We start from the raw sequence: 72089 nt of genomic DNA on the forward strand, positions 1-72089 counted from the left end.
AATATTTTACTCTGCAAAAGACTCAATTACGAGAATGAAAAGACAAGCTACAGACAAAGATAAAATATTTTTGCAAACCACATATCCAAAAAAGGATCAATATCTAGACTGTATAACAAATTCTCAAAATTTAACAGTGAAAACAAGCAAAAAATCCAATTAGCACATGGGCAGAAGATATGAAGACATATTTTATGAAGAGGGTGGAAAAGAAGCTCGTGAAAAGATGTTCAACATAGTCGCTTGGGAAATGCAAATTAAAACAACAATGAGATACCACGTATCAGTCAGAATGGCTAAAATAAAAAATAATGGCAACGTCAGATGCTGGAGTGGGTTCAGAGACCCTGATCCCCACACACGGATGGTGGGCACAGGGCAGCAGCTCTGATACGCAGTTTGGCATTTTCTTATAAACACTAGCCATGTGTGTTAGTCATCTTGGGCCTCCATAACAAAATAGCACAGGTCAAGTGGCTCAAACAACAGAAATGTATCTTCTCATAGTGCTGGAGACCAGAAATCCAAGATAAAGTTGTCACCTTTTGAGGCCTCTGTCCTTGGCTTGCAAATGGCTGTGTTTTCGTTGTGTGCTCACATTGTTGTACCTTGGTCTCTTTGTTATCTGTATCTTAGTCCCCTCTTCTTAGAAGGACACCCATCGTATTGGGTTAAGGCCCACCGGTGTGACCTCATTTTACCTTACTTACTTCTTTAAAACTGTATTTCCAACTACAGTCATATTCTGAGGTACTGGAAGTTAAGGCTCCAAATATGAATTTTAAGGAGATATGGTACCACCCAAAGTATCCTGCAAGTACCCTCTAACCTAGCAATTGCACTCGAGCATTTATCTCAGAAAAAGTAAGATTGTTTTTAAAAATTGGTATGCAAATGGTCATATCAGCTGTTTTCTATTATGAGTCAGATGGCCTTCAATGGGTAAATGGTTAAATATGGTATATCCATACCATAAACACTACTCAGCAATAAAAAGGAATGAATTATTATTATTATTTTATTTTATTTTATTTAAATTGTAGTCAACATACAGTGCAATATTGGTTTCAGGAGTAGAATTCAGTGATTGAACACCCTGTGCTCATCCCAACAAGTGCCCTCATTAATACCATCCCCCATCTCACCCATCCCCCACTCACTTCCCTCCATCAACCTTCCGTTTGTTCTCTATCATAGAGTCTCTTGTGGTTTATTTCCCTCTCACCTCTTTTTTCCTCCCTTCCCTGTTTTGTTTCTTAAATTCCACTTACGGGTGAAATCAGGTGGTATTTGTCTTTCTCTAAGTGACTTATTTCACTGAGCATAATACACTCTAGCTCTATCTACATCATTGCAAATGGCAAGATTTCATTCTTTTTGATGGCTGATATGTATCACATCTTCTTTATCCATTCATCAGTTGATGGACATTTGGGCTCTTTCTATAGTTTGGCTGTTGTAAATAATGCTGCTGTAAATATCGTAGTGCATGTATTTGTTTGAATTAGTGCTTTTGCATCCTTTGGTGAAATACCTAATACTGCAATTGCTGGATTGTGGGGTAGTTCTATTTTCAGTTTTTTTTGAGGAACCTCCATACTGTTCTCCAGAGTAGTTGCATCAATTTACATTCCCACCAACAGTGCAAGAGGGTTCCACTTTCTTCACATCCTCACCAACACCTGTTGTTTCTTATGTTGTTAATTTTAGCCATTTTGACGTCTGACGTATGAAGTGATACCTCATCATAGTTTTGAATGTATTTCCCTGATGATGAGTGATATTGAGTATATTTTTATGTGTCTGTTAGCCAGACAAAATTCAATAACAAAAATCATACTATATCATTTCATGGGTGTGTGTGTGTGTGTGTATATCTATCTATCTATCTATCTATATATATATATATATATCTCCTTGAAAAGATAAAATTATAGGATGGAGAATAGTGATTTGTGATTTCCAAAGATTAGGGATTGGGCAATAGGGAAAGGGAGGTGGTTGGGTCTATAGAAGAACAACAACATGAGGGATTCATGTGGTGATGGGAATGTTCTCTACCTTAACTGTATCAGTGTCAAATGAGCAATTTTTGTTGAGTATTTTTGTTTCTTTTTTGTTTGTTTTTTAATTGCAGAGGGAGAAAGAGAGTGTGTGTGAGCGGGGGAGGGGGAGGGGGAGAGGGAGAGAGAAAGAGAGAGAGAGAAAGAGAGAGAGAGAGAGAGAGAGAGAGAGAGAATCCCAAGCAGGCTCCTTGCCCAGCATGGAACCTGATGCTGGACTCAGTCCCATGAACCATGAGATATGACCTGAGGTGAAATCAGAAGTTGGCTGCTCAACTGACTGAGCCTCCCAGGCACCCCTTTCTTTGTTCTTAATCAGTCTTGCTATGTGTTTATTAATGTTACTGATCTTTCAAAGAACCAATTTTTAATTTAGCTTTGTTGATTTTCTGTAATTTTGGGTCTATTTTGTTTTCCATTGATTTCTGCTTCTATTGTTATTATTCTTTTGAAAAGCTGTCTTTTACAGTAGACCCTGTGGTAGAGTTTGCCATGCAGGGGTTTTATTAGATTAAAAAAAATTTTTTTAAGTGTATTTATCCTGAGAGAGACAGAGACAGCATGAGTGAGGGAGGGGCAGAGATAGGGGGAGACGGATAATCCCAAGCAGGCTCCACATTACCAGTACAGAGCCCCATGCGGGGTTCAAACTCATGAAACCACAAGATCACGACCTGAGTCAAAACCAAGCTTCAGACACTTAACCAACTGAACCACCCAGGAACCCAAAGGGACTTATTAGAGGTTAGTTCCTATGGCAGGGAGGAAGAACTGTTAGCTAGCCTGAAAAAGCTCAGGCAACCCTATAGGGAGCTTGATGGGTATATTGGCTGTCAGGAGCATCCTGCATTGATTGGTCTCTGATGTCTGGGACTTCCTATCTCTACCTCAATCAGTCACTGGACTTCTACTGCCCAAGAAGGGTATGCCCTTTTGTGAGGAGCTTCCCTGTAATTGAAGTAGCTGGACAGCCTGAGGCTATCTGCTGATAGCTGGGGCAGTATATCTTAATTGATACTGATGGGTGATCCGAGTGCCACACTCCTAGGTTCACCACAGTTTCTTTTCTTTTTTTCTTTGAGGTTACCTTTTTCTTTTATTAGACACTTGAGTTGCTCACTTAGATTATTATTTTTTTAGCCCTTATTATTTTCTGATATAAGCATTTAAAGTCAGTACATTTTCTTCCAGGTACCACTTCATCATCATCATCATCATCATCATCATCATCATCATCTCACAGATCTGATACATTGTGTTTTCATTATTTCTTCTTCAAAATATTTTCTGATACCCATTTGTATTTCTTCTATGACCCAGGGGCTATATTTAACATTATGTACTTAATCTCCAAACCTTGGGGACTTCCTAGGTAACTTTTTGTTACTGAATTCTAGCTAATTTTCATTGGGGTTAGAGAACACACTCTGGATTTGCATCCTACTAAGGATTAGCTCAAGGACACACATCTGGTTTACATTGTTATTTCGTGTATATTTGAAAACGGTACGTATTCTCCATTTGTTATAGAAATATGCATTGGGTCGAGTCTTCTAATAGAGTTTTTCAAATCTTCTACAATGAACTATTTTATATAACTTGCTTCATCTCTGACTGGGAGGTGTATGTGAAAATCTCTAATTATGATTGTGGATCAATCTCTTCGCCCTTTTAGTTCCGTTAGTCTTGCATCATATATTTTAAGCTAGGACATGAGTTGCATATACATTTAGGCTTGCCACATCTTCCTGGTAAATTAATCCTTTAATCATTGTGAACTATCTCTCTTGAATGTCACTGCCTGTGTGGCATAACTTTTCCCACCCGTCTCCTTTTTTTCTATCTGTGTCCTTATACTGAAGGTGTCCTTTGAGGATAGCGCATACTGAATCATGGTTGTTTAAAAAAATCTATTCTTGTAAACTCTATCTTTTAATTGGAGTATTTAGGTTTCTTTGCTAGTTTTCCAATGTAATTGCCAGTATGGTTAAGTTTAAGCCTACTGTTTTGTTTTCTGTTTTCCCCATCATTTTTGGTTGCTTTGTTACTTCTGTCATGGTTTCCTTTGGATTATTCAAGAACGTTTACTGTATTTTATGTTTTGTTGTCTTTTTATTAGTATGGTTTTGTATTTCCCATTAGTGTTTATGCTCTATATTAAAGTAGGTGTTGTATATAAAGTAGGCATTAATAAACCTTGAATTACAATTTTACCATTTCACAAATAATATAAGAAGCTTTCAGCTCTGCCTGCTATTATTGCCACTGTTCTCAAGTGGTTTATTTTTATGTATGCTGTAAATCCCTTAAAACATTGCTACTTTTGCTTTAAACAGTCTTTTTCTTTTTTTTAAGTTTATTTATTTATTTAGAGACAAAGAGCACAAGCAGGGAGAGGGGAAAAGAAAGGCAGAGAGAGAGACTCCCAAGTAGGTTTAGCATTGTCAGTGCAGAGCCCTGTGTGGGGCTTGATCCCACAGACTGTGAGATCATGACCCAAGCCAAAATCAAGAGACAGATGATTAACTGACTGAGCCACCCGGGTGTCCCTAAACAGTCTTTTCCCAAAGTAAAATATTTTATTTCATATTTACTTATACATTTGCTCTCTTCAGTTCTGTGCGTCTCTGTCTGCAATTCTGTGCTTCCATGTGCAATAATTTCCTTTCAGTCTGAAGAAAGTCACTTAGTAGGTCTTGTGGTATGGGTCTGCTGGCAACAAATATGCTCATCTTGTCTGAAAATATCTTTAGCTCTTATTTTTAAAGAATTTTTTTCTAGAAAATAGTATCTGACAGGTTTTTTTTTCTCTTTTACCACCTTGAAACTGCTGTTTCATTGACTTATCTCTTCCACTGTTTATGTTAAAACATGAGGTCTAATTTTTCTTGTTGTTCCCCTAAAGATAATATTTGTCTTCAGCTATCTTCTGGGGGTAGTGGCTATGGTGTTGGAGGGAAGAAGAAAATTTATTGAGCAACCACTGTTTCCTCTTGGTAGAAGAGAAAAAAGTACCACTGACTAGGGCCAGTAGCTGGTGTTGTCTCGTTGTCTATAGGGAAGCATCTGGGAAGGAAATAAGAGTTATGGACTACTGGGCATGGGATAAGGTTGTTTTGGGGAATTCCCACGAGTAGTAAGAAAAATCGAGAGGAGCAGATTCATAGGTCCCTTTGGTCTGCAGAGATGGTGAAGGCAGTAGTGACCTACCTATATGACCTTAGGAATAATATAAGATTTTTCTAGGCCTGTTCCATAAGGGAAGCAGGTCAGTATATGGATTTGAGTAGGCACATAACCTTATTCTGGAACAATATATTAGGAAGATACTCCCCTTTTCTGTGATATGAGTTTCTTTTGTTTTAAATATAACTTATTGTCAAATTGGTTTCCATTCAACACCCAGTGCTCATCCCAACAGGTGCCCTCCTCCATGCCCATCACCCACTTACCCCTTTCTCCCACCTCCCATCAACCCTCAGTTTATTCTCAGTATTTAAGAGTCTCTTATGGTTTGCCTCCCTCCCTCTCTGTAACTTTTTTCCCCTTCCCCTCCCCCATGTCTTCTGTTAAGTTTCCCAAGATCCACATATGAGTGAAAACATATGGTATCTGTCTTTCTCTGACTGACTTATTTCACTTAGCATAATCCCCTCCAGTTCCGTCCACAGTGCTGCAAATGGCCAGATTTCATTCTTTCTCATTGCCAAGTAATATTCCATTGTATGAGTTTCAAATGTGTCCCCCTTCCGTTGGTTTTACATAGTCTTACTATACATGGAACTACCCAGACCACAGCCAGACCCTCATTTCAGGAGACATCCTGTGAAGCCAAACTAAACATAAACAGTGTGTCACAAGACATGAAGCTGAGTGTGGAAAAAAGGGTGTATTCATGTGGTTTGTCACATGGGTGAAGAATATACTTATTCTATATGGAATCATAGATCAGAGCCAGGATATAGGGTTAATCCTCCAATGAGAAATATTTTTATTTAAGAGAAGGAAGACATTTCCATATTTCAAGATAGTATTTTCCCAATAATAGAAGTAAACACACACAGAGTGGATGACCATCTCTTTGGGATATTAGTCGGGGGTGGTAACTATATTTGATGGTTTCTCTTACCTCTTCCTGTTGCCAAGCTCTGTGATTGGAAGCTATTAGGAGTAGACCTGTAAGGCTACCTTTGAGTAATAAGGATACAAAAAAGGTAATGGTAGGTATAGCGATAGAAAAATATTCCTTTAGGCAGTACACTAATGAAAGAAGAGATTTTGAGTCACTTGAGTGCCATCTATGTTGGCTCATCGAGACTTTATTCCTAGAAATAGGAAACATTTTAATTGAGTCATAAAACATTAAGGGCTAATAGTATCCCCAGCTGTTATCTAATCCAGCTGCCTCATTTTACAGATGTGGCAATTGAAGCCCAGAGGAGTTCGCTTGCCTGAGGCAGTAATTCTCAAAGTGTAGTCAGAACAGTTCCTGGGGAACTTCCTTAATATGCAGATTTATGGTCCCCACTCTAGAGCTACTAACAATAAAGCTGTAGAAGTAGAGTCCCATAATCTGCATTTCAACAATCACAGACCATTCTGTGCACATTGAAAAACCATTGGCCTCCATCACAATGTTGGTTACTTACAGAGCTTTGAGGAAGACCCAGGACTCTGAACTCCAATCCATTATTCCCGTTATGCTAACTTACCTATCCTTGGGGCTCCTGGGTGGTTCATTCCATTAAACATCTGACCCTTGATTTTGGCTCAGGTCATGATCTTATGCTTTCTGGGATTGAGCCCTATGTGAGCTCCACTCCGTGTGGAGCCTGCTTAAGATTCTCTCTCTGCCCCTCCCCCTCCTGCTCATTCATGCATGCCTGCATGCCCACGCATGTGCTCTCTCTTCCCCCCCAAAATAAATAAAATAAATTGCTTATCCTTAAAGTGAAATCTGTTACAATTTCCTATAAACTAATTTCCAAGCTTAGAGACAGGCCTAGAAATGAAATTGTGCTACTATTATGAAACTGTAACTCTTTTACAAAATGCAAAAGAATGGTTTGGAAAATATTAACTAAGTCACTAAAAAATCAGGATGAGGGGACCTGGCTGGCTCAGTCAGTTAAGCGTCTGACTCTTGATTTAGGCTCAGGTCATGATCTCATACTTGTGAGATCTAGCCCACATCAAGCTCTGCTCTGGGTGTGGGACCTGCTTAAGATTCTCTCTCTCCCCCCACCTCCTCTGCTTATGCTCTCTTGCTCTCTCTAAAAAAAAAAGAAAAAAATCAGGATGAACCCCAGGATCAGAGGCCATGAACATTTTTTTTGATTAGAAATTTAGAAAATCTTGGAGCAATCTTCTCCATCCTTGACAATGGAACTTAGCTTGTCTTCTTGATTTGATCTAGTCAAAGACCGGGACCTGAGTCCAAAGATTTCCGCTCACGTCATGATCTCACAGTTTGTGGGATCGAGCCCCAGGTAGCGCTCTGCACTGACAGCATGGAGCTTGCTTGGGATTCTCTCTCTCCTTCTCTCGCTCTCTCTCTCTGCCCTTCCCCTGCTCTTTCTTTCTCTCAAAATAAATAAACTTAAAAAAAATCAATAAAAATGTTACTCTGCTGTCATCTGGTTTGCATTGTTTCTGACTAGAAGTGTGCCATTATTTTTGTTATTCTATAATGTATCTGATTTTCCTCTGACTGCTTTTAAGATTTCCTTTCTAGCAGTTTTTCAGCAACTGATTATAAAGTAGTTAGGTGTGCTTTTCTTAATATTCCTTTTGCTGGGAATTTGTTGCTCTTCTTAGATCTGTGTGGTCTACAGATTACATCAAATTTGGAAAATTAGCAGCCATTATTTTTTTAAATAATTTTTCTGCCCGTCCCTTCTTCTGGGGTGGTCATTTGATGTCTTCACAGATCACTGATGTTCTTTTAACTCTTTTTCCTCTCTCTATTACATTTTGGGTAGTTTCTGTTGTTATATCTTTAGTAATCTTTCTTCTGGAAAATATAGTTGCTTGTTAATACCATTCAGTGTGGTTTTCATCCCTAGAAGTGTGATTTGGCATTTTAAATAACATTTCTCTTCTCATCAGGCCCATACTCTCTCCTACCTTCCTGAACATGTAAAGTATATTTGTAATAGTTGTAACTTTATATTTTCAGATACTATATTTTCTGTCTTTTTAAAAAGTTTTGTATTTTGTTAAAAATATGGGGTTTTGTTCTGAGATGAGAGTAAGTTACTTGGAATCCATTTGATCCCTGGTTTTGAGCTTCATTAGGGCATTCCAGAACAGACTTCATTTATCCCTCACTCTGGAGGCAATACCTTTATGAGGACACTGCTCACTGTCCTGTGTGTTAGGAGATCTTTAGTCTCTGGAAGTTGGAGAAACAAACTACTCCCAGTTTTGTGTAAATTGCAGGGATTATTTTATCTACCTCCTGCTGGTGATTTCCCCTTAGCCTCCATAGTTTCCCCACACTTCATGTTCCCCACAATTCAGGTAAAGACTTGACTTTTACCCTCTGTAGATCTCTGCAGCTCTTTCTCTCTCTGTGCAACTCTTTCCTCTCTGGGACTTTACCTTGCAAATTCTAACCATCTACTAAATTCTGGACGCTGTCTCTGCAATACAAGGAACTGCTGAAAACTGATTGGGTTTATTCTCCTGTTCTGCAGTCTATGAACATTCTCAATGTTGTGATGGGGGACATTCACAGTACTCGCTTTCTGTTTCCTTCTTCCTTGTCCTCATAGTTCTGTATGGCCTGTTGTCCAAATGGTTGAAAACTGGTCCACTTTTCTAGGTATTTAAGGTAGAAAGGTATACCTGCTAGCTTACCATTGCTATAATCAGAAGTACTTCCATACTTTGCTTGCATGGAATGCATGAACCCCTCCCATGGGTGGTGATCACCAAAGTCTCATGCATTTAATGCATCCAACTTGAAGCTCACCATCTCTGGGTGATAGACAGTTCTCTGTATCATGTCTGAGTATAGCTTCTCATAGTCGAATAACTAAAGCTAAAATAAAAAGTTTTACTTCCTTCTGGCCTGCTGAGAATAGAGGCATAGTAACAGGATTGCACATTAAGAAAACTAACGAAGATTTACACTAGCTGCCCTGTGGGGTGTCCCCGAGAAGTAATAAGAAATCAGTAATATAGTTATTACATAGCTGTTCTAGGCAACCTTAGAAAAGCCTTTGATTAAAATACTCTTTTTTAATGTGTATTTATTTTGAGAGAGAGAGCATGTGTACATGCACTTGTGAGAGTGGAAGAGAGAGAGGGGGAGAGAGAGAATCCCAAGCAGGCTCCATGCTCGGCACAAAGCCTAATGCAGGGCTTCATCCCATGACCGTGAAATTATCATCTGATCTGGTATCAAGAGTGAGACACCCAACTAACTGAGCCATCCAGACCACCCTAAAATACTCTCAGCTGAGAGAAAAGAATGTATTTATTCAGAGCATATTTTATGTTAGACAAGGAGTCTCTTCAGACTAGTGCTATGATTACATATGCTTCAACAGAAAAATAGAACTTTAATTTTCAAATTAATCTTGCAGTAGAGTTGAATGTTAGAGTTGGCTGTAAAGGACCATTATTGAATTCAAACTGCCCCACCATGTAATTTACTACAAATACCCTTTCAAGCTTCCAAAGGGAGATCACCTTGGCTTTTTGAAGGATGTAAATTAGAAATGGCACGTGGTGGGTTCCTAATAAAATATTGTTGACTGATGGCCTTAATCACCTTGATACTGTGAAACACTGAACGACCCAGGATTTTATCCAAAGTATTTACATTGAAATGGCTGGCTAAGGTGGAAAGCTAGTCTTAAGTACACAACCGCTGTGGGTTAAGGATGAGTGACATGAGTGGAAATATAAAGAAATGCACATGTTTTTTTCTGTCCATTTTAGAGCTGATCTGGAAAACATAACGATGACTTTAATTATTCTTTAGTTTTCAAGCCAGCACGTTTTCAAATAACTCACTCTTGCTCTCAAAGTGAATTATTTTGAACTTTTAAGAGAAAAAAAAATCCTCAAATCCAAACAGGCTTAGCTGTATGGATTGGGAGCAAGTTAAGAGGCTATTTCTACAGAATATACTGTCCATGCTAATCTGCCAAAGTTGGGAAGTCTGATGGGAGCCTAAGAAAATCTAAAACCTTATGACACGGAACTGGAAGTGAAATTCATTGAATTTGAACTTGAGGTCCACATGTTTCCATTGCTCGCAGTCATTGCTCACATTTATTTACTTAATATTAAAATTGAACGAACATTGTTGGATTACAGCTGTTTAGATTTTGATAAATGACAAACAGCATTTTCTCCTTCCAAACAGTGCAAGACATCAAATTCATACTTTAGAGGAATGAAAAGGAGATTGAGAGAGACTAACAGGAAGTGGGTTCATTCACTTTGGAATTCTAGTTATAAACAGACCAAATCAGATGGACCCTAAGCCAGAGGGTGGCCACATCTTGATCCCATAAACACACAAATTCTAATCACCTTTAGACAACATCTTTTTGGCTTTTGTTTGGCTTTATGCATGGTAAAGTGCATCAGCTATTTATATTCCTGCCTGTTGGAAATGATCAGCCTGTTTTTTTTTTTTTTTTTTTTTGGTAGGGCTTTTTATTTTTAACTAAAATGTTGAAGTAGATCCACATCGCCCTGATCCTGCTGTCAAAAAGTTGTAATTACTGCAGTTTCTGGCTATATGAAGTCCCAGGGACTTTGCTGCCTAAAAATATAAAAAAAGAAAAGAAAGTATTTTAATTCCTTTATTAGAAGCAGTTTATGAAAACATCAAATTCTTAATAAAGTGAAGGTAGAATAATACACTATCCAAAAGGTGCTGACTTTCTATGTTCAAGCTATTTGATTTTTGTTAAGAGAAATAAGTAAAATTATTTTCCTTTATTACTGGACATGATAGACACTTACCTGTTTTTTTAATTAGTCTCAGGATTGTCACTTCAGATATGCCTTTTCTTTATACTCCAGCTGGTGGTTCAGATGGAGCCCCCATATTTTGACATGAGTCTATCCCTCTGCCCTCAAATCCTGAGGCTTGAAAGGTTAAATTACCTGCCCTAGGACACCTATCTGGAACTGATAAACCAGAGGCTTCCTCAGGATTTTTCCAAACTGTGCAACTTGGGTGCAGTTGATGACCATGTATCCTGCCCTTTATAGACAAATAGGCTCTTGTGAGTGAGATGAAAGTCAACATGTAGTGAGAGACAGGCTGATCCAGTACTTTGTGTTTGGGACCAACTATGCTTTGAATCCAGTGGACTGTAGCCAGCCCCTGTACTCCATCATCCTATAGCATACATAATGAACCTATGGAAGAATTAGCCATGGGAAAGAAATGGAGGCTACACATGGGCCTAAGAGCAAGGATCCCCTTGCACCAAGAGTAATCTAGTTACCATTGTTGATGAATGTCCAACCTGTAGGCAGCTGAGATAAACTCTGAGCCTATGGTATGGCTCCATACCTCAAGGAGACTAACCAGTTACCTGATAACAAGTTGACCATATGAGACTCCTACCCTGGTAAAGGCTATGAATTGTCCATCAGGATACCTAATTTCTGGTTAGAGGTTGTCTTCACTGCCTGTGGGGCCTAAGCTAGCATCACTACCAAAAGGCACACAGAATGTCTGATTTACTGACATTGCCTCAGATCAAGAGAGTCGTTTTATGGTGAAGGAGATAGCCAAAGGGCACATGACCGTTTGATCCACTTGTCCTACCTCATATAAGATAGCCCAGAAATGGTCAGCCTGAGAGGACATTAGAATTGCCTTCTTGAAAGCATCACTAAAGTGCTTACTTAGAGATGACACTCTGATATTGAGGTGCCATCAATATATATATTTATATACATAAAATTTAGGATAAATATATATCAATAGCCATTATGTTACTGTGTCCCCAATTATAAAATATATGAGTGTCGAGTAGTACTTTCTGATAGAATTTTCTGCAATGATAAAAATGTTTTGTACTTTCTAATATGATAACCAGTAACCACATGTGGCTGTAATGTAGATGGAATGTAGCTAGTGTGACTGAGGAATTTAATTTTAATTTAAGATGAAATATCTACACATGGCTCATGGTTCCCATATTGGAAAGCATAGGTCTAAAGGTCTTATTTCCAAGAGAGGCCATGTATCACAAAAGAATCCCACTAAACATAAAACTACAGATACTAACTGGCAAACTCTCCTTCCCCCATTACAACTTGGGTAATTTGGAGTTTCTCATTTTGATAAGCAAAGGAAGGAGCTACCATCTTGGCAGGGGCAATTGATCCTGATTATCAAGGGGAGATAAATTTTGCTGTTACATAGTGGTAGAGAGGCTCCCTTTTGGAACTGAGGAGATCCAGTGGGTCATCTCATGGATGTCCCATGCTCAGTTTACCTGTAAGTGAGAAATTACAACAGTGGACTGACAAGCATGGTAATCAGTGAGCCTCAGGCAAATCAATTAGGCTGACAGTTTTCACTAGCTGAAAGGGAAGAGTATTTGTGACTTTGTCATAAAGGATGAAGATGACGAATTCCATTACACCATTGTGAGCAAGTGTAGCAATGGGGTTGTCATTGGTCCTACCAACTTGCCTCTTTTAAGAGGGATCCTTCCCTTCCGCACCCCCCCCCGCTCATATATTGTGCCCAACCACCATTTCAAAGAAGTTATGATAGTACATAGTGAACTGAATATAATTGCCAGCAAATTCTTAGTAGTGTTCTATTTCATGGTCTATATCGTTGGTACATGAGTAAAAGCTCGGAAAAATTTATCGCGCTGTACATTTATCTAGCAATGAGTATACATCCATCCTCATTTAATCTGCTTTCTCAAGCACACATGTATCATGCACCAAAATACATCACATTCTGGGTTACAAAATATACTCCAGCAAATTTAAAATAATAGAAATTATACAAAGTATTCCTTCAGACCACAATGAAATTGAATTAGAAATCACTAACAGAAAGATAGCTGGAAAATCCCCGAACACTTGGAGATTAAACAACATATTCTACATAACACTTGAATCAAAGAAAGAGTTTCAAGGGAAATTAAAAAAATTGATCTAAATGAAATTTAAAATACAATTTATCAAAATTTGTGGGATGCAGTGAAAGCAGTCTTAGAGGAAAATTTACAGCATCACATGCATGTGTTAGAAAGGAAGAAAAATCTAAAATCAATAATCTAAGCTTTCATAATAGGAAACGAGAAAATAAAAGCATACTGAATTTAGCATAAGCAAAAGGAAAGAAATAATAAGTATTAGAGCAAAAATCAATGAAATTGAAACAGGAAATTAATGGAGAAAATCAACAAAGCCAAAGTTGATTCTTTGAAAAGATCAATAAAATTGATGTCTCTCACCAAGATAACTAAGGGAAAAAAAAGGAGGAGGAAAGATTACTAATAACATAATGAAAGAGGTTGGTAAGGTTAGAAAGATTTAATGTCACATATTACTGAGGATTCCATAGACATTAAAAGATAATAAAAGAATATAATGAGCAACTCTATGCTCACACATTTGATAATCTAGATGAAATGGATCAACTCCTTGAAAGAAACAATTTACAGAAACTTAAAGAGGAAGAGATAGATCATTTGAATAGGCTTGTATCCAAGAAATTAAATCAATAATAGTAACTTGCCAATACAGAAAGTATTTAGTTCAGATGTGTTCACTAGCGAATTCTACCAAACATTTTAAAAAGAAAGTAGTCCATTTTTCTACAATATCTCTGAGAAAATGGAAGCAGAGGGGACACTTCCTAACTTATTCTATGAGGCCAGCATTAATCTGATACCAAACCAAACACATTACAAGAAAGGAAAATAACACAGTGACCTCTCTCATGAACATAGATGCCAAAATCCTCAACAAAGTATTAACAAACCGAATTCAACATGGTATAAAAATAATTATATACCATGACCAAGTAGAATTTATTCCAGCTTTTCAAGGCTGGTTAAGTATCCAAAAAGCAATTAATGTAATCCATCATATCAACAGGTTAAAGAAAAAAAAATCATATGATTATATCCATGGATGCAAAAAAAAAGCATTTGATAAAATTCAACACCCATTCATGATTGAAAAACACACACACACACACACACACACACACAGACACACAACCTCTCAGCAAACTAGAAATGGAGGGGGATTTCTTCAGCCTGATAAAGACCATCTACAAAGAAATCTAAAACATACTTAAAGTGTAAAAAACTAGATGTGTTCTGCTAAGATCAGACAAGGCAAAGATTTTTCTCTGGCTACTCCTACTCAACATCATACCAGAAGTTCTAGGTAAGGCAATAAGACAGAAAAGGAATAAAAGATATACAAATCGGGAAAGAAGAAATAAAATTGTCTTTGTTTGCAGAGGACATTATTATCTATGTAGAAAATCCCAAATAATCACACACAAAAAATCTTTTTCAGAACTAATAATTATAGAAAGGTTCCATTCAGGTTATTAAGGTTAATATATAAAAGTCAGTTGGTTTTTTATGTAACCACCAAAAAAATGGGAATTTGAAATTAAAAATATAATGCCATTTATAGTAGAGACAACAACAACAAAAATGAAATACTTGCATATAAATTTAACAAAATACTTACATGATCTATATGAGGGAAACTAAAACTGAAGATCTGAATAAAGGCAGATATATTCCATGTACATGGATAGAAAGATTCCATATTATCAAGATGTTATTTATTTCCAAGTTGATCTATAAGTTCATTCAAATCTTATCAAAATCTCAGCAAGTTATTTTGTGAATATCTTCAAACTGAATCTAAATTTTATATGGAAAGGCAGAAGATCCAACAGATAATTGGAAAAGAAATCAGGAGAAAAAGAATCTGAAGACTGGCATTACTTGACTCCGAGACTTACTCTTAAGGTACAGTAATGAAGGCAGTGTGGTATTGGTGAAAGAATAGACAAATACATCAATAGTGAGCCCAGAAGTAGACCTATACAAAGTCAACTGATCTTTAACAGAGGAGCAAAAGCAATTCAGTGAAGGAAGGATAGTGTTTTCAACAAATGGTACAGGAACAACTGGACAGCCACATGCAAAAAATGAATCTAAACATATCTTACACCTTTCACAGAAGTTAACTCAGAATTGATCACGGTCTTAAATGAAAAATGGAAAACTATAAAACTCTTAGAAGATAACACAGTAGAAAATCCAGATGACCTTCGGTTTAGTGATGACTTTTTAGTCACAACATCAAATGCACAGTCCATGAAAGAAAAATAAAAAAATGGGACTCCATTAAAATTCACAAGTGTTGCTCTGTAAAGACATTGTTAATTAAAGAATGAAAAGATAAGCCACAAGAAATAAATAAAATAGAAATTAAAAAAAAAAAAACCAATAGAACAGATTAATGAAACCAGGAGCTGGTTCTTTGAAAAGAGCAACAAAACTGATAAACTTTTAGCCAGACTCATAAACAACAACAACAACAACAACAACAACAACTCAGATAAACAAAATCAGAAATGAAAGAGAAAAAACAGCCAATACCACAGAAGTTTGTACTTTGTAGTATTGTAAGAGAATATTATGAAATATTGAACAAATTGAACAAGCTAGAAAAAATAAATTGATACCGTCCTAGAAACATATAATCTCCCAAAACTGAATCAGGAAGAAACAGAAAATTTGAGCAGACCAATTACTAGCAATGAAATTGAATCAGTTCTAAAAAAATTCCCAACAAATAAAAGTCCAGGACTAGATGTCCTCACAGGTGAATTTATGAAACATTTAAAGAAGAGTTGATACCTATCCTTCTCAAACTATTCCAAAAAACAGAAGAGGAAGAAAAGCTTCCAAATTCATTCTTTGGAGGCAGCATTATCCTGACACCAAAACCACTTAAAGACATTGCAAAAAAAGAGAACTACAAGCCCATATCTCTGATGAACATAGATGCAAAAATCCTCAAAAAATTTATTAGCAAAGCAAATCCAAGGATACATTAAAAAAGTCATTCACCATGATCAAGTGCGATTTATTTCTGGGAAGTGAGGGTGGTTCATTATTCACAAGTTAATCCATGTGATACATCAATCAATAAAAGATAAAAGCCATATGATCACTTCAATAGGTGAAGAAAAAGATTTGACAAAGCATAATGTCCATTCATGATAAAAACCCTCAACAAAGTAGGGGTAAATAATAAAGGCCATATATTAAAAACCCACAGATAAGATCATACTCAATGGTGAAAAACAGAGCTTTGAACAAGACAAAGATGTCTGCTCTCACTACTTTCATTCAACATAGTACCGGAAGGCCTAGCCACAACAATCTGATAAGAAAAATAAAAGACATCCACATTGGTAAGAAAGAAGTAAAATTTTCATTCTTTGCAGATGATGTGATACTATGTATAGAAAATCCTAGAGATTCCACCAAAAACTGCTACAATTTAGTAAAGGCACAAGATACAAAATCAATATACAGAAATCTATTGCATTTCTGTATACTAATAATGAATAGTAGAAAGAGAAATTAAGAAATCAATCCCATTTACAAATGCACCAAAAATAATAAAATGCCTAGGAATTAACTTTAACCAAGGAGGTGAACGACCAGAACTCTGAAAACTATGGAAAGAAATTGAAGACAACACAAGGAAATGTCAATACATTCCATGCTCATGAATTAGAAGAATAAATATTGTTAAAATGTCCATACTACTCAAAGCGATTTAATGCAATCCCTGTGAAAACACAATCAGTATTTTTAACAGAACTAGAACAAAGAATCCTAAAATGTGTGGAACCATGAAATACCTCAAATACCCAAACAATCCTGAAAAAGAACAAACCTAGAGGTACATAATCCCAGATTTCAAGATGTACCACAAAGGTGGTACAAAACAATGTGGTACTGGTACAAAAATAGAAAGATGGATCAATAGAACAGAATGGAGAGCCCAGAAATAAACCCACAATTATATGGCCAATTAATCTTCAACAAAGGAAGCAAGAATATGCACTGGGAAAAAGTCTCTTCAACAGTGGTGTTGGGAAAACTGGACAGTTACATTCAAAAGAATGAAAATGGACTACTTTCATATATCATACATAAAAATAAACTCAAAATGGATTTAAGCACCTAAATATGAGACCTGAAACCTTAAAGATCCTGGAAGAAAGCACAAGTAGTAATTTCTCTAACATCAGCTATAGCAACATTTTTCTGGATGTTTCCTGAGGCAAGGGAAACAAAAGCAAAAATAAACCATTGGGACTACATCAAAATTAAAAGCTTCTGCACAGCAAAGGAAACAATCAACAAAACAGAAAGACAACCTACTGAGTGGGAGAAGATATTTGCAAATGACATATCGGATAAAGGGTTAGTATCAAAAATATATAAAGAACTCGGTGCGCCTGGGTAGCTCAGTTTTTGAGTGTCTGACTCTTGATTTTGGCTCAGGTCATGATCTCAGGGTCATGGAATCTAGCCCCCATGTAGACTCCATGCTGAGCATGGGGCCTGCTTGAGATTCTCTCTCTCCCTCTGCCCCTCTCCCACTTGTTCTCTCTCTCTCAAAAAAATTTTTTTAATTAAAATATATATATATGTATATAAAGAACAATTCAACACCAAAAAAAAACACCAAAAAACAAAAAACAATCCCATTAAAAATGGGTAGAAGACATAGACATTTTTCCAAAGAAGACATCCAGGTGGCCAATACACATATAGAAAAATGTTCAATATCACTAATAATCAGGGAAATTCAAATCAAAACCACAGTGACATAAAAACCTCATACTTGTCAGAATGACTAAAATCAACAACCCAAGAAACAACAGGTGTTGGTCAGGATGTAGAGAAAAAAACCCTCATGTACTGTTGGCAGGAATGCAAACTGGTGACGCACTGTGGAAAGCAGTATGGAGGTTTCTCAAAAAGTTAAAAATAGAACTACCCTATGACCCAGCAACCACACCACTGGGTATTTACCCAAAGAATACCCAAAAACGTGAATTCAAGGGATATGCACACCCCTATGTTTAAAGCAGCATTATTTACAATAGTCAAGATATGGAAGCAGTCCACTTGTTCATCAATAGATGAATAGATAAGAAGATATGGTGTGTATGTGTGTGTGTGTGCGTGCACACACACACACACACACACATACAGTGTAATATTATTCAGCCATAAGAAGAATGAAATCTTACTATTTGCAATGACGTGGATGGAGCTAGAGAGTATAATGCTAAGCGAAATAAGTCAGTATGAGAAGGACAAATACCACGTGATTTCACTCATATGTGGAATTTAAGAAAAAAAACGGATGAGCAAAGGGAAAGAGAGAGAAAGAGAGGGAGAGAGAAATCAAGAAACAGACTCTTACTTACTGAGAACAAACTGATGGTTGCTAGAGGAGAGTGGGGTGGTGGGAGGGGTTAAACAGGCAATGGGAATTAAGGAGTGCACTTGTCATGATGAGCACCAGATGATGTATGGAACTGTTGAATCGCTGTGTTGTATACCTGAAACTAATATAACACTGTATATTAACTAACTGGAATTAAAATTTTTAAATGAAAAAAAAAAATTCAAGTGTTGGCAAGGATGTGGAGAAAAAGGAACCCTCATGCCCTGTTAATGGGAATGCAAACTGGTACAACTACTATGGAAAACAGTTTTGGCGTTCCTCCAAAAATTAAAAATAGAATCACCATATGATCCAGTAATTTCATTACTGGGTATTTACCTAAAGAATATGAAAACACTAATTTGAAAAGATATTTGAATCCCTATGTTTATTGCAGCATTATTTATAATGGCCATCTTATGGAAGAAACCCAAGTGTCCATCAATAGATAAATGTGTAAAGATGTGAGATTATATATATATATATATATATATATATATATATGTATATGTATAGATATATATATATGTATATGTATAGATATACATATACATATATATATGTATATGTATATGTGTGTGTGTGTGTGTGTGTATTACTCAGCCATAATAGAGAGTGAAATGTTTGCCATTTGCAACAGGATAGATGGATATAAAGGTTATAAGGCCAAGAGAAATAAGTCACTGAGAGAAAGACAAATACCATATTGTGTGGAATTTAAGAAACAAACATACAAAGAAAAAAAAGAAACAAACCCCAAAACAGACTCTTTAGAGAACTGATGGTTCTCTAACTGATGGTTACTAGAGGGGAGATGGGTGGAGGGATGGATGAAATAGGTGAAGGGGGATTAAGAGCACATGTATTATGATAAGCACTGAGTAATGGATATGAAACTAATATAACACTGTTTATTAATGATACTGAATTTTTTTTCAAAATGGAAAAAAGACAAGCCACATACTAAGAGAAAATCTTTGCAAAACACATATCTGATAAAGGACTGGTATTCAAAATATACAAAGAAAACTTAAAACTTAGCAATAAAACAACCTAATTAAAAATGAGGAAAATATCTGGGGTGCCTGGGTGGCTCAGTTTGTTAAGCGTCTGACTTCGGCTCAGGTCATGATCTCGCGGTTTGCGGATTCGAGCCCCACGTCGGGCTCTGTGCTGGCAGCTGAAGCCTGAAACCTGCTTCAGATTCTGTGTCTCCCTCTCTCTCTGCCCCTCCCATGCTCATGCTCTGTCTCTGTCTCTCAGTAATAAACGTTAAAAAAAATTTTTTTTAAATAAAAATGAGGAAAATATCTGAACAGACACCTCACCAAAGATGTTAAACAGATGGCAAATAAGCATATTAAAAGATGCTCAACATCATATATCAACAGGGAATTTTAAATTAAAATGACAGATATCACTGTGAACCTAGTATCATGGCTAAAATCCAGAACATCAGGAATACCTAATACTGGTGAGGATGTCGGACAACAGGAATATTGATTCACTCCTGGTGGGAATGGAAAATGATACAAATATTTTGGAAGATAGTATAGCATATTTTTCAAAGCTAATAGTGCTTACCATGTAATCTATCATTTGTACTCTTTGGTATTTAATCATATGAGTTACAAACTTATGCCTACACATAAACATGCATACAAATAAATGCTTATAGCAGTTTTGTTAATAATTGTCAAACTTTGGTAGCAACCAAGAAGTCCTCTAAGTTAATGGATAAACAAACCGTGGTACATCTATACATGGAATATTGCTTAGCAATAAAGAACAGTATACTATCAACCGTGAAAACCCATGGAGGACGCTTACATGAATATTGCCAAGTGAAAGAAGCCAATCTTGAGAAAAGTCTGCATATTCCATATTTTCAATGATATAACATTTTGGATAAATCAAAACTATGGAGACAGAAAAAAAATCCTTGTTTTCCAGGGTTTGGGGAAGAGTTGAGGAAGGATGAATAGGTACAACATGGGGAAATTTTTTTAGGGCAGGGAAACTATTCTGTATGATACCTGTAGGTAGATACGTCATTATACATTTGTCAAAACCTATAGGTTATACAACACCAAGATTGAACCCTAACATAAACTAGGACTTTGGTTAATAATAGTGCATCAATATTGGCACACTGATGCAAGATATCAAGAATAGGGGAAATGAGGATGGTAGACGTGGTGAGGGAGTATATGGAAACTCTGGGCTTTCTCCTAAATTTTTCTGTAAACATAAAGCTGCTCTTTTAAGAAAGCCTCTTAATTTAAAACAACAAATAAAAAGTCTCCCCACAACTTTTTTTAAAAAAAGAAAAAAGGTCAGTATCATTTGACATTGCAAATTACATATGGAATTAAAATTTGTATATGGAATGCAAATTACATGTGGAATTAAAAACCACAAGGAGATACTACCATAGATACGTACCAGAATGGCTAAAATCATAAAGACTAAAAACACTGAGTGCGGACGAGGAGCTATCAAGACATGAATTATTTTATAGTCATACGTTGCTGATGGGAGTGCAAAATGAGACTACTTTGAAAACCAGCTTGTGTCTTATGAAGATCAACCTACACTATGGTACGGTGCAATACGTCTAAACAAAAATGTATACAAGAATGTTTCAAGTAGCTTTATTCATAATTGCCCCAAACTGGAAACAACCCAAATGTTTATCAACTAGTGAATGGCCAAACAAATCACAGTATATCCTTCCAATGGAATACTACACAACACTTCGCAAGAATGCAACAACATGAGGGAATTTCCAAAGCATTCTACAATGTGAAAGAAGTCAGATAAAAGGCTGTAAAAAGACAACCCAACTGATCTGTAAATGAGTGGTACAGCCACTTTGGAAAATAGGTTGGCAGTTGCTCAGGAAGGTAAACATAGAGTTACTGCCTGAGCCAGAAAGCCCATGTGTAGGTATGTACCCAAATTAATTTAAACTTTTTTAATATATATTTATTTTTGAGAGAGAGAGAGACAGAGCATGAGTGGGGGAGGGGCAGAGAGAGAGGGAGACACAGAATCCGAAGCAAGCTCCAGGCTCCGAGCTGTCAGCACAGAGCCCGATGTGGGGCTCGAGCTCACAGACAGTGAGATCATGACCTGAGATGAAGTCGGACGCTTAACCGACTGAGCCACCCAGGTGCCTCTATACCCAAATTAATTTAAAACATGTTGATGCAAAAATTTTTACCTGTATGTTCATATCAGCATTGTTTAGAATAGCCAAAAAATTTTAGAAACAATCCAAATGTTCATTGGCTGATGAATGAAGAAACAAATTGTGGAATATCCATACAATGGGATGTCATTGAAGGAATAAAAGGGAGTAAGTACTGATACATGCCACAACATGGATGAACCCTGGAAACATGCTCAGTGAAAGAAGACAGACACAAAAGGCCACATATTGTATGATTCAACTTATAAGAAATATCCAGAATAGGGAAATCTATATGATAAAAAGTAGACTAGTGGTTTGGGGGTCCTGGAAGGAAGGGAGTCATGAACAGTGAATGCTAATGGGCATAAGGTTTGTTTAGTTGGTTGGGTTTTTTTTTTGTTTTTTTTTTTTTGTTTTTTTGTTTTGTTTTTTTTTAACTGATGAAAATGTTCTGGAGTTAGACACTTGTGATACAACCTTGCAAATGTGCTTAAAGACCACTGAACTATATACTGAAAAGGGTAAATTTTGTGGCATATGAATTAGATCTCAAATTTTAAAAAGGCTGTATATCATGTGATTCCATTTATACAACATTCTGGAAGAAGTAAAACCATAATAATAGAAATCCAGTCCCACGGCCTAGGGGTTGGAGGAGGGCATTAGCTAAAAAGGGGTAGGGAGAGACTCTGGGATGATGGCAAGTTTTATATTGATATATTGATTGTGGTGTTAGCTATACAACCATACAGATTGGCAGACCCATAAGACTGTATGGTTAATATGACTCAAATTTAGTGTAACTTATAGTTCAGTAAACCTTACCAAAACAAAGAGTGAGAAACACAATGAGTAAGAATGAGAGATCATCTGAATCATATATCACAGATGAACTTTACTTTGGATCATATTTTTGGAAGCAGCTTTGCCCAGTAGAAACAACAGGAGCTTAGGCTTCCCTCAGTCCTAAGTTTATCTCATAGGACTGATCCTTTTAGATCTGTGTCTTTGGCAAGATTCTTTTTTTTTTTTTAATATAATTTATTGTCAGATCGGTTTCCATACAATACCCAGTGCTCATCCCAACAAGTGCCCTCCTCAATGCCCCTCAACCACTTTCCCCTCTCCCTCACCCCCCATTAACCCTCAGTTTGTTCTCAGTATTTAAGAGTCTCTTATGGTTTGCCTCCCTCCCTCTCTGTAACTTTTTTTCCCCCTTTCCCTCCCCCATGGTCTTCTGTTAAGTTTCTCAGGATCCATACATGAGTGAAAACATATGGTATCTGTCTTTCTCTGCCTAACTTATTTCACATAGCATAATCCCCTCCAGTTCCATCCACATTGCTGCAAATGGCCAGAATTCATTCTTTCTCATTGCCAAGTAGTATTCCATCTCTTGGAGCTTCAGTTTCTTTATCTGTAAATTGCAAGAGAAAGAGACAAGAAGAGAGACTGATGGTTATTAGTTAACTACTACATATGGAGACTAATCTTAATATTTTAAGTTTTTGTTTGTTTTTGAGAGAGACAGCAAGTGAGGGAGGGGCAGAGAGAGAGGGAGGCAGAATCCCAAGCAGGCTCTGTGCTGTCAGCACGGCACCAGTTACCAGTCTTGAACTCACCAACCCTGAGATCATGATCTGAGCCGAAATCAAGAATCGTGATGGATTAAATGGGTGACGGACATTAAGGAGGGCACTTTTCGGGATGAACACTGGGTGTCTTATGTAAGAGATGAATCACTAGGTTCTATTTCTGAAGCCAAGACTACACTGTATGTTAACTAACTTGAGAATTAAAAAAAAAAAAGTTAAAAAATTTAAAAAGTAATTTAAAAAAAAGAGTGGAATGCTTAACTGACTGAGCCACCCAGGCGGCCCCTAAGCTGAACATGTTAAAACAATATTGTAATGCTAAAAAAAAATGTTTATTTAGGGCAGAACAGTCATAAAAATGTATAAGGTTAAAAAATGCTTGAATAGTTAATAAATATACTCTACCAGAACATTTGAAAGCATCATACAAAAACAGCTGACTCAGAAGACCCTGTTTGAGGGTGGAGAATAGTTTAATGACAAAAGTGTGGTGGCCAGAGAAGCATTTATCTGATGGAAAGATGACCGATGCTGTGCTGTGCTGGGGATTGGGGTGGGGGGGTGGGTGGAAAGGGGTGGACTGTGAATAGGTAAGTAGCCTAATATATGCCGATTTTCTGTTTCAGGGCAGCTCAGGTCATTCAGGTCAAATGTATAGCAATGTAACACTGAGTATCTAGCCTACTATCTTGAGCTGAGCTCAGTTAGCAGCGGCCTGATGGAGTTGGCACATCCACCATCTGCCTCTTTGGGTTTGCGAGCTGAGTTGCCTTAGAGCAGCCTGGGTTAGCTCCCCAAACTCACAGGGAACCCTGTTCTCCTCGGCACTAGGTGACAGCCTGGGAAGGTTTCTCCTCTGTGCAGAAAGGGGGAAAGCCAGGATTTGGTTCAGCAGCAACCAGTTGAAATTTGGTCTGAAAAACCTTTTGCTCTCTTCTCCCATCATTGAAATGACCTTGAGTTTCACAGGCCCCTCTGTTCCCTCTTCCTTCCTGAAATCAAAGCCATGGCTCTGGCCCTCTTTAACACCTTTTGTCTGCCACACGGTTTTGCACTTTGTGAATATACTGTCCTGTACCTTTTGTATCTGATTCTCTTTTTCCCAGGCTCATTTTGTCTGGTAGATGAAATGTATATTCCTGAGGGCACAGGGATGTCCTCATGTACCTGTGTTATCTTTGTAAGCACCTGGGATGTCAGGTTTAAACCAACTCCTTATGAACGGACCAGATTTGCTTGAACTCTTAAATCATCTAGTCTCAACCCTCAGATAATTGTCCCTTTAGCTCTTAGCAGGGCCCAAGTTCTTTTTCATACCATTTTTGTTGAAATAAAACCACATACAGAAAGAGATAGGGGGTCTTTAGCCAGCTACAAGCTCTCTTAGCCTCAGTTTCCCACTATAAAATGGGCTAGAGATTTTTTTCTAGATTGCTGTAGAAAAGTAGCGATAATGTAGTGCAGTACCACATAGTATCTACTCAATAAATGTGTGTAGCGTTGCTTGCAATTTCCTCCTTTAGAGATAACCATTCATGAACAGCTGTAAACAAAAATAGCATGGGGAAAGTAAGTGGGAAAAGGAAGATTCCTCTTCTATGAAAGTGTCGCCATGAGAACTTTGCAGGATGACTGTGGGGGAAGAAGCGCTATCCACAAACGCTGAGAAAGAAGAACCCCTGATGGAGTCTGTCACACGGTATTTGGGGGACGTCTGTAGAGTGGGATGTGGAAGGAGACAGATTCTCCTCTCTGTGCACTGGAACCTCTCAGTTTGTTTGGCATTTGTGTGTAAGGAAATCAAGTATTCCCTCTAAATAAATTACAGCATTTCGGAAGCTACTGATTAAAGATTTGTACTTGTGAAATTACTTTAAAAGCACAAGTTTTCTGGGGCGCCTGGGTGGCTCAGTCGGTTTAGTGTCCGACTTCGGCTCAGGTCATGATCTCGCGGTCCGCGGGTTCGAGCCCCGCGTCGGGCTCTGGGCTGATGGCTCAGAGCCTGGAGCCTGCTTCCGATTCTGTGTCTCCCTCTCTCTCTGCCCCTTCCCCGTTCATGCTCTGTCTCTCTCTGTCTCAAAAATAAATAAACGTTAAAAAAAATTAAAAAAAATAAAAGCACAAGTTTTCAGACTTCTCCTTGCTTCACGCATTACTTAATTTTCTAGTTGCAAGTTGGCAACTTGCCCTTTGGAGCAAGAACAGGTGCTTTGGGGAAGTGGGGTGGATTCAGAATTAATGGCATGCAGATCTATTCTGTGTCTGAAAACAGGCTAGGTATCTAAAGCCTTTCTCTGTGTCTGTGTCATTTAAGTGCTGGAATCATAAAACACAGGATGAGACAGAACAGTTGTGCGATTGTTTTAACATCCTAAAAGAGGATTTCAGGGTACCATAAGCTGCTAATCATTTTCAGGAGGCAGGTGCAATTACTCTTCCACTTCCATCCCTTTTTATCATTTGAGAGCACTTACAGATTATTCACTGATTTCCATGGCAGAGGATTTTGGTGAAAAAGAAATATTCCATCAGAAAATAGCAGTTAAACATTGTTCAGGACGTCTATTTAGAAAGAAAATAAGAAAGACAATAAAAAAAATGACAACTTCTCAAATTTAAAAAATCTCAAGCCGTTCTCGTTAAGTTTTAAATGGTCATTTTATTTCACTTTACTAAGATGCTGGGTTACTAAGACTCGTGACTGGGACTCCATCCAGTTTTTCTCCAAGGAAATCACATGCTTTACTCCTCCACGTGAATCCCAGTTATCTTGAACCTTGGTTATCATTGCCCCATTTTTATCTGCTCCCCGTTCATTGTCTCTGTCTCTGTCTTCCTGGGTTTTAACTCCCTGGTACCGAAGGTTAGGCCTTCATGTCCAACTGTAAACTAAGTTGGAAGCACAACTCTGAGACAGCTTTAGGGCTTCAGAAACAGAGTCTTATTTTATGGTTTTGCAGAAGGCACTTTCATGAGCGCAGGTTAGCAGCTTCTCATGGAATTTCCTAGAGGTCAACCCTGCCACTTTCCCATCTACCATCAGTAACTACTTTAGCTTTGACATTTTGAAGAATGTAAAAGGTATCATTGTGGGTCGCCTGGGTGGCGCTTAGTTGGTTGAGGGTCTGACTTCGGCTCAGGTCATGATCTCACAGTTCGTGAGTTCGAGCCCTGCGTCGGGCTCTGTGCTGTTAGCCTGTCAGTGCAGAGCCTACCTCACATCCTCTGTCCCCCTCTTTTTGCCCCTCCCCTGCTTCTGCTCTCTCCCAAATAAATAAATATTTAAAACATAAATAAATAAAAAGTATCACTGTTTAATTGTAACAGGCTGTGGAAATGCATTTTCTTGTGTTCCCAGCATTGTGGCTAAGGCCCAAAGTAGACACTAAAACCACCAAGAAGCCAATTTACAAGGTCTGGAGGGCAGCCAGCATGGACAGCTGTCCTCCTGAGTCTGAATGGCTTATCAGGGGGTCCCAGAATCAGCTCTGTTACTCCAGCCGCTCTTCCCTCTCTGCACCTGATCGTTATGGCAAGAGGACTGGGTGGGCACATTTACAAAGCCTAGTCTTCTTGGAGAGAAGCTCTCTTTTACTTTCACACCAGGGTAGTAAGATGGGAGCTTCAGCTTCCCTGAAGCCAGTGCGGCAAGGTCACCAGAGCCTCACCCGTTCAACTGGGAATGCTGCCATTTCATTACCCTGTTAGGCAATGGGGTAGCAGAAGACAACTGGAGAGTAACCATGGAGCCAGGAGAAGAGGTAGAGACTGAGAAGCCTGTACTCCAACCACCCAGTGTGGCGAGAATGTGTGAGCTGTTTTTAGACCAAGCACACCAACAAAAGATAGTATGCTGGAGTCCCACCAAAGAGGGCAGTGTGAGAGGCCAGAGAGGATCACCAGTGGACGGTGGACCCCCCCAGTTGGGGGCTGAAGGAAGGGTTAATGAGAAAGGTTAAGTCACAGTTGAATCTTCTCACCAGAAACCAGACATTGAGGAGACCCCTCTGTTTCCTTGAGGAACATACATGCTTGGTTTGGGAGACAGGCAGCAGCCATGGACGGACACCTTGTGAAGACACTGCTGATTGGTCAGTACTGGCAAGAGAGGCAGCAGGAATCTGCCCACAAGAGGACTTCAGCTCTCCCAGAGCAGTCCCCTAGGGAAAACCACCTCCCGTTTTTCTTCTCCTGTCCCCTAGACTTAATGGAAAGAGCTGGGGAGAGGAAGCAGAAGTGTGTTAACAGAATAGTTTGTTTCTCATGGCCCAAACAAGCCTGGCCAGTGCTAGCCGGGAGGAAGAATGCACCCCTTCAATGAGCTTGACACTTTAGTTTTAAGAGGAGAGGAGTGAATATTATATGCCGGAAAGCATTCATTCATTGCATGAGTATTTATTGATCACCTACTATATGCTAATACTGCTCTGGGTGTATAGAAGGATTAATAAGCAAAATAAAAGCTTCAGAGGAGACTGGCACAGTCTAATACTGAAAATGATAGGAAAACTAAAAAACCTGGAAAAGATAGCCTAAAAGGAACCACCAACTAGTGGGGAAAGAGACAACAAAGCACATTTGATGGATCGTTGTTTGAAAAAAAAATCAAAGCCATCTCATGGTTCCATCCCAAGGAGTAGAGACTGTACAAAATGCTGTTTGCCTATTTTACCTATTTGACATCTGCATTTAATGGGCACAGCGTGGATGCCAGAGGGAATGAGGTTCAGACAGGAAGAAGACTGGCAGCAAGGACAAAGTAGGGAATAAGGCAGTCGAGGAAGCAAGAAAGCTAGGATCACTTCTCATTTTTTTGTTAGGCTAACCTTGCAGTCATTGCTGAGAAGCCAGATTAGCTGTTAGAGCTTGAAGAAGCACATCCTTGCCATCCAGCCTTCATGCCACAGTAGCATCATGAAGACCACCTGCATGCAGGATGCTAACCGTGAGGGAGACAAATGTAAAGGAGGTGTGGATCCTGTCCCGAGAGAGTCTAGCAGCGAAAGAAGATCTACACATAAATTATAATTGCGTTATCACATATCTGCATAATGCTTCATAATTTACAAGGTGTTTTCACATACGTTTGATTTTAGAACATCGCTCTCGGGTGGGCCACTCTTTTTTTAGACGAGCAAACTCAAGTTCAGCAAGGTTATGTAAGTTGACCAAGATGCATAGCTAGCAAGTAGATGTCAAACCACATCTTTGAGTTACAGGTATTATTTCCATGACATCTCACTTCATTCTCAGATTCATAAAAAACAGTGTGTGGTAGGTCATAAATATACAATATTGTCCTAGAGAGTGTCGGGAAACTTTTTCACTGAAGTCCAGATAGGAAGTATTTCAGACGTTGTAGGCCAGAGAGTCTCTGTTACAACTACTCCTAGCTTAGTGTGGAAGAAGTTGTAGACAGCGCATCAAGGAATGGGTGTAGCTGTGTGCCAGCGATACGTTATATATAAAAACAGGTAGTGGTTCAAATTTGTCCTGTAGTTTATCTGTCTCTGCTCTAGAGGGTGATACGAAGACTGGCCCATCTCTCCTTGGCACCGGTGTACTTGTAAATATTTAATAAATAGATCTCTGGGGGAGGTAGACCTGATTTATAATGTTTGCCCGTCTCTGTGTTGTAAATACTCCCTGCATGGCTCATTTCAAGCTGCCAGCATGAAGCTACTGCATGATGAATTGGGAAGAGGCATATATAAGCCAGCCCCAGCACATCATTGCCTGAGAGTGTCTCTGAAGACTTCTGGGCTTTGGATAGGACATCAAAGTGGGTAGGTCATCAGGTGAAGACAGAGTACAGATGGAGGAGAACAAGAGGAACATCCTAAGTACAGGCAAGTGTCAAGCAGGATCTGAAAATGATGGCCATTTCATTTGGGCTGAAGCACAGATTACGAGTAAGGGGTAAAGGCAGGTGGATGATTGGCCCCAACAGTTCTAGAGTGCTCACATCCTTGAGTGCCGGCCAAAGAGCTTGGACTTGTTGAGTGGGCCTCTGTGTCTCTGAAGCTTTGTAACCTGAGGACAGTCATGTTCAGAGCTGTATTTTATAAAAGATGTCTGTAGCAGTGGTCTGAAATGAGCACCGGAGAAACTGGAGGACGGGAGGCCTATTAAAAGAAAGAACCATCACTGAGGTTCAAAACAGGTCAGATAGAAGTGATAGCTTAAAACCATCAACCAGTTTGGTGAGCAAAGTAGGAGAAAGTAGGATAATTTCCTACCCAGAGTAGTGCAGGGTCTGGTATATTCTTTGTCCTGCTTTCTCTCTTGCCTCCAGCCCTTTCTTATTCCTGTTCTTCATAGATGTGCAATAGTCCAGTGCATCTCAAATTTGAGAAGGCATCAGAATCACCTGGAAGCCTTGTTAAAGGAGGGCTTTGTGATTTGAACCCACATCTTCTGAATTCCAAGTGTTGTTAGTTCCATGACATCTCACTGCATCCTACTCTTTATGAAAATCAACGTGTGGTAGTGAGTTTTAAGTAGAAGAACACTGGGCTATGGAGCAGGGGCCCCACCCCTAGAGTTTCTGCTTCAGTAAGTCTGGGGTGAGACCTGAAAATGTGCATTTATAACAAGTTCCTGGTGCTGTTGAAACTGCTGTCTCTGTAACTGCACTTTGAAAACCACTGTTGTGGAAAATACTCTTAACTCTTTTAATATACACATTACTCAGTCACCTCTAACCCAAGTATGAGATTATTATTCACTCCTTACACTTGTCAGACTGCCCAGTTTTTCCTCATCGTAATAAATCGCATCACATCTCACCAAGTTTTTTGGCAAGAAGCCTCAAAGTCTTCTTTTTCCCTTCTCCTTTATTCCCCTCCCCTAACTCGTTGAATCATGAAGCTCTTGCTTCTGTTTACTAAGTGTGTCTTCAGTTTATATACTGTGTTGCCACCTTAGTTCAGGCACCAGTATCTGATGTTTCATAGGGACCTTCTGGATAGAGCTCTACATGCCCACATGTCCTTCTCTAATGTTCTTCACACTGTGGGCAAGGTGATTTTATAAAACACAAGTCTAATCATGTGAATCCTCAGTATAAAGAACTTGTTTTCACTTGCCCTTGATATAAAGCCCCAAATCTGTCACATGGTCTGCAAAGCTCTGGGTGACCAGCATGACCTGTTTCTCCACACTCGCTTCAGAGCACATCCCCTACACTCCCATCACAGTGATAGCCCATCACCTTTGGAGCCTGTCATTCTTTCTTTGGAAGCTGGGCCTTTGGCATGCAACCTAGAACACTATTTATTTTTCTTCACCTTTTGTTTGTACAACCCCTGGCTGTTCTTCAAATCTGTTTGGGGGTCCTTCCTTAACAAAAGGTCGATTTACCCACTAGATGAGGTTAAATAGATCACTTGTCTATGGCAACTATACTTCACTTCCTGATATCCTTGTCAAAATAAAATTACTTCTCTGAGTGTATGGATTCCCAACTAGAGTCCAAGGTATCTGGAGAGAGAAACCATTTGTCTTGTACATCACCTTATCCCTAGTACTTAGCGCTATGCCCACTGCATAACAGAACTCAGGATTTGAGGAATGCAGTCCTTCCTTCCTTCCTTGCTTCCTCCCTTTATCTTCATTCCCTCTCTTGAATACTACAGAAAACATTAGTAGTTTCTTACCCAACATTCATTTCCCAGCCTTCTTTGCTAACAGAGCCTTGATTTATTCAAGTTATTATCTAAAATGTGTCCAGACATGATGAGACCCCCCCCCCCCCCACTTTGGAGAAATTCATTGAGGAGAAAGTTCTTTTATTTTCATTTTTTGATGTGGGATTAAAAACAAAGCAGACAGAAACTAAAATAAAAGAGTTAAAAAGAACAAAACTATTGACTCTCTAATATGAAAGAAACTCACCCATTCATCCATCTACTCATCCAACAGGGACTGCTTCATGTGAAGCAGTGTTTTAGGCATTGGATACTAGTGTTGAGAAAAAAAATAGGATTCTTTCCCTTATAACAAGTAGAAATTGCCCACGTGTGTGTGTGTGTGTGTGTGTGTGTGTATTGAGAGTGGGCACTGGTATTCCAGACAGAGGGAGAACTGTGTGTAAAAACCTGGAATTGAGAGTCTTCATGATTTGTTGGAAGAACTGAAAACTCTTCACCTTGGTCAGAGCAGAAAATGAAGTGGGAAATGGTGAGACATGTGGCTTAAAAAGTGCATAGAGGAAAATCATGAGGGATTTTTTTGGCCATATTAAAGGGATTTATCCTAAGAACAATGGGAAATTTTGGAAGGATTTGAACCAAGTCAAGGAATTGTACGTAATATCCAGGTGGATCCTGTTAGAGATTAACCTGAAGGATGAGAGAGGAAATAGTGAAAATAGAGGAAATTATGGAAGATCATTTGTCCGGTTGTCCTTAAAGTTTTTTCACCATGGAACACATGAAAAAATGATTTTTTTTCTTTTTTTTAAGTTCTTTATTTTGAGAGAGAGAGGGAGAGAGTGCATGCACCTATGCACTCGAGCAAGGGAGGGGCAGAGAGAGAGGGAGAGAGAATCCCAAGCAGGCTGCACACTGTCAGCACGGAGGTCAAGCTCACAAACCATCAGATCATGACCTGAGCTGAAACCAAGAGTTGGACACTTAACCAACTGAACTACCCAGGTGCCCCCCTCCAAAAATGATGTTTTTCTACATATGGTTTAAACTGGAGGGAATTTGAAGCCTCCAATTAGGTTTCCAGCTGTTGGAGGGGACAGGCTTGAGGATAGGTTCTAGTAGGCCAGTAGTTTGTTCAACTGACTGAAGAGTATCCAGTATCTAGGCCTTTCTGCACACCTGTAAGCCATTTTCTGCACATCTGTTGGAAAGCCTCTCTCTCTTAAGACCACTAATGTGAAATGCAAGTAATCTCAAAGACTAGGAGGTGATTTGGCTGATCTGCCACCAATTGCTTTTCAACTTCCTCCTACCTTTCTCTCTCTGCCTGGTCCGTTCCTTGTGGCTTCTAGATGACTCAAGGCTTCCAGATACTTGTGACTTTTACATCACTTTCTCTACCTCGTTTCTACTCTACACAGCCAAACCTCCAGGTACATTCCCTCAGAGCTTATGTCAAGAAGATGACAGTGGATACAACAGTGATAAAGCCATTTAGTTCAGTCACACTAATGTGTAAGACAATACAGTCTTACCCCACCAGAATACCAACACACAGGTGTCAAGAAGGTCATTAACGGGAGATTATACCGGTGGGATTTTCTGACAGGAATACACTGAAACAATTGAGGTGAAAAGTAGAGAGGAATTGGGAGGAAGTAGCAAGGATACCCACAGAGCCCGACTAAACCTTGCTGATAGCATAGTAATTTGCCAGGTGGATTATGGTGGTGCTTAATTTGCATAAAAAAGGAGCTAGGCCTTGTAGGAGAGTGCGGTGTCTCCAGGCTGTACCTCCATATTAAACAACACTTTGTAGTCAGAGCATTTGTTTCATCAAAAGGCTTCCTGGAGAGCTTTAACAAGCGTTTAGTAATTAAATTTCAAAATATCCCTATGAAGCAGGCAGCGCACTATTTTTCTGCCTTGTTCAGAAGGAAACCTACTGAGATAGAAGAGGTCAAAATACTTGTGACAGAGGATGTCACCAGAAGGCTGGCTTCTTCATCTCTGGGTTTCACACACATCTGATGGGAGGTGATGATTCAGTTCGGTAAATGCCTCCATGAAAGTAAATAATGCGTCTGAAAAGATTAAGGACATCAGTTCGGTGAGCAGACTGATGTTTCACTAATTCTGTACACCAGTGAATCTCTGACTTCAATGACATTAGATCCATCACTAGCTGCCTGCAAAGTTTTTACATAGCCAGGGCCCTGATATGTGGACACTCTCAGTCAATTTGCCTGACTAGGACCAGGCATTTTCTCCCCTGGAGCTCCATTTCATTTCTTGGAGATATTTTCCTCCATAAAAGTAGACAGCAGAACTTCCCTTGACCAGAATCACTAATAGAGGGGTGTTTTTAGTCTTCTCCTCAACTTTCTCAGCACACGTTCCCCAACTTGTGCCATTGGCTTGATGAGCAATGTATAAGCTAAACAGCAGCATGTATGGCTTGTCCAGGGTCAGAGGAAGATTCCTAATCCTACTTTTATGTGTTACTGAGGTGGAGAAACTCTCTGTAGCTTTGCTACTGAAGGCACCCCATGTGTGAAGAAAATTGTGCCCAGTACTCACTGCTATCAATCATGTTGTGGCAACAGGGGCTAGTGATGAGGAGGTATTTGAAGGAGATAGCTCCTTATCTCCTTCACAAAGCAGTCTGTTTCCCTGAGCTTACACCTGGAAATGGCAAACTTAGTATTCTTACCAGTATGATTCAGAAGCCAGGGTTTCTAGAATCTCCAGTTTGTTTAACTCTTGCCATCTCTATCCCATAGAACTTCCTTGAGAACACAGAGACTAAACATACTTGTTCCCTGGGCTGGGTGACCACACTCCCCATTCCGTGGCACGTGACAGGTCGCGATGGGGTTTTGAAGAGGCTTTGAGGACCCACCTTGTGGAAGGGGGTGCTGCCCTGTAGCCTTTTCCTGTGCAATTTTAAAAGCAGCTGTAGTAATTTACTATAAACTTCCCACAGGGCTTTTGAACCTCAGAAGTAGATTGCATGATTTTACAAGAGCAGGGATGTGTCGCCTCTGAAACTCACCTACCATAGCATATGTAATAGTGATGGGGATTTTGCGAGATTCATGTCTGCCTCTCCAGAAAGGCAGTGAATTGTTCTAACCAGGCCATATGACCTTGCTGCTTTGAGATTGCTTAAAAGGGAGTGAGGTTTTTCTAATGGGATTTAACTCCTTCTCCACCTTCTATAACTTATGCCTCGGTGTTTATCCTGTTTTCTGCACACACACATTCCTCTTTCTCCCATGTGGACTCACCCCTTGGAGGTTTGAGGCCTCTGGAACATGGGAGCCCCTTCCTCACCTTGGTGCCTCCACCCAGTCTCTCTAACCCAGTGGTTGTCCACCAAGGGCGATTTTGGCCATATTCCTCAGAAGACGTTGGTAATGTCTGGAGACCTTTTGATTGTTGCATCTGCTACTAACATCCAACAGATAGGGGTCAGGGTAACACCCTGGTTAACACCCTGAACAGGACAGCTGCCCACACAAAGAATCATCTAGCCCAACATGCTCACAATGCTGAGGTTGAGGGACCATGGTGTGAGCAATGACCGCCTCCTTACTCTGTCCACAGTCCGTGATGTAGACTTTCTCGTGCTGTCCCCCACTTCTCCTGTTTCAGATGAGGTGATCCCCTACACCCCTCCCCACCTCATGAGCCCTTCTTTCTCGGGGCTCCACTCCTTTGTGCATACTCCTTTTTCTCTTGCATTCTTCATTGTTTCTTCTGTAATTCCTCCTTTCCTCTTTGTCTATAAATATGGAGCAGGTTTTCCTAACTTAGTAGGAATTCACAAAATAGGTAGTAGATGACGGATGACTCAAAAACCCTTCTCTAAACCCCCTGAAGTACACCCTCTTTCTTTTTTACTGCAAGATTTCTCATATGACTAGACACGCCTTCTTCCCTCTGTTCTTCCCCGTCCCTGTTTTTTATTCTGGATTCTTCTACCTCTGTCCTTTATAAGGCTTTAACTTCAATTTCAGGCTTCTCTGGATTCAGCATTGTTAACCACTCACTTTTTCATGAAGTTCTCTTCTTCCTTGTTTGCAGCGCGTGCATTTATCTACATCTGAAGCCGCTCTGCTGTCTCTCTTTAATAATTGGTAATGGATGATACACTTGCAAAATTCAGAATTTTTTTAAACTGAATTTTCTTGCCACATGGTGTCAATAACACAACTCTCAGCATCTGATGTGTGAATAGTGAGTTGGCAACAGGTTTTGGGTAGCATTAAAAATCTCTTTCAACAACATCTCTGTAAATCACAAAATGCTGTCCCTGCCTTTGAGCCTCACTTTCTACAGCAAAATGGGGTGGTGAAAGCTTACCATGGTCACCTCTCTACCTTTTACAGCCACATCCCTTCTTCACATCTGATTGGCTCATATTATACTACCCATTCATTCATTAGTATGACTTCAGCTTTCACTTTTTAAAAAATGTTTATTTATTTATTTTTGAGAGAGAGAGAGAGAGAGAGAGAGAGAGAGAGGAGGGGAGGGGCAAAGAGAGAGACAGAGAATCCCAAGCAGGCTCCAAGCTGTCAGCACAGAGCCTGGCTCAGTGCTTGAATTCACGAATCGTGAAATCATCACCTGAGCAGAAATTGGACGTTTAACTGACTGAGACACCAGGTGCCCCTTTAGTTTTTACTTTTATATGGATGAATCCCATAACCAAATACCCAACTATAGAATTTCTAGAAATTATCTGACCTAACAGACTTGTGGTGTGATCTTTGGATTTTTGCTGGCCTCTGTAGTAGGCATAGCCAGACTGGTCTACCCATTGGATGGGCTCCTGCTGAGGTATGGCTGGCCCCTTCAGTTTTTTGGAGTGTTCTTCTAACATTCAAGGTCCTGGATGCACTGTGGATTTTCTGTCTGCCGAGGCCTCTTCCATCCTTCCCTGAACCTTCACCATTGTCTAGTTTCTCTCAGAGCATCTGCGTCTCCTCATGGAGCACACAGGGACTTCTGAGGCTCCTTCACATCCCACACAGAGTGTGGTCTGCTGAAATGCTCTTGCATCATTTTCCCTTCTGCTGCCTTCTCCAATATTGTCACTTCTGTGTTAGTTTTTTGTTGGTGCCAAACTGTAGGCTGGGGTTCCTCTAGGGGTTACACACGACTCTTCACTGTGACTAGGAAGGCCGGCCAGGAACTCCCAATGTCAATCATCTTCTGTTTCTTTTTTTTAAGTTTATGTATTTATTTTGAGAGAGAGAGAGAGAGAGAGAGAGAGAGAGAGAGAGAGAAACAGAACATGGAGCAGGGGAGGGGCGGGGAGAGAGAGAATCCCAAGCAGGTTCCATGCTGTCAGCACAGAACCCAATGTGATCCCACAAATTGTGAGATCATAACCTGACCCAAAAGCAAGAGTCAGACACCTAACTGACTGAGCCGCCTGGATGCCCCAGTCTTCTACTCTTAAGTTTCTTCCCCTACCTCCCTTTCACCCCTGAATCCCCAACATTGAGGCACAGAGGAGGGATGGGAAGGAGGAAATCAAGTCATGCAGTTCCATTCCTAACTTTACTTTCTCCTTTTCCACACTGTTCCTCAGATAAAATAAAACCAAACCAAACTAAACTAAGCTTCCAGGATTTTCTTTTTGTGTCTCTTTGCCTTTCCTGACATGGAGTAAGTACAATAGCCTCCACACCGCCTGGGAGGTTGGTTTGGTCCAGGCTATTCTTGCCCTTGGTAATTGAACTCTCTTTTCTGAATGCCTATAACACTTTTAGCCTGTAACACTCACAGATGATGCATTGTTGTATTGTTAATTACATCATGTCCCATCTCCTACCTCCACAGCTTGGTTGCAAGACTTTCAAGGTCTCTGACCCTTGTGATATTATATAGTAAGATATCTGGCCTTTGTCCCAGTTGCTGGCACAGAACTCCTAAAATGCTTGAAGTTTTCTAAGTGCTAAGGGTGATGGGAGCACCTATTGTTCTCAGGAACTATAGATTGAGTTAATCACCAATGACTAATAATTTAATCAGTCATGCCTATGTAAGGAGACCTTTTTAAAAAAACCCTAAATGATGAGATTTGGGAGCTTCCGGGTTGGTGAACACATTGATGTGCTGGTGGATGGCACACCTCCGTGCCTTGCCATGTAAGTCTCTTCCATTTGGCTCTTCCTGAGTTGTACCTTTTACTAAAAACTGGTAAATGTTAGCAGAGTGTGTTCCTGCATTCTGTAAACCATTCTAGCAAACTCAATAATAATTGAACCTGAGGGAAGAGGTTGTGGGAAATCCCAATTTGTAACCATTTGGTCTGAAATATGGAAGTCCTGGGATTTGCACCTGGCATCCGAAGTAGGGGGATGATCTTGTTGGACTGAGCCCTTAACATGTGGAATCTGTGCTAAATCTGGATGGGTAGTGTCAGAATTTAATTGAAATGTCGGACACCCAGTTGGTGTCTGGAGAATCAGAGAATTGGTTTCTGTGAGGGGAAGAAAGAAGACCCTCTTGTTCAGTGTCAGAAGTGTAAAAATGAGTAAAATAGCTCACTGTCACACCTGTCTATGCGTTCCCCAGGCCAAGGAGTATACTGTGTGTTTCAGTAGTTTTGATAGATTCTCTCGTAGTGTCAAAGAAAATGCTTTGAATCAGTGGGGGCAAGTGGTCATATTGTGATTCATTTTGAGTTGAAACTCAAGGAAAAGGGTCAGAAACTACTGGTCAGATTCTCACATGGGGTTCCTTCCTCCTCTACTGATGGAGGTTGTTGCATTTCATTTAAATCCAGGTGCTTAGTTCCTCACTAAGTGGAGGTCTTAATTCCTTTTTAATTCTTCAGTAAGTGAAGGTCATGGTATTTTTGGGTTCAGTTGGCTCATGCAGGATTCATGAGTAAGATATTGAACCTCTGTTTTACAAGTTCAGTACCCTGCAAATGTTGATTAGAAGGACCAAATATGGGGAGATAGGAGATATCCTAATAATGTGTAAGTGATGAGTCCAAACCATGATTTTGAGTGAAACTCTCTCTGACATGGTAAGTTACACGTTGTTTAAAGACTATTATTGCCTTAGTTTATGATAAAACTGGTTTTAAAAACTGTTGAAGCTGTTGGCTGATGATGCATTCCTTCCAGAGATGAAATTTACCCCCAGAGTGAATTGCAATAAAGACACAGTACCAGCCATTTGATGTATCGTTAGTGAACTTGCAGTAAGCTGGATGTCACTTGAAACCTCTTCCATGGGAACCACATGAGCTATCGATTGTTTACCTCTGCCATACCTCTAACAGTTAGATATTTCCTTGATTATCCAAAGAGGAAGATGTGGAGATAAATAGTCTGTCTGTTTACTGAGATATATAAAACTAATATACTCTCTTTCCTTGTCCTCACTTGTGTCATCCAGCTATATGTTCCTGTGAGGTCTCCCCAGCTAACTCACCAATAATTCCGTGTATGGAAGGAAGACAGATAAGGGTAACTGGATTTGGTATAAGTAATTGCATTTCACTTTCTTCTCTGAGTCCCTCTCTATCAGTTGGATCCAAATGAATATAAAGTCTGTGAATTCATTAGAAACCCCACGTGGTGGCCATCTGTTAACAGATATAATGATTGGCTCACTCAGTGGTGTCAGTGCTACCGTGGTCTCCAGAACAGCCGCTTCGGTATCATCCAAGAGCTGGTTAGGAATTCAGAGTCTCAGGCCCCATTTCACACCGACTGAGTCATAAAGTCTTAGCCGTCAGTGTTGTAACAAACTCTGTGGGCAATTCTGATTCACACTAACATTTGAGGACTCCTGCACTACATCTCTGCTACTCAAAGTGTCATCAGCAGAAGCATTGACATCACCCGACAACTTGTACAACTGCAGAATCTTGGGCCCCAAGTCAGACCAACCGAATCCAATTCTGCATTTTTATAAAACACCCAGAATGTTCATATGTACAGTGAAGCTTGAGAAACCATGCCTGGTGTCTGGTTCAACACTGCACATTGGAATCACCTGTGGTGTTTTTGTAACCAAACCAAAAACAAAACATAGGAAGCCCCAGAGAATTACATTTACTTGATATGAGGAACAGTCTGGGTATTTGGACTCTTAAAGCTCCCCACATTGTTCTCATATGCAGCAAAGTTTGAGAACCATGGCCTTATGTCATACTAGCGCCTGGGAAACCAAATATCGTATGTTTCAACTATTTTATGTTTTCAGATGACCTAACTTCCACCAAGTAATGGTATTTGAATATGATTTGGAAGGCATGTGTGAAGCAGAGTCAGACTCTGTGTTAGTATGCAGTTATTACGTTTTTCCTGTGGAAGCAGTTAAGGGACCCCACTGTTCATCTTTAATTTCCCAGACATCAAGAGGTGGGGGATCCATTTTCCTGGGGTGGAACTGAGAAGAGAACAGTTGAATTAGAGCTTGCATTCAGAACAGAAGCTCCCTGATTTCCTGGATGCCTGGGGGTGGGGGGAGGGGATGGGGAATAGTTGTCCTGGTGAACAGCTTCCTCGGTGTCATTCCACAAGTCATCCATGCAAATGTCAGCTTAGAGCCCTTCTACCCACTTTGTGATGATGTAATTCCGTTTAAATCCTTTAACAGAATTCACCAGCTAGAGTGGTTTCATTATCTCCTGGTGAATTCTGACTGATCCATCCATGTAAGGTATATATTCGTCATTGTGGCTGATTTGAGCCATGTTTTGTTTAACCTGAGCCCCTATCTTTCAATTTAAAAACTGGATTTTTGTCCATGAGGAAAAAAGAAGTTAATCCTGAGAAAACTACTCTACAGTCCAAACTTATGATCCTAGTTAAGAACAGCTCTCTTTCTCATTGTTACCCCCACCCTTCCTACCCATATGCATTCCTCCCAAGCTTGAGTGCTCAAGTCGTATTTGTGATGATCATAAATGATCATAGCATCTTGTGTACTGACACTTGCCCCATCCATGTCTCAAAATCCCTTCCCATTTGGAAAGGCAAGACTGATTCCTCTACTGCCTGGCCAATAAATAAGAAACGATTTTTTTGTTTCATTTCTTTCAGGAGTCAAAACCAAACAAGAGTTTTATCATATAAATTCATAGATTGCCTTATAGCTACCAAAGAAAGAAAGAGAACCAAATGTACTAAGAAACACAATTTTGTTTTCACATAGCATTTGTGATGACTACAGTTTTTTTATATTAGGCATCTCTGATTTTTCAGAAGTATTTTCTACACACAAAGGGTTACAATTGCTTTTGGTGTTGGAAACTGATGGTCCAGCCAGGGGACAGATGGGAAGATAAAAAGCAGGAAAAGGGGAGGGTGAAGAAGAGGAAGTGCCCAGCATGGCCAAAGTGGCCACAGATTCCCTGCACATGTAAGATTGAAGTTGCTTCGAGGTCCCTACCCCGCATTTTAAATATAATTTTGAATTTTCCAAGTGTTTTTAGATGTCTCCTTCTAGGTTGGTAGTTGGAAGATATTAAACCTTTCCCCAGAAGCTGTTTAGATGGCATCTCGTACAGAGGGATGAATGGCCATTCTCTATAGGATTTTTACACAGTGACTTTTATTCTAAGGAAGCAGAGTAGCCAGAGTCTCCATCCTCCACAAGACCATCTCAAGTGCTTTTTGTAGATTATCTCATTGCCTTTCCCAAAACGGGTTCTATTTAGCAGAGTAGGGGGGTCATGACAGTTTTTTTCTTTTCTTCTTTTTTAACTTGGGCTCTCCAACTAAGGAGGATTCCTTCCTCATTACCTTTGATCTTTCTTTGAAAATCATCTCAAAGAGTAGCCCCCAGTATATAGCAGCTTCACTCCCAGATGGTGCGGGGATATGTACAGTTAGGCTTGCACTTTCAAGGGAGGTGGAAGGAGAGACCTGGCAACCTAAACTAGACCAAGACAAATGTGATCTTTGTGAAGGCAGGAACATTAAAGATTATCTTCATATACAGTGAGCCGAACCTAAATCCCACATGGAGATTGAGAGACTTAGAGACACAAGCTTTGTTTACACCCTCCTTCCTATTCAGTGTGTGTTTATCATGTTTAATTTATTGCTGGTTTTATGCATTTTTCTTTCACTGGTTATGGAGGTTTGTGGCTTGCCTTTTAACTTTGCAAAAGTTTGGTACAATGGAAATTTAGAACACCAAAACATTTTCCAAACAATTGCAAAATGAACTATGTCCCCAACTAATTTGATTTGGAGGAAAGAAAGAACAAAGTCTTGTTAACAGAGAGCCCTAAAATATAATTACTCACACGTGCAAACATGTTTAAGTGTGGGTTCTCAGTGAATGCTTATCATGCAGCACTTTCTTGCTCTAACTGTTGCCCATTAAAAACCTCCTGTGCCATATGCAGGTGTGATTATACAGCCAACTGCCAATTCTCACTGGCTCAAGGATCCTTTTGAAAATGTCCAGATGGATATGAATGTCGGATTTGGCAGTTAAATTATAGAGCCCAATATATCTCTTCTAAGTACTAAGGCACTGAAGCAGAGTATCGATGTTTTCCCCCACTCCTAACTAGATTTCAAAAGAACAGTTTGGTTTTTTTAAGCTGGGAATTATATTTCCTCATTTCTTCTGAATCTCAGGATAAACTTTGTTATGGCTTTTATCACTTTTCTTCAGTCCACATATCTTAGGAACAACATCAAAAGCTTTTTTTTTTTTTTTTTTGGTAAGCCAAAAGTCAGTCAGAAATTGGCTTTTGAGGTGACCTGGTGTATTTAAACAAGTGCAGAGAGAAGGGGGGAATAAAGCAGTGGTATTATAGCTCCCCAGAGCCTGCCATCTGCCCTCCAGAGAAATGAAATGGTTTATGGGAGAAGGACAGGAGAACAGAGTGACAGAAAGGCATCTCCTTGGTTCTTGATATGAATCACAAATGCAAACATCTGTCACCCCCAGGACAACAAGGCTCAGCAGCAGGTTGTTATCAGCTGCCGTGGGAATGCGCCACAAATGTCGTCGTTACAATTTCTCCTTGCCCAGATTGGAAGTCCTCAGTGGTAGTCCAGAAGCTCCGGGCAGTTGGTCATCTTTTCACATAATTCGTGTGACTGATGGGATGTGGGTATGCTTCATCTAATGTGCTGTGCATCCCCAGAGCAGTGCTTAAGGTAGGATTGTTGAGTGGGGTGCTGTCCCATGATAGACCCAGTGCAGCATATGTAGGGGACATGGCAAGAGGAGGCATGAGGAGTTTTAAAGAGCAAGGCATGGGGAGTGGGGAGAAGGAAGGACATGGTGCGTATTTTTTATGTTTATTTATTATTTGTGAGAGAGAGAGAAAGAGTGGGGAGGGGCAGAGAGGGGAAGACAGAGGATCCAAAGCAGGCTTAGCACTGTCAATGAAGAGTCCAGTGTGAGGCTCGAACTCAAGAACTGTGAGATCATGACCTAAGCTGATGTTGGACACTTAAGCGACTAAGTCACCCAAGCACACCAGAAATGGTGTTTTTATACAGTGCCTGGCTCAGTCTAGGTATAGAGCAACCGCATGACAGCATTTGTATGGCGGGTTACAGCACATTGATGGCTTGAAGCACAGTTGGCATGCGGGTCTAGGGGTAAGCTGTCAAGAGGTCTAAGATTCCTATTGTCAACCAGCCAGGTGACAGCCAAACTTCACGCTCACATATTTTATATTAGGAATATAGGTCAGAATAAACATTTTAGATGAAATATATAGGTAAAGTAGAAAAAATTGGGGAGTCATGTAACTTCATGTAACATTTAAAGTGCTTTTTTTTGAGGATTAAAATTTTTTTTAATTTTAATTTTTGAGAAAGAGAGAGAGAGTGAGCACGCATGAGTGGGAAAGGGGGAGACACAAAATCCGAAGCAGGCTCCAAGCTCTGAGCTGTCAGCACAGAGCCTGAACACGGGGCTCGAACTCACAAACCATGAGATCACGATGTGAGCCGCAGTTGGACACTTAACCGACTGAGCCACCCAGGAGCCCCTAAAATACTTTTAAGTGTAAACAGTGAGGGTAGGCAGAGGAAGCAGGTAGTAAACAAAATTAAAGCAGTGGCCTCACATTTTCTAGCCTGAGGGTACATTCCTTTCAGGCCAAGTCTCTCTGAACAACCTACCCCATCTACTCAATCCTTATGTAGATACAGCTTAAGGGTTTGTCCAAATTGCATACTTCACTTCGTTTGAACGTCACAGAAATGTATACTCATGACTCATAGACATCTCAAATGCAGCATGCCTCAAGTTGAACTCCTGGTCCGGCCCTAAAACCTATGTTCTGTCTCATTGATGGCAAGTCCAGCCCTCCCATTACTCAGGCTGAAAACCTCAGTGTCACCCTGATTCTTCACTTGCTCTCAACACCCTACATCCAATGGTTCCAAATATCCTCGTGCTTCTGCCTTCAAAATACTTTCCATCAGTTCTGTTGTGGCTGCAGTGGGACTGAGCACATATCCCATCCTCTGTTTTTACTGTAATAGTCTCCTTCTGTTTTTACTGTAACAGTCTCCTTACCAGCACCTTTGTGATGAGCATTATTCACGGTCAGAGGAAGCTTGCAGACATAAATCGGATGGATCGTCGCTCCTTTACCCCAGACTTCCCATTGGCTTCCTATTTCATTCAGAGTAAAAGCCCACATCCTCATCAGGCCCCCAGAGTGCTAACGACCTGGCTGGTAACCTCATGCCTTACCTGCCTCCCCCTTGCACCCAACTCCTTGTTCTTTAAACACTCCAGACATGCTACCACCACCTAAGGGCCTTGCCCTGCTGTTCCCTCCACCTAGCACGCTCTCCCCACATGGCTGACTGCCTTGTTCTCCTACTTGATCTTTGCTCAGAAGTTACCTTCGCCCCGCCCATTCCGTTCATTGTAACCGAGCCTCTCCAGCCTCTGGAACAGCTTACTTGCTTTATTTCCTTGCCCCTAAATAATTTACACATTTAATCATACTCTTCCATATAGTCATTTGCTATGTTCACAGTCTATCACCCCCAGTAGACTATAAGCACCATGAAGGCAGGTTTTTTTCCCCCTCTGGTTTGATCACTAATGTGCCCTAACTGCTTGGAACAGTGCTGGCACATAGTGGGTGCTCAATAATATTTGTTGAATGAATGAATGAAGTCATCTCAGTCATAATGTTATCAGATCATACTTTATTTATTTAGTTAGTTATTTAGTTATTTATTTTTAAATGTTTATTTGTGAGAGAGAGGGAGCCTGAGCAGGGGAGTGGTAGTGGGAGCAGAGGATGTGAAGCGGGCTGTGCACTGACAGCAAACCTGACGTGGGGCTCGGACTCACGAACTGTGAGATCATGACCTGAGCCGAAGTTGGACACTCAACTGACTGAGCCACCCAGGCAACCCCAGATTATACTCCTACATTCCAGAAATATTTATAAGGAGTTTCCACCTTTGTGTGGCATTATATAAACCTGTGTGGCAGGCATTACCATAATCCCAATTTAAAGAGTGAGAACCAAAGGCAAGAGAACTGACGAATCTAATTTAACACAACAAGAAGTGCTAGAGCCAGAATGGAAACCTATGTCTCTCCTACTGCAGAACCCAGACTCCTCACCCCTGCTTACATTAGCAAGAAAACAGAAGACCTGGTTACAAAGTGGGCAAAAGATATGAACAGACACTTCACCAAAGAAGGTATATGGAGATAAACACATGAAAGAGATACTCAGCATCATTTGTTACTAGGGAAATTGTCAATTAAAAACAAGACAGTATCAGTCCACACCTGTTAGAGTGACTAAACTTGAAAAGACTAACCATACGTAGTGTTGGTGAGGATGTGGAGAAGCTGGAATCTCACACACTACTGGTGGGGATGTAAGATGTTGCAACTGCTTTGGAAAAGTTTAAGGGTTTCTTTAAAATTTAAACAAACGTGTCATTTGCTCAATCTTCTTAACTTCTCTGTGTCTCCACAGGAGAAATGAAAGCATATGTCCTACAAAGATTCGGGCATGAGCGGTCATAGCCGCAAACTGGATGGAAGTGACTGAAATTTTTACAGGTTTCAACTGATTTCACTCTTCTTATTTCCACCCCATTGTTTTCATTTCCCTCTTCTCTTTTTCCATGATAAGGCTATTACTTTACACACTCTAAATTCATTCTGTCCCTGCTAGCTTCTTCCAGAAGATTGTTGAGTCTCCTTGCCTTCTTGCAGACATTAGAGGAATTGCCTTTTCACAGAGTCATGACATATTCCTTGGGGATTCTCAGGAAGAAACAAAATGAACCGGATCCTTATCGCGTGTGAGGACACGCCAAGGACAAGCCCTGTAGGTGTTTCCTTACTTTTCTTCCACCAAACTGCTGGACTCTAAGAAAGACAAGGTCTTGGTGAGAGGCTGTCTTTCTTGCATTTGCTGCTGCTGGTGGAAAGGGAGCCAACGTGTCACCCTTCTCTGGTCTCTGTTTTTAATGCCTCGTACCTTTATGTCACCAGTGGGTGAGGTGGTATGAACAAGTAAGAGTTCGCAGTTTCTTCCACCAAGTCCCTCCAGAAAGTCTTTGCAGAGTTCTGTGTCTCAGCTATCTGAGTGGTTTGGGAATTAGCAAAAGAAGTTTTAAAAGAGGAACTGGCATTTAAAAGAAAAGCCATGCTAAAAAGGAGGACTGGGTCAGATTTTTACTTTAGGAACACACTTCTCTACCCCTTCCTATGTAGGCTGGGAACAAGCTAGCGAGTTCATACAGATGGTACCATATCACACTAAAGGAACACATCTTATATTTTTCGGGTCTGTTTTAATGTGAAAGCTATACAAAGAAACACAATGCCAATTTTGCATGTAAAATTCCACCGTTTTTTGTTTTTTTTTAAATTATCTGGCTGCTGATTTTTATTGTAGAGTTAAAGGTGAAAAGAAAAGATAACTTACAGTATTCTTTCATCACTTAAGGAATCCAACAGTTATTATGTTTCTTAATGTGTCTTATAAATAATAGCAGTTTTTCACGGCTCATCTTTCTCAGCTTGCGATGTGCCACATGTGTGATATGCTTTGGAGGAAGCTGGGGTATTACTCTTGAATAGATGCATGTTTATGTGTTGGCCCTGCCAGTCAGTAGCTGGGTTGCACTGAGCCTTCTTCACAGATGTCATGCACATCAGGGGTTGACTAACATTTTCTATAAGAGCCAAATAATAATAGTTTGGGCTTTGTAGGAAAAAAAATGTCTCTGTTGCACCTACTACTCACTTCTGCCATCATGGCTGGAAAACAGCCATAGACAATAAACGAATAGGTGTGGCTGTATTCCAATAAAACTTTATTCACAGTCACAAGCTTCAGCCATATTTAGCCCATGGACTGCAGTTTGCTAATCCCTGATACAGATAATGGTACCTTTCTCCCAGGGTTGCCCTGTGGGCTGTATGCCCTATGTCAAGTGATGAGAGCAGGGCCTGGTTTGACATCAGCTCTAAAACAGAGTCAGCTCCCTTATCCAGTGCCTCCGTGAGTCCCGGTGCTTCCACCTGTGATCTCAGTTACAATGTGCTCGGGTGAGGGGATGTGTGGTCATCACAGTATCAGACTGTTCAGGGAAGAGTTTCTCTTTGCATCCTTCTTACTACGTGTGAAAGTACTTTTAAATCTCTGAGCACAGAGCGAATGCCACTTGTTCTTGTTTTTGGTTTTGGTTTTCCTTCCCGGTGTCAGGGCAAGGAGAGAGAAAAGCATTCCCAGAGGAAGTGACCCCTTGGCCCAAAGAAGCCTCTTTATTCAATCTTCCTGTAGAGTTTTGAGAAAAAGCAGAACCGATTGGACAGTACATTTCCCCCCTTCTGGATAGGTTTTCTGATTTTGTGATAAAGAAAGTCAATGTGTGTGTAAGATTTGAGTTTGAGAAAAGGTGGCATGTTTCAACAATTTCTGTTTGAGCCTCATTCCAACACAGCAAGATAAAGAAGATTTACAGGAAAATCGCCACTGCTTTTGAGTTAGTAGCAAGAAATAGAGCCTGCCCTATCACTGGTTTAGGCAATAACCCTAAAAGTTAAATTTGTTGGGAGTCTTTTAAATTTTTTTTAGAAAGTGATACATTTCTACTTTACAATATTTGGAAAATGTAGGAAAGTATATAGGCAACAAAGAAACAAAACCCAACAAAGATTTACTCTCTCCATCTCATGTTGACAATCGGTCTCTTACTCCTTCTCATCTCTTACAATAGATGGAGACCCTCTCCGTTGTTTTAGTTTACAAAATTGGAGTCATACACCATGTTCATAGGGTTACATCTATAAGTTGCTGTTTTCACAATAATGGCATGAAGGGAACACATTACCATGTCTTTAAAAACTGTGTACAACATGGTTTTAAATGGCTGCAGATGATTCCAAATGTTGAGATAACACATTTGGAGGCTGACCTTTCGAGACTGCCCTTAGGAACTTTAACTCCTCCTCAGCACCTTTGTCAGAATTCGGAAAAGGAAAAGAAAGAGACAGAGAGACAGAGAAAGAGAGGCAGGCAGGGAGGGATGGATTAAGACTCAAATCAGTTCATTTGTCTCCTTTTTAAAGCAGCGAAAGGTTTGGTGCAGGAGAATCCTAAACCAACACGATTGTCCTTTCCGGCAGTCAGAGCTACAATGAGGCAAGTGGGCAGGAGTCTGATGTGGCAAGAGGTTAGCAGGAGCCCCACGTCAGTGGCCAACCTGTACGAGCTAGGATATTGCCCCAGACACAGGGCTGCATGGTGACACTTCGGGAGTTGACAGCATCTTTTCCTATGCAGAACCAGCACATGCCTGCCCCATCTTGATTAATTTTGTTGTTTCATCTTAGACATTCTCCTGTCACAGAACATTCCATGCTTGTGTGGAGCCATAATGAGTTACCCCAGGGATAACCCCTTTAGAACTAATAAATCTGTTACTCTTAGAGTAGTAAATTGTCTAAAGATACAAAGCGATACATTAATAACACTTAATATTATAACATTTGTGTCTGGATGGGTATGAAACATTGTATGTTAGCAATTAACCCCTTTGTTTGTGGCATTGATGAATGAGATTAGAGTTGGATTTAAGGATTTGTTAGATGACAAAGTCCAGTGACCTTAATTACTCTAATCTTATCTGACCTAGATGAATGAAATGTGTTTCCTGCACATAAAATGGTAAGCATTGTTACCTTATCATGTGTAGCTGCTGGTCAGATCTCTGATGTTAAAAACAAGAGTGGAATGAGAAATAATGAAGCAAAGACTAATTTATCCATAAATCTCCAAAAACAAAATTAAAGGTACCTCAGGTCTGGGCTCCATAACATATCCCTTCAATCCTTTTCTAATTTCTACCTAAAAATTTCTTTCTTGTTCCCAATTGTAAGAGTTTTACCTACACATTGTGAAAACAAAAACTTGCAGAGAGAACGTTAAAAAACAAAAAACAAAAAACAAACAAAAAACCATGATCTGATTATACAGATATAACCAATGTTTACATTTTGGTCTGTACCCTTCTAAGAAATTTTCTTCCATGCATATATACATAGAAATGAATATTTATTTTCCTAATATGTACGAATGGGAACATATTATACATATTGTTTAATAACATTCTCTTTTTTATGGTAAACAGTATGTCTTGGGCCAATATTGTTCCTCTTCTTTCAGAACACAGAGACTTAATTGTCTTTGTTCCTCTTCAGAGCAGCTGCTCCCCCCCCCCCCACTTCTAAAGGTCTGTCCCCCACACTCACTGCAGAAGACAATACAGCCTTCCCAGATTCTACTTCCCTCATTGTGCACGAAGCTCACCACACAGGCCGTTGTTAAGGATTTCACTGCTAATTGAGTAGGAAAGCAGAGGATAGAAAAATAACCACCATGGTAGATTCTATAGATTTGACGTACTTAGACCTTCCTGGTTCCCTAGCTGGGTGGTCCCTGTGTGGCATGAAAGGCTGTTGTCTGTCATCTCTGATCATGGGTAGAAAGCACATCAAATTTCCCCTCCCTTAGGCCTTTTCCTACCTTCACCCTCTGTAGGTCAGTGATTCTCAAGCTATCTGGGAGAAGATTCAGTTGCTTTTTGTTGTGTTTTCCTTCTAAGCGTTCTTTTGTTGTGTGTGGTAGAATACACATCATATAAAGTTTACTCTTTTGCCGCATGTTAAGTGTGCAGTTCGGGTCATGAAGTACATTCATTGTATGTTCAAATACATTCAGTATGTATTCATACATTGTTGTGCCACTGTCACTGCCGCCGTCCATGTCTAGAACATTTTTCGTCTTCCCAAACTGAAGTTCCATGCTTGTTAAATGGTAATTCTCCATTCTCCTCTTCCCCCTGCCCCTGGCACCATAGTTCTACTTTTTGACTCAAAGTCAGTCTGACTGTTCTCGGTACCTCAGGTACCGATTGGAATCATAGTATTTGTCTTTGTGTGACTGGCTTATTTCACTTAGCATAATGTGTTCAAGGTTCATTCAAGTTGTGGCATATGCCAGAATTTCCTTCCTTTTAAGGCTGGATGACATTCCCTTGTATCAAATATACCACTTTTTTAATCCATTCACTCTGCCTCTTGGCTCTTGTGAATAATACTGCTTTGAGTATGACTGTACAAATACCTGTTGGAGCCACTGTTTCAATGATTTCAAACCAGTGAAATTGTCAGATCATGTGCTAATTCTGTCTCTAATTTGGGGGGGAACCACCATACTGTTTTCTACCGAGTCTGTACTATTTTATAGTCCCATGATGGACAAGGCTTCCAATCTTCCCCTTGCCAAGACTTGTCTTCTGGGCGCTTATTGTTGCTGTTGTCTGATAGTAGTCATCCTAATAAGTATGAGGTGGGCATCTTATTGTGGTTTTGATTTGCGTTTTTCTAATAATTAGTGATTTTGAGCATCTTTTCATGTACTTATTGGCCATTTGGGTATCTTCTTTGGTGAAATGCCTATTCAAGTCATTTGCTCATTTTTTAATTGAATTGTTTGGGTTTTTGTTGTTTTGCTTTGTTTTTGACCTCACTTCCATTATAAATTAATACTTTTAGAAAATACAGTAAAATTACTATCACTGAATTACTGGATACCAAGATGAAGGATGTGGAGTCCCAGGACATCTTTTTCTAGCCATAATGAAGTAAAAGGGATCCATTTACCCTCCCACCTTAAATGATTAGGAAACCAGCAAAATATATAAAACAATGGTTTTCAGATATTGGACAAGAGTCCCTTTAGCAGTATGATCCTTCCAGAGAAGGAAAGAAACAAGATGTCTCAGCTTACCACTTGGAGGCAGGCCACAAGCATACCTTGGGGAGATCAAACTGATCCATGGTAACATACCTGTAGTTCAGAACAAAGTTGACTACTCTGTAAAGAAATACGGCTAAATCCAGGACCCTGCAGTAGGAATTCACAGTCACCACAATCCAGTCAAAAAATTACCAGCTATGCAAAGAAGCAGGGTATATGATCTATAAGCAGAAAGAAAAATCAACTGTTAGAAGATGAACTGTAATAAAAACGAAACAGAAATAAAAGACATAAAATATAAGCCCCATTTTAAAAAATATTAGGTTTAATAGATAAAAAATTATTCTCTCAGGTTGCTGTAATGGCTTCTAAATGTTTACTCCCAGCTTCTATTTTTATAGCTCCATGGGCTGGTAACAATTCACAGGCCATCACCCCATCAATAGACAACATTTGCTGTAGCCCTGCTTAGACCAGTTTTGTTTTTAATTCCCAGCAGATTGACTTGGATACTTGGTAAGGGCACAATCTGCTTTTGACTACATTGCCATACAAAAGTCTAGTGTCTCTAAGTGAATTTCATATCTCAAGGAGTTCCAGATGGAGTGGATCCCACCTCAATTGGTGTTCAGCACCATGCCAGACCCTGAGGGAACACCTGAGGTGTGGTCCTCAGAGTGAAGTGTGGCTGGGATATTTAGGAGAAGCCTAATTAGCAATGTCATTTTAGATAAGTAGAGACACAAGGTTTTAAGTAAAACCCTTCGGAGCCTAATTATTTCTTATTTTAGCATGAACTTTAGAGGAAAGTACTAAATCTTTCTGGAAATAGGTCCTCAGTTCACAAGATGCTGGGAGCTAATTATTTAATGCATTCAATTGCATGCATATTGTAACTGCAATATGCATTTTATTATGTACATTTCTGTAAAATGTACATTTTATATTGGAAGAGCCACTGTCGACCTCTAACCCGCTACCCCTATGAGGCAAATGTCCGTGGACACATTATTCCAGAAAAGAATGGAGTGTTTTAGGTTCTGTTAATTAGCAGCTTTCCTTTACACTCTCAAAGATTTCTTCTCAGCCTCTCCAGGTTCACTAGTTAACTAATAAATGTTAACTATCTATAGCTGTATGTCTCTGCATGTTTACTTATTTCATTTATTCAGATCTGCTCAAGAAATGTACAGTATCTGAGGGGTTAATTTAAAAATTACACAATTGGCCTCTGATATAATTTTCTAGAAGACAGCACTGTTGAATTCAAGTTAGATAGTTTTTGTTATTTTCTGTGGCAAAAGCATATCTGCCTGAGGGCAAGGAGTAGGGTCCTTAGGTGTGGGCAGTGGAATCATTCAGCAAGTGCTGGTTGCCTCACATCTCCTCCATCGTTTACAGAGCCTCATCATTCTCTTTGGTTTCCCCCGAAATCATCAGCGTCCATTTCCTAGGATGGGGCCATTTTGATCTGTTGGTGAGGAAAACCATTAGGTGGCAGAGCACAGAGGGATGCCTGCCTTATCTGGGTGTTGGCACATAGACCTCGAGTGCTCAGAAGAATGACAGAGGTCATGCCCTCCCTGGGCTAGGTCAGAAGTGAAAGAGGGCAAATGGTCTTTTTATTGTTTTCTTAACTTAAATTCAAGTTAGTTAACATACAGTGTAGTCTTGCCTTTAGGAGCAGAACCCAGGGATTCATCTCTTACGTATGACACACAGTGCTCATCCCAACAAGTGCCTTCCAATGGCTGTCACAAATTTAGTCTGTCCCCCCAACCAACACCTCTCCAGCCACCCTCAGTTTGTTCTCTGTATTGAAAAGTCTCTTATGGTTTGCCTCCCCCTCTGTTTTTATCTTATTTTCCCTTCCCTTCCCCTAAGTTCCTCTGTGTGTCTCTCAAATTCCACATATGAGTGAAATCATGTGATATCTGTCTTTCTCTGGCTGACTTATTTTGCTTAGCATAATACTTTCTAGTTCCATCCACGTCGGGCCTGGTTAGTACTTTGATGGTCGTCTTTTCATTTTGTAATCTCAAGTCCATATCCCTTTATCCTCCTGGGCAAAATAGAATCTCACGGTGATTACAATCATGTCTTAGAGGATACTCTGCCAAGATACATAAAGAGGTGTCTGTGACTTGGGCATTCATATCTGAAATGCTTGATGAGTGCCCAGCCCAGCTACAGCCTATCTGCACAACAGCACCTTTTCTGTTGTCAGTGAGACACTGATCTGTGGGTTGCTAAGTTTCTTTATGAGTTTCAGTATGTGTTCCCTCTGTACATGTGGAAACTAAGGTGACGAGTGGCCACTAGGAATGAATGCTCTAATTACTTTTGGTGACAGTAAATAAAATTAGTTAGAAATGGATCGGAAGTCTTGTCTATCAAGAAAGGACTCTTTTAGTTATCCTTAGGTCTGGCTAAATGGGCTTTCTGAAATGAGAATGTAATATTCCTCAGAGACTGAGTGTTCACATCGAATCACTTTCATTTAAAAATAATCATTTAGGGGATGGAGGTGAACTCTGTGTTAACTAGAAGTGGCAAAAATTGGATAATAAGGACTTTATTTATTTTTTTTTGTTTCTCTGCCTCTTAGCTTTCCTCTTTGGCATTCTCTAAACTTATATTATTGGTCACTTTTGTGTTGTTGTTTTTCCTTTCTTGACACCCTCAGCCAATCCCTTGGTTTCAAATATCACCATTGCTTTGTAAAAAAACAATCGAATCTCTCTTTACAGCTATGGACTTCCTGTTATATGAGTGAATAAATCTTTATCAGCTGAGCCATCTTGGTTTGGTTTTCTCTTGCTTGCCTCCAAAAGCATATTGACTCTTTTTCTCCCTGAATAGGAGAATGAATCACCCTGAAGCCAAGTCATGAGCATGTCACTATCATGGGCAGTAGTAATCTTTGGTAGTGCCCCACTCCCTACCAAAACACTGCATATTTGTAATGTAGCATGTGAGACTTTCCTGAATTTTGTCCCAGCTTGCCTCTACAAGCTCATTTCTTATGTGCTTCACTTACATGGTTCCTTCTGGTGAATAAAACACTTTAAGAGCTGCAGGGGCTCAGGGAAGAGGGGCTCCCCAGCCTAACGGCTTTCTAGGCCCTGAACCAAAGCCCACTCCCCCTCCCCTGCCCCCACTCCACCTCCAGGGACTGAACATGGAGCTAGCTGGTGTCAGCCCTTTTTTGACCTAGAAATTCACTTCTGTTTGGGAGACAGAGATGATTTTAGAGAGTTCTTCTGTGTCCCATTTTAGAAAAAGGGCAACTCAAATGTCCTAAAAGGTGAGAATTGCTTCTGCAAATATGACTCCTAGATCCCTGAATTCCAGGATCAGCAGGCTGTGCCCTCAAGATACGAGGTTCTCCCCTGGCAGCAGGAGACATACCCAGAGAATGGTGAAGCCACAGGACCAGCTTCAGTGCATGGAAGAACAAAAAGAAACAAGGTATTCAGGTGGCCAGCATGAGGGGACGTAGCCAACAAGCATCCAGTCGCTGTCACACAGATTTTTGGGCTGCAAAATGAGAAGAACTCAGAGAGCCTATTCCTATTTGTGACTGCAAGCTCAGGAGTTCACCCAGTTCCTGTAACCCTAAGGGAGAAACTCCCCACCATGAAAAGAGAATCAAGCAGTCTCCCTGCAGTGATGTCCTTTTCTGCAGACCCCCACCTGGTTCCAAAGTTCTCTGAGCAGAGTAACCATGGAAACTAACCAGTCATCCCAGTCTCCTTCCCTCTTCCCCTTGTGACTCCAAGAATGGGGGTCATACCCCTCAAGTGCTCCTTGGGTCGCGTGAGATCATGGGTCTGAAGAATGCAACTGGAAGTGGTGTCAGGGGAATAAGGTATTTACACCTTCTCATTTGGTCCGAGAGCTCCTGGGGCTAAAGAAAGTAATCCTACTGACCACAGGAAGTCCCAGGATTCTTAGCACACTGCACATTGATGACCATGTCAAATTCCATGACCCACAGGTCTTCCAGACCTTCCCATAGCCAGACTTTTCCAAATCCCACGCCTGCTCAGAAAGTGTTAGCCCAAAGGACGCATAAGTTTTCAGGCTGCAGAAGCTTCATTGAAGGTCAGGTTGAAACTGCCACTCCTTTCCAAGCCCAGGACATTCTTAGCAGCAAGTGAGAGAGAGAAACAAAGCCCCTCTGAACACACAGATACTTGCCTTTGGAATGACCTAAAACCTCTTATACTATAGCCCCCACATCCAGTCATCCAGGGCTGTAATTCCTCTCTGAATGCCAGCTGCCCCAACTCTGTGTTCTGGCACCAGTACCCAAACCCGCTGCCCCCATGTGTCCCTGGCCTAGGACAGGCCTAGGGTAGAAAACAAACTGGTTCTTTCTGTGGGCAGCCTGGCCAGCTCTACTCCCCTGCTCTTCTATGATATTGGGACAAATACATTCGATGTCCACAAACCAAGCAGTTATCTCTGTCTCCTACTAGGGCAATAGCTCTTTGGCAAATTCTTATATCTTCCTCCCTGCCTCCAGCCCCTCTACTAGTGTTGGATGGAGATACCCCCCACCCTGGGAGAGAACCCAGACAGATTGTCTCATGAGTAGTCTGGAGCATCATTAGCACTCCTTTCAAACTCTCAAATATCTAGCATATGTTTTTCTGTAATGAGAAAATACTCACAGTAGCACAAACAATACAGAATGCTGGGGTATACATGTAACTCCCAAGAAACCATAGTTTATTCTATGATAGTTCAATACCAAAGCCCAGGTAAGGGACTTGGGCCCCAGACACATGTGGCAGCTCTACTTGTCCTTGTAGGATATAGAGATGTGTCCTTTTCTCCAGATGACCTGGTTTCACCTTCTATGAACTCTCAGTCTGGGCCCATAGAACCCAGCCACCCAGATCATAGGAATCCTGAGCAGATAGTTTGGCTGAAATTACAGGAGGAGTTTTTATAAAGAATAGGAGAGAAATCAGGGACAAGTGGTTATTCTACCGTACTCCCTCCAGAATATGAAAATTTATTAACAGGGACTTGGGAACCAGTCCAGGGATTCTCCTTTGTTAGCAGATGACTCCTAATGAAGGCTAGGTATTTGGGCAAGAAAAGCCATCTTCTTATGGCATCACTATGCCACATTATCTGCTCCTAGGGGCACTTCCCTCAACCCCAAGATGTCAGGGGCCAGATATGCCTCCTTGGATTTGCAGAAATGATAAGCTTAGAAATGGAGAGGGCAGATGTCCCCAGTTGTTCATCTAGACCTGGTCTTTATGTGGTCACTGGGCCAGACAATATGTCAAAAATCCCAGATGATTGAAACTTCTTTCCTGACCAAACCATCTTCAGTGGTCTTGACTGAGGGGAGCACTTCCACAATTCTCAAAGGTTGTCTACAGAGCATTTTCAACAGCAGTTGGCAAAGAAATGCCCAGGCCTTCTTCCTGGGATAAGCATGGCAGGCATCAAGCACAGCATGGAGATGACCAGGATGATCCCAGGATCTGAATGAACATTTCCATCTTCCCTCTAAGTATTACTGGGGATGACATTCCAAAAGCAGTGCCCCACAGATGGGCCCTGGTTGGGATTTGAATTTGGGATGGTCCTTAATGTCATGAAGGGAGATGTCAATTTAAATGTCAACACAGGATCCAACTCTCAGATGATACCTTAAAAGATGAGAGGCTTGGTGTGACCTGGAGAGATGATGAATTACACTCAGGTGGCTCCAAGATGCTGCCTGCTTAGCAGAAGATGGTTTCCCTGCCATCTGGTGAGCACCCTCAGCAGGAGTAAGGTGTGGACTTCAGACCATTCCCTCCTGTGTCTCAAGGTCCAGGAAGCAACAATTATTTGCAAAATCTCAGTCAATCAGACCCATCAAAGAACTAATAGCCATTTTTGTCATAGTCACTGCTACTTGTCAGTTCTTCTAGAAACCCCATTAGCCTCAACATGGCTCCTCCAGTTTTATACAGCCAGGGAAGAAGGCCATGAATAAATCCCTGGCAGGCTCCCATGTGCATTCTGCTTGTATGAATTCTTTGAAACCTCCTACTATGTGCAGTCCAGTCATCAATGCTGAACTTGGCCTTGGGGAACCTCAAGCTTCTCCAGATCCTGCTGTATGTGGTGGGCCAGACATTGGTACTTGAATTAAATAACCCCATTTTAGGATTTGCTGCAACTCTGCTCGTTGATCTGCTTCTGTGAAAAATCTAGATGTCTTCTCTCTAGCCTCCAGAGCCCTTCCTTTCCCAAACCTGCTCTCCATGATGATGTTTTGAATATCCAAGTTTGTAATATCCACTTCTCCCAGACTGTACCATCATACCATCAAGACTGCAGTTGACTTAGATGACAACTCCCCTCTAACTCTTACACCCAACCTGCCATCAATGACCCAGCAACTTTTCACTCCAACCATATGTCCTTCTTGAATGCCATGGTAATCAACATGCTTTTCAGTGGGTCCTGACTTGATTTCATACAAACCTATCATGGGTCATGGATCCCAGGTGTCTTCAATGACACCTCAAGGACACACATGTTTTCCCAGGGGTTCTCTCCAGTATGAATCTCTTCCATAGCAGGTACCATTTCTTTACCATGGCCTGAGTGGAGGCAGGGGAACTTTCCTCCTGCCTCCCATTGGTGTCCCAGAAGAAAACACACTTGACCATCCCAATAACCTACCTCAAAAATTCAACAGGGGTATCTCCTTGCAAGCCTGAAGGCCCTAGGGGTCTTGACTGCTTCACTATACAGAGGAATGGCATGCTTTCTGTGTTTATGGACCCAGATCTCTAGGAGGTCATAGAATTAGAAATGGCCTTTATTACTCCATCTGAGAAGCCTAGTTCAGACACGTAAATAGTTCCCCTAAGGAGAAGTCTCAGGCCATAAACAGCAAGGGGGTCCTAAAGCTGGGTTCCTGGGTTTTTGCACAGAGTATAATAGCAAACCAGTCTTCAAATGGCAGTAGAATTACCTGGAATGGTGGGTATGGAGTCACTAGAAATTCTGGCCATCCTTCCAGGTACAGGCCCATCCATGCCAGACCTTCGCCCAATGAAATCACTGACCTCTCTTAAGTAAAAGCAAAGTGTTAATAAAATGCCCACCCACCAAAAAAGGAAAGGATAAAGAGAAAAAGAAATTAAGTTATGAAAAGTTGCGTATAGGGTAGGGATAGCAAGGAAATCTTTTTTTTTTTTTTTTTTTTTTTTTTTTTTTAATAACGAAGTTTAGGAACACCTGAGTGGTTCAATGGGTTGAATGTCTGACTCTTGATTTCAATTCAGGTCATGATCCCAAGATCCTATGATCAAACTCTTCACCAGCCTCCACACTGTGTGCAGCCTGCTTAAGATTCTCTCTTTCTCCCTTCCTCTACCCCTCTCTCCTGCTCACGCAAGTTCTCTCTCTCTCTCTCTCTCTCTCTCTCATAAATACATAAATACATACATACATATATAAAAAGTAAATAAATACATAAATTAAAAAAAAGAAATTTAGGACATTTGTTTTTCAGTTTAAGCACTGCTCAGCACTGTCCCCCTCTCTAAATATACAAATAGAGCTTCCTCACCCTTCGCCATCTGCTCCTTAAGTGTTTCCTTCCCTATGCCTGCCCTCCACCCTGGTCTGTTCTTCTCTTGCTGCCCCCCTCCCCCTGGCTGCTACAGTGGGCAGTATTATTTTGGGGAGATGAATCCAGCAGGAGCTTCTCTCCCCAGCACAGCGTCCTCCTGGTTTGGGGAGGCGGGATGAGGTCTGTCTTTGGGGTGCTCTGTGCCTTTTTTCTCCCTTGTGACTTTATTCACTACCTTCCTTACCCCCTCACTCTCGTTGTCTGTTCTCCTTTTCTTCAGAATTCCCAGGTGAATTTTATTAATGTAGGAGTGGAACAGATGCTAAAAGTTATCCAGGATTTTGTTTGTGTTTTCGCATTTTTGAATTTTGTGGTTACTTCTCTTTCTTCCTCCTCCCACTCACAAAGCATTCTGTGTAACTTCCATTAAATTTGGTATAAAACCACTGGCTGGGGCTGTGGTATCAGAAGAAGGAAATACACTGTTTCTTATAAGATTTTTTACTTTAAGTCTCAATCAAAAACTGACTTCCTTGAGACTCTTCCTGATCTCCCTGGGAAGACCAAATGCCATTTTCCTTTGGAACTTGGTACTGACATCTAACACTTTCTTCTGCACCCCCTTCCCTTTTTAAAATCTTTCCTATAAGCTGAAGCTGTATGAGAGTTGGGTCTGAGTGTGATTCAACTTTGGATGCTCTGCAGTGTTTTGCATATAGACGTTCATTGAATGTTAGGCAGATGTGTAAAATTTTTTTCTTTAACCACTTTAAATTATCCCTCACATGGGGGATGGTGGAGGAAGCAACGAAAACAAATTGGGACATAATACTCAATTTATGAAATTAGAAAAAAAAAAAGGAGCCTGAAAGAGGATATAACCTGAGCTATAAATAGCTTCAGAGAAACCAAGCAGCAGATAGATGACAGAGGTATTTCCAAGAGCTTACAAGGTGCTGAGGGTAAAAAGCTAGTCTTCCTAAAAAAGTGAGAGAAGTTGATCAGATTGCTTCTTTAAAAAATTTTTTTTTAATGTTTATTTATTTTTGAGAGAGAGAGAGAGAGAGAGAGAGAGAGAGAATGAGTGGGGGAGGGGCAGAGACAGCGGGAGACACAGAATCCGAAGCAGGCTCCAGGCTCTGAGCTGTCAGCAAAGGGACTGACGTGGGGCTTGAATTTATGAATCAGGAGATCATGACATGAGCCTAAGTCAGATGCTCAACCAACTAAGCCACCTAGGCACCGTGGATTGCTTCTTAACAGTGCATCTAGGCAATATTGGGGTTATTGTGTGTCTTCATCTGTCCAGGCTGCTGTAATAAAATACCACAATAGAAGGAGTGGCTTCAAGTAACATTTGTCCCTCACAGTTTTACAGGCCCAAGGCCCAACATCAAAACCCTAGGATATTTGGTGTCTGGTGCAGTTTGCTTTCTGGTTCACCGATGGCTGTCCCCTCACTGTGTTCTCACCATATGCCCTTCCTGAATGCCATGGGAAACAACATGTTTTTCAGTGGGGCCTGACTTGATGTCACATAAACCTATCATGGGTCATGGGTCTCAGGGATCTTCAATGGCACCCTGAGGACACATGGGTTTTCCCAGCGGTTCTCTCTAGTATTAATCTCTTCCGTACCAGGTACCATTTCTTTACAATGGCCCGAGTGGAGGCAGAGGAACTTTCCAACAGACAGAAGGGGCTGGGGTCTCTTTTATGAAAGCAATAATCCCTCTCATAGACCCCATGGATCCATAGATTGGATCACCTCTCATAGATCCCACCTCCTAAAACCAGTGTCCTGGGGAGTAGGTTTCAACATATGATTTTGGGCGAGACACAAACATTCGGTCTATAACATTGTGTGTGGTTCTGCCCTGCCTCCAAAAACCACCCACAGCCACATCAGATCAAGTGAAAAATGAAAAGCCATGCTGATGATAGCCCTATGCTGCCAATGGATCCTCTTAAAGCTGGGGAAGCCGGGATTTAAGTATCATTCTTTTTCACACTGTTTCTCAAGAAAAGTTGGAGGTTAAAATTTTGTCAGGTTCACTGGCATTACAAAATGATTCTTTTGTGCCATCCCCAAATTATTTTCTTATTCAAAGTAGCTTATTTCTGCCAGTCCCTGTTTAGTTAAATGAGGGCTTGGAAGTACAGTTGCCTATAGAGAAGAGAAGAAGGCCTGTGTATCTCTCTGTTTCAGAAAATACAGTTACCCTTGAACAACATGGGTTTGAACTCTGTGGGTCCACTGATAGATTTCTATTTTATCAGTACAGTGGGGAACTGCAAATGTATTTTCCCTCCCTTATGATTTTCTTGATAACAATTTCTTTTCTCTAGCTTACTTTAAGTATATAATATATCCTATAAAAATAGGATGAGAATATCACATGCAAAATATGTGTTAATCAACTGTTTGTGTTATCAGGAAGGCTTATTGGTAGTCGTTAAGTTTTGGGGAGTCAAGAGTTATATGCATATTTTCAACTATTTTTCGAGAGTAAACTGTATTCTGAGCACATGCCTACAACTTTTTGTGGCCATCTTTTTTTTTTTTAGCGTATGTTTTCTGCACTATATTTTTATTTACATTTAAGAATGAATGTTCTGAAGACTCTTCATTTTTAAAATTTTTTTGGGGGGGCACCTGGGTGGCTCAGTCTGGGCATCCAACTTCGGCTCAGGTCATGATCTCACGGATCATGGGTTCGAGCCCCGCATCAGGCTCTGTGCTGACAGCTCAGGGCCTGGAGCCTGCTTCAGATTCCATGTCTCCCTGTCTCTCTGCTCCACCCCTGCTCACACACACACACTCTCTCTCTCTCTCTCTCTCTTTCTCTCTCTCTAAAAAATAAACATTTAAAAAATTCTAAAAATAAAATATTTTTTTAATTAAACTTGTTTAGGCATTATGATGACAGTAATCCAGAATTAGTCACAGGCAAATGGATACAATAAATATGTGCTTTTAAGAAATCTCATGTCCAAGATTCTTAGCTTCTAAATGCACCGATAACGAGGAAGCCCCATGACACTGATGCTATGGGCACCAAACGCAAGCTACTGTCAGTTCACCAGAGTTTGGCCCTCTCCTGGGTCTAATGCTCTCTAGATATTCACAGGGGCACTCTCCTTAAGTAAACACAACTTATGAAAATTTTAACTTGTCAAAGAGAAAAGCTGGCAGAAGGACATATCGGCTCAAGGAAGGGATCCTTTGCTCAGTCAGTACTTTAATTAAAAACTTTCTTTAGAACACTTTCAAGTTTGAAAAACATTATTTCTCAGGAACTCTGGATTTTCTGGAAAGGTGATGTACCTGTAGTCTCTTCGTTGTTCTAGCAGAGACCTTGGCAATTTCGGAAGCTAGTTAGAAGTAGAATAAACAGCTAACAATTTGTGCGATGTACTGTGTGGCTCATGAGTCCAGAACAAGAAACCAAAGGAAAAAAGTAACTCTTGTAGCACTGATTTGTGTTGAATCCATTTGGAGACTCAAAAAAGCTGTTTTGTTTTGCTCCTGGGGAAATCATGTTAAGCAGCCTACTCCATGTAAAGTAGTTTGGGTTTCTGTGAAGAAAGAACATATCGTTGGGTCTGGCAGAGAAGCATATTACTAGGGGAAAATCGGATCATCAGAGAATATTGCAGCTTAAATGGTCCTTAGCATTTTCTTAATCAGTCCAAATCTTTCATATTGTAGATGCAGAAAGTGTGGTGGGCATCTTAGTTTTGTCTGCCAGGCAGGTCTTCTCTGTTCTCGTCAGCATTAAAAGATGGGCTCACTTTCAATGAAGAGCTCCAAAGGGTTATGTGGCATTATTCGCCTCATTGGTACAATTTTTTTGAGGCGGTTCCTCTGGAGGTTCTTCACTCAGGTCATACCAGGGACATGCAAGTTGGGCATGTATACTGGGTACCAGGGAAAAGCAGTTCATCATGTGAATTGAAAGAATGCTCCACGTTTATGGTCGTCATCCAATGAAGCAAGTTTTTGATTTTGTGTGTGTGTTTTGACTCGCTTTGCTTTGACCCAGGGTGGGGTAGAACAGAGAATGGAGTTACAAATTAAGTGGCATAATCCTGCATTGACAGACGTACAAATTTAAATGTAGCTTTGGGTGTGAGTTAGTGTGTGTAACATCTGAGTCACCCAGTTCTTCTTCTTAGTTTTCTTCTTAGACTTCCTTTTATAGTCCACCCTAAAAAATGAGAGATAAAACATTCTCTGGGTTGAGATCCAGGTCTCATATTCTGATCTACAAAGATGCAGAATTGAATTTTCTGCAGTGGCATGTTATAGAGATATGTTCTGTCTGGAAAATAAATAAGATATTTCTGTTAAAAATAGATACAGAGATTAGTGGTGGAGAACTCTCATTAAGTTTGTAGTCTGGGTTAATTTCATTTAAGGGTTCCAGGAGTTATGAGGCTTAGTGACAGGTTACAGAAATATTTGGAGGAGAAAGAGCTCATCAAATCCAGAAAAAAATACAAGGGCTTTAAGGACTTTTCAAACACACACACACACACACACACACACACACACACACGTGTGTGTGTATGTGTGCATAGACGTGTATAGGTATCTATGCATACATACTTAAGAAAAAAGAATCAATGACCAAGGATTTAAACTTTCAGACTTGTACCTTGTCTACTTCTATGGGAGAAAAGAACGTTATTCTGAGCCACGCTCACTGAAGCAAGCAGACCAAACAGAAGGGCGCCCAGTGCTTTCTCAATGGGCATATTAAGCACTGAGCTCCTCTGCAGGTTAAAAAGGAAGACAGCCTGTCTTGGGTACAAATTCTGTCACTCCTATCTTAGCTATTATGTGGCCTATTGAAATTATTCTACCTCACATTCCTTCCATTCCTCCATTCCTTCCACTTAAAGGGGGAGAGGATAACAGAGTGAGTATGAATTTCTTATCACAAAATGAACTTTAGAAACCATATTTAATTTTAAAAACAAACAAACAAACAAACAAAAAACCCCAAAACCCAAAAGTTGAGTTCTACTCAACATCTGCTCATGTTAACTGGATTTTGTGTTTCTAAAGAGTCCTGCCTACTCTGGACCTCCAAGGGCAGGGAGCCCCGCTTCAATATCTATTTATTTACTACCATTTCAGTAGTTATTTATGGGATCTAACACAGGGAGAGACAGTGGTTCTTAAAAGAGAGAGTCTTAGGCTTATGGGAAAAAAATTGAGCTTGACATGATTTATCCACTACCTCTGGAAAATCATTACATTTCCTTGAGTTATGATTTCTTTCTGTTAGATTGTGTTATGGACCAAATGTCTCCCTTGCCTGAATTCCTATGTTGAAGTCCTAACTCCAGTGTGATGGTATTGAGAGCTGGGGCTTCAGGTGGCAATTAAGTTTAGATGAGGTCATGAGGGTGGAGACCTAATGAATGGGATTAGTATCCTTAATAAGAAGAGAAAGGGACCTCTCTCTCCTTTTCTCCCTCTCTCCACCATGGAGGGACCCGATGAAAAGGTGGCCATCTGGAAGCCAGGAAGTAAAGCTCTCACCAGGAACCAAACTGGCTGGCACCTTGCTCTTGGACTGCCCAGCCTCCAGGACTGAGAAATAAATGTCTATTGTTTAAAGTACCTAATCAGTGGTGTTTTGTAGTGCCCAAGGTGACTAAGACAGATGGGAATAAGAATACCAACCTATTTTATAGAGTTGTTAGGTCACAAGTGAGACATTGTATATAAAATATTTGTAAAATTTTAATCAATAAACAAATTGCAAGTACTGTGTTAGGACCTAGAGAGATGTAAAGGTGAACTAGACACAGATCTTATCCTCAAAAAGGTCATATTTTCCTAGGTGAGGTAAGACTCCCGTATACCAACTATGATAAAAAAGAAAAAGGGCTATATTCATTCATTCTTCGTTTATTCATTCCTTTAACAACTATGTATTTAACATCTACTGTGTGCCAAGTGCCAGATTTGGGGCAGCAAATATAACTCAGGCTACTAGTAGTCACGTTCTGGGGGAGTGAAAAATTTTACACTGATTGTCAACTGCGCAGGGGGTTGGCACCCCTAATCCGTGCATTGTGCAATGGTCAACTGTATTTTATCCGATCTACTTGTCATTTGTCTAGATCATATCTCATAACTTCCTCTCCATAGGTACATATATACATATATATAGTAATTACTCAGCCCTCAAAGTCCTGTCTGCCTCATTCCAATTTCCTGTAAACATCATAAATGGACATTGTTACTAGTCATCCCTTTCCCATCTTGGATTAATATTGTTATTATCATCCTCAGACACAGAATAGATTATAGTTAAAAACCTATACTTTAGAGTCAGACACACAAAAGTTCACATCCCAATTCCACTGCTTATTAGATTTCTGACCTTGACAATATTGCTTAGGCTTTAAGAACCGTAGTTTTGGTGTGCCTGGGTAGCTCAGCCTGTTAAGCATCCAACTCTTGATCTGGGGTCAGATTACAATCTCATGATTCGTGGTATTGAGCCCTGCATCAGAATTTCTGCTGACAGTGCAGAGACTGCTTGGGATTCTCTCTTTATCTCTCTCAAAATAAATAAACTTAAAAAAAGAACCATAGTTTATTTATAAAATGAAGCAATAATATCTAATGAGTTTTTGTGAGAATAAGAATGTTCTGAGATTTTACACACACACACACACACACACACACACACACACACAGTATTTAGCACAATACCTGACATAAAGTAAATGATCACAATAGTCATTTAAAAGAGAAACAAAACAGCCCTCTCTTACCCATTGTCTCCCATGGATGTGGTATTGAAAATTTGCTCACTGATGCTGTTCTTTTGCACGTTCTTTATTAAAATATTCACAAACATCAAAATATAAAGCAAGATACACAACCTAAAAGTCAAACTATGCAAAATTCATCCAAAATAAATGGAAGTGAAAGTCCGAATGGAAGTAACAAGAATAAATATTTGTAAGTCATGACTGCATAGAAAGGCTTTCAAAGACATTAATCTATTTACTCTTTGGTAATAAGCCTGTAGCCTGAATATTATTCATCTTCCCCATTTTACAGAAACAAAAATATGACTCAGATAATTTGAGAGATTTTAGCTAAAATAATCCAGCTTGTTGAGTGGCAGGCGTGGAGCTCATGTTCAGGTCTTGTAATTCCAAGTCCCTGGGGGTGGTTACTGGTGCCCAAGAAATCCTTGCAAGGCTAGAGTAACTTCCAAGTGATTAACCATGTTGGTTGCATTATGAGCCTCCCTTCTACTTGTTGATTATGAGGATTATTAAAGAAAGTTACCTAAGCTTATTCATAAGGCATCAAGCATTCTTGCTTATGTGACAACTACTAAGTGTACAAGGCTTCCTTTGGAATGGATTCCAGAGGAGCTAGAATGTAATAGCCTTGGTGGAAAGTAAGGTCTCTGCCTTGGGTGGGCTCCTTTGATCACTTATCTGGTGTTCCACAAGGATGGTGACCATACCTTACTCCAGGTGCCAGTACAGAGCCTGGGACACAGGAGGTACCGGGTGGGGTCTGAGGACCAGGTCCTTGGGCACTATGACTCATATCAGCATCACCAGTTTTTTAAGCTCTGGTTTTCCTGTGTGAATGGAGCAGACATCAGCTGTCTTGAGAAAACATGGCACATGTTCATTTTTCATTTTTGATTCTGAATCCAAGCCACCGACCTGGGCAATGAGATGACAGAGCCTTCCAACCTCTACATCTCCCATCAGTTCTCCTCTCTTTCTGGTCCCTTTTCAGACAAAGATTCTTCTGTAGAAGCCTGAGCCAGGGCTATGGGCCCTGTTTGCCTCAATAGGGAAAATAATTTTAAAATCAGGATATTAAATCACCTCCTACTTTGAGTCTCTTGGATATCAGTCTGTTAGGCTTCAACCTTCCCCATGGAGGAGAATATCCCTGACTGGCAGGGCGGTGCGGTGGCATTAGCACCAGCTTGGAAAGGATCTGTACTAGGTCGAAATATCTGTGCTATTGCAGAACAGCGGCTGAATTTATTGACGAGTTGCCGTACTGATCACTTTCCACACATCGCTCTGCTTAATCCTTGATGAAGTATTCTGATGATTATTCCTGTTTTCCAGATGGGGAAGTTGGAGGAGAAAGGTGAAGTGACTTATCTAAGGTCACAGAGAGTAAATGGCAGATCTGGGATGAAACAAAGCAGTTGGACTTCACAGTTCACACTCTTAACCACATGACCTTGGGCAAAGGAATGACCCTCTCAGCTCCGCCATTTCTTACCAGGAAAGTGAACAGAGGAACAATTTACATCATTACATTGTTAGGAAAAGTCATTGGGATACTAGATGAAAAGTGCCTGACACTTAATAGGCTCTTAGAATGTATCTGTTGCTGGGGCGCCTGGGTGGCTCAGTCAGTTAAGCATCCAACTTTGGCTCAGGTCATGATATAATGCTTCGTGGGTTCGAGCCCCGTGTCCGGCTCTGTACTGACAGCTCCAAGCCTGGAGCCGGCTTCATATTCTGTATCTCCCTCTCTGACTGCCCCTCCCCCACTTTCTCTCCCTCTCTCTCTCTCTCTCACTCCCTCTCAAAAATAAATATTTAAAAAAGCTAAAAATATTCTGTTTAGAATATGTCTGTTCTCTCCTTTCCCTCACATAACCTGATTGATGAGTATTACGTCTTGAGCAATCCTTTAGAAATATAAAGCTAAAAATTAATCCAAACCATGCCAGAGCCAATGACAATAAAGTCGATTTATTCAGACTTATTATTTTGTTTCATTAAAAGACCTGTCTCCAGTGTCCTTGTCAGACCCACAGAGCCAACCCAAACTGAAAACACACGGAGTGATTGCAAACTCATTATTGAAACACAACAGACACTTGAAGAATCAGGAAGCTCCTTTTTTAAAGTGATTTGCTTCTTAGCCAAAGCAGACATGGTCAAATAATATAGCAGTGCAGCTGTGGCCTTCAGGGCGCACAGTGGGTCTTCATGCTCTGGAGCCAGTGGAAAGTCAGTGTGCACTTGCCAGCTGGCCCCAACACTCTCAGGACAAGATATGCGTGGCCTTGCCTTCCAAGTTGAGAGCAATTGCTGGCAGTACACTGTGAGCTTGTCAAGTTAAGGGAATTTTTTTTTAAAGGCCCATCACTGTTTTTCTTTCTTTAAATGGTAGCCACTGAAAAGTTATGCAAACACCTCAGCTGTGGAATATTTAATCTGACACTTGGCGTGGCTCCCTTGTTGATCCAAGATATGAAGTATGTAGTATATGCCTTGGAGTTGTTTCATTGCTTACTCCAAAAAGATGAGCCATTTACTCGTCTGAATTAGTCTTTTCTTCACTTTTAATGGGGTCCCTACCTGGATCCTTCCTTGGTTCTCCAATAGTAAGGTGACAAGTAGGGACCACAAGGCCATAAGATGAATAGCTCATTTAAGCAGGTGGGTGGTTTTAATACTTTTTACCCGCCCCCCCACCCCTTTTTTGGCCCTGCTGAAAGCTGTAGGAATCCCTGTGGTTGTGGTTCTCTGAAGGTTTGGCAGCCTCCGTGGCTCTGGTGTCTCATTGCCAGAACTGTCCTCTCATTTTACTTGTCATTGGGCTTTTAGTAAGAGGAGAAGGAGCATCTTGCTGGGGTCTTCCCCCCGTTCACATTGGACATGTGTCCTGGCTACATGTGCTCCTTCTCTCCATTGGGGAAGTTTGCTCACCCTTCTTCTTCTGAAACTGTCTCACCGAGAGGTTTGTTTACCTGAAAGGGGAATCTCCTGCGGTTCTCTCTCTCTTTTTTTCTAAACGTTTATTTATTTATGTATTTATTTATGTATTTATGTATTTATTTTTTGAATAAGGAGAGACTGAATGGGGGAGGGGCAGAGAGAGAGGGAGACACAGAATCCGAAGCAGGCTCCAGGCTCTGAGCTGTCAGCACAGAGCCCGACATGGGGTTCAAACTTAACAAGCCTTGAGATCATGACCTGAGCCAAAGTCGGGCACTTAACCGACTGAACCACCCAGGGGCCCCTATTGTGGGTTCTCTTTGAATACCAGTCATACGGTTTCTGATCCCCAGCAGGTAAGGAGTACATTGCCACCCCTCAGAAAACACATTGGTTGCAAGAAAGAAAAAAAAAAAGAACTGAGTTAGTGGGCAGTTCACGTTTCTTACCAAGGGCAGGGAAAAATGAGTTCCTGGCCAACATTCCAAAGGGAAGGAGAACTTTCCAAATGTTCCAAAGCTGAAGAGTTCTAACAGTTGCTTAGTGGAAACAAACACAATTCCAAAAGTCCCATCCTTCCTGCCGCTGGGTCAGTAAGGCTGAAAAGCACTAGAAATCATAGGAAAATGCAGACATTTCTTCATTCCTCTCCACATCAGTGCTCATTTGTTACAACACCAATATAAACATCAGGTTGCTGTCACTCAGCCCAGGTGATGGCATAATTCTGCTTCAGAGAAATACTGAAACAGCACTCATCCTTCAAAAAGTGATGAGTGCTAGATCTCAAGTACTAGACTCACAACTAAATAGTATATAGCGATGAGACTGAACTATTTACTCTGTGAAAAAATATAGATTAATCTCCCAAGAACTAATACTGAATAAAGGAAACTGAAGATAAAAATAAAAGCTATATCATTCTATTTATATAAACGTATGAGGGGTTCCTGTGTGGTTCAGTCGGTTAAGTGTCTGACTTCGGCTCAGGTCATGATCTCACAGTTCATGAGTTCAAGCCCCACATCGTGCTCACTGATGTCAGCCCGGAGCCTGCTTTGGACCCTCTGTCCCCCTCTCTCTCTGCCCCTCCCAGGCCTCTCTCTCTTTCTCTTTCTCAAAAGTAAGTAAACCTTTAAAAAAATAAAAGCTATATGAATTTGTTTACATAAAAGTATGAGGGGTTCCTGGGTGGCTCAGTCAGTTGGGCGTCTGACTCTTGATTTCATGTCAGGTCTGATCTTGTCGGATTCTCTCCCATTCTCTCCACCCCTCCCTCGCTCACACATACGTTCTCTCTCTCACACCCACAATAAATACATAAACATTAAAAAAATAAGAGTATGAAATACGACAAAAGAAATCTGTGCTGCTAGAAGTCAAATAGTGGTTAATCAATGGTGGGGGTCAGGGGAGGGATGTGATTCCCGGGTGGATGCGTTAGTGGGAACTTCTGTGGGTGTGGATAATATTTTGTTTCTTGACCCGCATGCATTTCATAAAGTGTGCTTCATTAGTCATTTGATGACAGTTGACCAAATTTTACACTTATGATATGCATAATTAAAATGCTTTCTAAACGTTGAAGTAAAATTAAGGACAGCAGTCCTTGAAGATGTGGAAGATTCAATGCATAGATGCTATGGAAGGGATGCCTCGTTTAGAAGGGGGCTAGAAATACTGAACAATGTTGGGGCCTTCACTAAAAAAAATTTTAAATAAGTATTTATGTTAAAATTGTAATAGTAATACTAAATATATAATACACTCCACTGCTTCAAAGTCAGCAGAAGTAAGAAAAAAATAAGAGTAAAGAAAATTTCATCAAGTTAATAGAAGATAGGCAAGATGTGAAATAGGAGATAAAATGCACAGTAAACAGAAACATTAAAAAGGGTTAAAAGTCGCTCCAAATATATCATTCTTTACAGTAAAATATGAATGAATTAAATTCGCTGTTTAAAAGACACAGATTATAAAATGAGATTAAAACATCCCCAGTCCAGATCTTGTTCCAAAATACCATTCTCTAATAAAAGCAACCTTGGCTACTTGGAGATGTGCTTGATTTCAGAGTTAGTGGGAGATTAAAAAAAATACCTATAAGTTCATGATGGTATACAAAAATAATTGAATGAATAAATAAGGATGAGGAAAGAATTACTCTTCCTTACAGAAAATTCCAATTAATAAATGTGGAAGGAACAAGGAAAAGAGAAAATACCATAGAACACCATAATAATTGCTGTAGGCAAGATCCACAAATAATTGCTAAAATTAGTGGGTAAAAGTTTAAGAGAAACAGGATATTGCATAACTTCAAAGTATCATCCATTCCCAAAATACAGTGAAGGAACCTGGCAGATAAATACCTTAATCAGATGATTCCAGTTAACATCCTCAATAGTAAGACATATCAATATCATTTAAACCCTGATATGATGCATTGAGAAGGGCAAATCTTTCTGGTATTCCTCCCAAGAAGCATAATAAAGTTAATCCAATCCTGAGAAAATGTCAGACAAACCCAAATGGAGGGACATTTGACCAGATGCCTGACTAGTAGTCTGCAAAAGTATTAAGTTCATAAAAGCTAAGGAGCAAACCAAGGAACTATCACAAACTTGAAGAAACATGACACCGAAGTGTCATGATCAGGATCCTGAATTGGATACTAGAACAAACCTAGTTAGAGAAAAAACAAAAATAAAAACCAAAAAACAAAAACAAAAACAAACCCTGGTAAAATCTAAATGATATCTAACAGCATTGCACACAATATTAATTTTTTATTTTTGTAATGTTTTCATGGTCATATAAAATGTCAACATTAGGAGATGAATAAAGGGTCTATGGGTATTCTGTACTATCTCTGTAACTATTCTCTAAGTCTAAAATCATCTCAAAATATTTTTTTTTTAAATCAGACTTAAGTTGTAGAGACTTCAGGAGCTTTTGAATTTCTCCGTTATAATTGAAGTGCAAGTAAATACATCTGACAGATTATTTCATTTTCTTTAACCAGAGGGAAACAAATTTAAGATACCATAGGTTGTGGCCAGCTGGGAGAAATGGGAGAGACTGAAGCACGCAGTGATGTTGTACCATGAGATAAGGATACGCATCATTACAGTGTTCTGGGGGAGTTAATGTCCTGAGGGATCTATTCAAAATAGATTTCTTTTTTAAATATTCATGGTTTTTGATCTCTGAAAATCCACTTCTAAGAGTATGTTTTAAGTAAATAATTGGACAAGAGTACAAATATCATCTACCAGCGTGTTTCTTTTTTCAATGGTATTTACAACTAAGGCAATGTTGGCTTTTATTTCTTGTTCCTTTCAATTCCGGATGTGATTCTGGAGTTAGGATACCAAATTGCCCTTCTTAAGATGAAGACCTGACATAGCTCCACAGATCAGAAGATAACTCATATGTAGTGTATCCCCTATTTTTGTGCATGTGGGTTAGTATTAGTTGTTTACTCTCAAAATATTAATTGTTGACATTAATGAGCAACAGATGGGAGAGACGTAGGAGTAGCCTGAGCCAGTGGTCCTCCAACTTGAGCGTATGTCAGAATCACTTGGAGGTCTTGTTAAAGCACAGATTGCTGAGACACATGCCCAGAGTTTCAGGTTTAGAGGATCCAAGAATTTATTCCCAAGTGTTACTGATGTTGATAGCCCAAGGACCACATTTTGTGAACTACTGCTCTCAGGGAAGTCTCTTGAGTCGTTTTCTTTCTTCATGGAGTAATTGACCAGAGAGAAATCAGAAAGAGACTGTAGGGCAAAAGCCATTTCTGCTCTGACATGCTGCCTTTCTTTTACTTTCAGAGGGACATTTAGAGCATCCATTCAACATATGTGCTCTGAACCCTCACTGTAACAACTTCCTCTTGGTATATAAGAACAAAGAGTAAAAAAGAAAATAAACAAAACCACTTGGGCCTGAACCAAGTTCTCCTTGCAGGTCATCTAATGGGATCTAGTTACCAAAGTCCCAGTATCTTTCCAAAAAACACACAAGCACACTTAACTCTACTACGTTGACACGAAAGTCATCCTTCTAAGCAGGACTCTGCCCTTCACTTTAGTGAAGACGCTAAAATCTTCAATATCTTGGGCTACACTTTTCCCTCAGTCTCTCTACATATGGGCTTCTTATCAAAGGGAAAAGAGAAACAATGATAATGGACTTCTAACATAACCACTTTGAGAAAAGATACAAAGAAAGAAGCATTTGGCACTTAGGCCAAAATGTGACAAGGTCATGGTCTGATCACCTCCGTCCTTAGGGAAGATTGGGAATTGAGTCTTTCTGGTTGATCCGTTGCCAGAGAACACATCAGCAGTTTGAGCTGATGACTACACTTCATGGTCTAACTTCGCATTTCATTAAATTACAAAATGTAATTCAATATA

This window comes from Panthera uncia (assembly GCF_023721935.1).
Source record: "Panthera uncia isolate 11264 chromosome A1 unlocalized genomic scaffold, Puncia_PCG_1.0 HiC_scaffold_17, whole genome shotgun sequence".
NCBI classification, from domain to species: Eukaryota; Metazoa; Chordata; class Mammalia; order Carnivora; family Felidae; genus Panthera; species Panthera uncia.